Source organism: Salmo salar, chromosome 23, assembly GCF_965601325.2.
Source record: "Salmo salar chromosome 23, fSalSal1, whole genome shotgun sequence".
NCBI lineage: Eukaryota > Metazoa > Chordata > Actinopteri > Salmoniformes > Salmonidae > Salmo > Salmo salar.
In genome coordinates this window covers 49,181,899-49,253,615 of record NC_138313.1, presented here as the reverse complement: position 1 = coordinate 49,253,615, position 71,717 = coordinate 49,181,899, and the positions used below count along the sequence as shown (strand labels likewise).

At 46.0% G+C, this 71,717-nt stretch overlaps 2 protein-coding genes across 4 annotated transcripts; one reads left to right on the top strand and one right to left on the bottom strand.

The window, feature by feature from the left end:
- The first annotated feature begins 13,012 nt into the window (after positions 1-13,012).
- LOC123732512 (tripartite motif-containing protein 16) lies at positions 13,013-24,862 on the top strand. Of its 3 annotated transcripts, XM_082968276.1 has the most exons (7): positions 13,029-14,006; positions 15,687-15,782; positions 18,577-18,810; positions 19,026-19,202; positions 23,566-23,725; positions 23,851-23,910; positions 24,147-24,862. In XM_082968276.1, the coding sequence occupies exons 1-7, from the start codon at positions 13,410-13,412 to the stop codon at positions 24,653-24,655; spliced, it is 1,833 nt and encodes a 610-aa protein (XP_082824402.1). In that variant the 5' UTR covers positions 13,029-13,409; the 3' UTR covers positions 24,656-24,862. The 3 variants fall into 3 exon arrangements, with proteins under 3 accessions (XP_082824401.1, XP_082824402.1, XP_045567677.2); XM_045711721.2 differs by lacking the exon at positions 19,026-19,202 and having other exon boundaries at positions 13,033-14,006; positions 24,147-24,858; XM_082968275.1 differs by lacking the exons at positions 19,026-19,202; positions 23,566-23,725; positions 23,851-23,910; positions 24,147-24,862 and adding an exon at positions 21,439-22,870 and having other exon boundaries at positions 13,013-14,006.
- A 10,187-nt stretch (positions 24,863-35,049) lies between these two features.
- Positions 35,050-68,636, bottom strand: LOC106568789 (tripartite motif-containing protein 16). Its single transcript, XM_082968279.1, has 6 exons — positions 67,690-68,636; positions 66,206-66,301; positions 53,155-53,388; positions 38,775-38,934; positions 38,590-38,649; positions 35,050-38,353 (listed from the first exon to the last, which is right to left on the bottom strand). The coding sequence occupies exons 1-6, from the start codon at positions 68,284-68,286 to the stop codon at positions 37,830-37,832; spliced, it is 1,671 nt and encodes a 556-aa protein (XP_082824405.1). The 5' UTR covers positions 68,287-68,636; the 3' UTR covers positions 35,050-37,829.
- Between the last annotated feature and the right edge of the window lie 3,081 nt (positions 68,637-71,717).

Genomic DNA, 71,717 nt, shown 5'->3' with positions numbered 1-71,717 from the left:
CTCTCTACATTTTCCTCTTCTGTCTCTGCTGCTAAAGCCACTTTCTACCACTCTAAATTCCAAGCATCTGCCTCTAACCCTAGGAAGCTCTTTGCTACCTTCTCCTCCCTCCTGAATCCTCCTCCCCCTCCCCCCCCCCTCCTCCCTCTCTGCGGATGACTTCGTCAACCATTTTGAAAATAAGTTTGACGACATCTGATCCTCGTTTGCTAAGTCAAACGACACCGCTGGTCCTGCTCACACTGCCCTACCCTGTGCTCTGACCTCTTTCTCCCCTCTCTCTCCAGATGAAATCTCGCGTCTTGTGACGGCCGGCCGCCCAACAACCTGCCCACTTGACCCTATCCCCTCCTCTCTTCTCCAGACCATTTCCGGAGACCTTCTCCCCTACCTCACCTCGCTCATCAACTCATCCTTGACCGCTGGCTACGTCCCTTCCATCTTCAAGAGAGCGAGAGTTGCACTCCTTCTGAAAAAACCTACACTCGATCCCTCCGATGTCAACAACTACAGACCAGTATCCCTTCTTTCTTTTCTCTCCAAAACTCTTGAACGTGCCGTCCTTGGCCAGCTCTCTTGCTATCTCTCTCAGAATGACCTTCTTGATCCTAATCAGTCAGGTTTCAAGACTGGGCATTCAACTGAGACTGCTCTTCTCTGTGTCACAGAGGCTCTCCGCACTGCTAAAGCTAACTCTCTCTCCTCTGCTCTCATCCTTCTAGACCTATCTGCTGCCTTTGATACTGTGAACCATCAGATCCTCCTCTCCACCCTCTCCGAGCTGGGCATCTCCGGCGCGGCCCACGCTTGGATTGCGTCCTACCTGACAGGTCGCTCCTACCAGGTGGCGTGGCGAGAATCTGTCTCCGCACCACGTGCTCTCACCACTGGTGTCCCCCAGGGCTCTGTTCTAGGCCCTCTCCTATTCTCGCTATACACCAAGTCTCTTGGCTCTGTCATATCCTCACATGGTCTCTCCTATCATTGCTATGCAGACGACACACAATTAATCTTCTCCTTTCCCCCTTCTGACAACCAGGTGGCGAATCGCATCTCTGCATGTCTGGCAGACATATCAGTGTGGATGACGGATCACCACCTCAAGCAGAACCTCGGCAAGACGGAGCTGCTCTTCCTCCCGGGGAAGGACTGCCCGTTCCATGATCTCGCCATCACGGTTGACAACTCCCTTGTGTCCTCCTCCCAGAGTGCTAAGAGCCTCGGCGTGACCCTGGACAACACCCTGTCGTTCTCCACTAACATCAAGGCGGTGACCCGATCCTGTAGGTTCATGCTCTACAACATTCGCAGAGTACGACCCTGCCTCACACAGGAAGCGGCGCAGGTCCTAATCCAGGCACTTGTCATCTCCCGCCTGGATTACTGCAACTCACTGTTGGCTGGGCTCCCTGCCTGTGCCACTAAACCCCTCCAACTCATCCAGAACGCCGCAGCCCGTCTGGTGTTCAACCTTCCCAAGTTCTCTCACGTCACCCCGCTCCTCCGCTCTCTCCACTGGCTTCCAGTTGAAGCTCGCATCCGCTACAAGACCATGGTGCATGCCTACGGAGCTGTGAGGGGAACGGCACCTCCGTACCTTCAGGCTCTGATCAGGCCCTTCACCCAAAGAAGGGCACTGCGTTCATCCACCTCTGGCCTGCTCGCATCACTACCTCTGAGGAAGCACAGTTCCCGCTCAGCCCAGTCAAAACTGTTCGCTGCTCTGGCACCCCAATGGTGGAACAAGCTCCCTCACGACGCCAGGACAGCGGAGTCAATCACCACCTTCCGGAGACACCTGAAACCCCACCTCTTTAAGGAATACCTGGGATAGGATAAAGTAATCCTTCTACCCCCCCCCCCCCCTTAAACGATTTAGATGCACTATTGTAAAGTGGTTGTTCCACTGGATATTATAAGGTGAATGCACCAATTTGTAAGTCACTCTGGATAAGAGCGTCTGCTAAATGTCTTAAATGTAAATGTAAATTAACGGTGGCTCCTGTATCAAGATAGCTGGCACAGACACAGTTCCTTTCAATCGAACCCTATCTGTGTATGATGACGACAACAGGCAGGCTCTCATCAATGTCTTAGCCTTCATGATGTCAAACAGTCTCTGGGCATCGGACAGCGCAAAAGGAGCTTTAGACATTCTAGTTGCTTCTGCCCGAGGGGAGTTTCAATTCACATGCGGCCTGTGTTCAACAATAGGTCTTGCCAGGTTATCATGCGACCCAGTGGAATATCATCCTTTTCTTTTCCCCAGTGTGCAGACAGTTACGTCTGCATACCTTCTCATCACCTCAACACTGACAAGGACTATGATGCTCTCAGAAATGTCCTAGCTCTTTTGCGATCTGCCTGCCTTGACGACCTTGGGATTCTCCACAGAGTCACTCAGGAGATGGCAATGGCAAGCCCGCGAGCCTTCCAAGACCTCGACTGTACATCTTTCCCTCATAGACACATATATGGTGGGGCATTGTCATGACCCTGAGGACCTTCCATTTGGTGACTGCCCAAAAGACAGTCCCCACCATGCACTCCTTAGTGACTGTATCATGGCATGCATCTCTTCCACTACACGTATGCAAGGGAACTCACTTTGACCACCAGGTATGGATCTCGGTCTAGCCATCAGGTACCCTCCTGGGTATTTTGCAATCATGTCCTCTATAATGTTTGCAGGTTGACTGTATTCACATTTTAGGAAGTCGGTACATTTGTAACGACCTCCTATGACATATATGCCGAATGAGATAATAACATAATCATCTGTCTTCATCATACATGAACACACTCCTCCGGGCACCGCTCCACAGTATTCCGATATGGCAAAAGCTCCAGCATTCACATCGGGTCTATTCAGAAAAGATGTACTTTGTTGCTCAGACACAGAACCCCACCAGTTGTCACCCAGTGACTCTACATTCCAGCCATTTCCAATAGACACTTGCTGTTCTTCCCCGTGCTGAGACAGGCTAAGTGTGTTCATATCCTAGGAACAGACCTTGCTATTTAACTTCTCTAGGGCCACAGGATTCCACTGGCTGTTACGTAGGTGGGACGATTTCGTCCCGCCTACGTAACAGCCAGTGGAATCCTGTGGCGCGTTATTCAAATACCTTAGAAATGCTATTACTTCAATTTCTCAAACATATCCTCTAACAGCCACTTGCAGCCTGTGGCGCGATTTTCAAAACCTTAAAAATCCTATTACTTCAATTTCTCAAACATATGACTATTTTACAGCTATTTAAAGACAAGACTCTCGTTAATCTAACCACACTGTCCGATTTCAAAAAGGCTTTACAACGAAAGCAAAACATTAGATTATGTCAGCAGAGTACCAAGCCAGAAATAATCAGACACCCATTTTTCAAGCCAGCATATAATGTCACCAAAACCCAGAAGACAGCTAAATGCAACACTCACCTTTGATGATCTTCATCAGATGACAACCCTAGGACATTATGTTATACAATACATGCATGTTTTGTTCAATAAAGTTCATATTTATATCAAAAACCAGCTTTTTACATTAGCATGTGACGTTCAGAACTAGCATACCCCCCGCAAACTTCCGGGGAATTCGCTAACATTTTACTAAATTACTCACGATAAACGTTCACAAAAAGCATAACAATTATTTTAAGAATTATAGATACAGACCTCCTCTATGCACTCGATATGTCCGATTTTAAAATAGCTTTTTGGTGAAAGCACATTTTGCAATATTCTAAGTACATAGCCCAGGCATCACGGGCTCGCTATTTAGACACCCAGCCAGTTTAGCACTCACCAAAGTCAGATTTACTATAAGAAAAATGTTATTACCTTTGGTGTTCTTCGTCAGAATGCACTCCCAGGACTTCTACTTCAATAACAAATGTTGGTTTGGTCCCAAATAATCCATAGTTATGTTCAAATATCGGCGTTTTGTTCGTGCGTTCAAGACACTATCCGAAAGGGTAAATAAGGGTTACGAGCATGGCGCATTTCGTGACAAAAAAATTCTAAATATTCCATTACCGTACTTCGAAGCATGTCAACCGCTGTTTAACCTCTTGGGGCTAGGTGGGACGCTAGCGTGCCACCCGTGGTGCACTCCATCAACAGCAGGTGCATTTCAAGAGCGGCAAATTTGAATCCAAATAAATGTCAAAATTCAAATTTTTCAAAAATACAACTATTTTACACCATTTGAAAGATAAACATCTCCTTAATCTAACCACGTTTTACGATTTCAAAAAGGTTTTACGGCGAAAGCATAAATTTAGAGTATGTTAGGACAGTACATTTACAAGAGTTGTGTGTAATGTTTTGTCAAGTCAAAGACAGGGTCACCAAAACCATAAAACCAGCTAAAATGATGCACTAACCTTTTACAATCTCCATCAGATGACACTCCTAGGACATTATGTTAGACAATGCATGCATTTTTAGTTCTATCAAGTTCATATTTATATCCAAAAACAGCGTTTTACTATGGCATTGATGTTGAGGAAATCGTTTCCCTCCAATAACCGGCAGTCAAGTCAGCGTCACAAATTAAATAATTAAAATTAGAAAACATTGGTAAAATATTATATTGTCATTTAAAGAATTATAGATTTACATCTCTTGAACGCAATCAACTTGCCAGATTTAAAAATAACCTTACTGGGAAATCACACTTTGCAATAATCTGAGCACTGCGCCCAGAAAAATACGCGTTACGATACAGACTAGACGTCATGTTGGGGAGATCTAAAATCGAAAATACTATGTAAATAATCCATTACCTTTGATTCTCTTCATCAGATGTCACTTCCAGGTATCACAGGTCCATAACGAATGTAGTTTTGTTCAAAAAAGCTCATCATTTATGTCCAAAAATCTCCGTCTCGTTAGCACATGATGTAAGCCAGCCGGACTTCTCGTCATGAACGAGGGGAAAAAATATATTTCCGTTCGTTCAAACATGTCAAACGTTGTATAGCATAAATCATTAGGGCCTTTTTTAACCAGAACATGAATAATATTCAAGGTGGACGAATGCATACTCTTTTATAACGTATTGGAACGAGGGTACCCAACATGAACTCGCGCGCCAGGTGTCTAATGGGACATCATCGTTCCATGGCTCTTGTTCGGTCAGATCTCCCTCCAGAAGACTCAAAACACTTTGTAAAGGCTGGTGACATCTAGTGGAAGCAATAGGAAGTGCCAAAATATTCCTAAGCCCCTGTGTTTTTCAATGGGATAGGTTTAAAGTCAATACAACACATCAGGTATCCACTTCCTGTCAGAAAATGTCTCAGGGTTTTGCCTGCCAAATGAGTTCTGTTATACTCACAGACACCATTCAAACAGTTTTAGAAACTTTAGAGTGTTTTCTATCCATATATAATAAGTATATGCATATTCTAGTTACTGGGTAGGATTAGTAACCAGATTAAATCGGGTACATTTTTTTTATCCAGACGTGCAAATGCTGCCCCCTAGACCCAACAGGTTAAAATCAATTTTTATGCCATTATTCTCGTAAAAAAGCGATAATATTCCGACCGGGAATCTGCAATTAGCTAAACAGCCGAAGGAAAATACTGCACGGGGTCGAATCGGGCACGCGCCTAATTCCATTGTCCTCTGATGGGCCACTTGGAAAAGGCGATAATGTGTTTCAGCCTGAGGCTGCCTCGTCATCGTTCAGGTTTTTCCCGGGCTCTGAGAGCCTATTGGAGGCCTAGGAAATGTCACGTTACAGCTAAGATCCTGACTCTTCAATACACAGAAGCAAGAACAACAACACCTTGTCAGACAGGCCACTTCCTGCATGAAACCTTCTCAGGTTTTTGCCTGCCATAGGAGTTCTGTTATACTCACAGACACCATTCAAACAGTTTTAGAAACTTTAGGGTGTTTTCTATCCAAAGCCAATAATTATATGCATATTCTAGTTACTGGGCAGGAGTCGTAACCAGATTAAATCGGGTACGTTTTTTATCCGGATGTGAAAATACTGCCCCCTAGCCCAAAGAAGTTAAAGGATTGGTATAACTTTTACTATGGTTCGACATGTGTATAGGTTAACAGCAATTGTGTGATATGTACAGGTGGACTATGTTATACAGTAATGTTTCACAAATATATTGAATAAAGGCACAAGACACATCTCCCTGACTGATCATTCATTTGGTTTATTCATGTGAAGACAAACTCAATGCTAGCTGGAATGGCATTATACAATAATTATACAATAGCTTAGTATGTTATGAAAAGAGTTCACTATTCATATCTATAGCCTTGTGCTGAGCACATCGGACCCTCTTGTGTCCTTTGATCATAGTCCATCCTTGTCATTGTCTCCACTCACTTTAAGGGGAAGGTCGTGGCACAAAAAGTACATTCTTAGCACTTGTCATGTGGTCCATCAACTCTCGTATATTTGAGAAGTGTAGATTGGCCCCATATCGAAACCCAGACCTGTCGAACATCACTTTGTGTCCCTTGCCTTTCCCTGTTACAATGTCAAAGAGGTATCCAGAGCAGTGTTCATCCATGTAACATATTGCTGCAGCAGGATAGCTTTTTTCCATTTGCATACTTTTTAGGTTGTTTAACAAGGCAGTGTGCTCACATTACCCTGAGGACATTCCATTTGGTGACTGCCCAAAAGACAGTCCCCACCATGCACTCTTTAGTGACTGTATCATGGTATGCATCTCTTCCACTACACATATGCAAGGGAACTCACTTTGACCACCAGGTATGGATCTCGGTCTAGCCATCAGGTACCCTCCTGGGTATTTTGCAATCATGTCCTCTATAATGTTTGCAGGTTGACTGTATTCCCATTTTAGGAAGTCGGTACATTTGTAACGGCCTCCTATGACATATATGGCGAATGAGATAATAACATAATCATCTGTCTTCATCATACATGAACACACTCCTCCGGGCACCGCTCCACAGTATTCCGATATGGCAAAAGCTCCAGCATTCACATCGGGTCATTTGTTGCTCAGACACAGAACCCCACCAGTTGTCACCCAGTGACTCTACAAATGAAAGCCATGATCTATCCAATAGAGGCCAGTTTCCATATGTCACTTCCATTCCAGCCATTTCCAATAGACACTTGCTGTTCTTCCCAGTGCTGAGACAGGCTAAGTGTGTTCATATCCTAGGAACAGACCTTGCTATTTAACTGCTTTCCTGTGATAGTTGGTTGGGTAAACACCCGGGGGTTGGGTTTATCCAAGGCTTGCTTGGGATTCATCCAAGGCTTGCTTGGATGAATACCCCAGAGCTGGAAGAGAGAGAGAGAGAGCCACATTATGCTAAGTGGTAAATGGGTTGCTAAGCACCCCTAGGTTGAATACACACGAGCGGTTGAGTAACAGTCCACAGATGAATAACCAAGATATTGTGCCATGAAGGGACTCGTGTTAGATAATACAGACACGGCTGAATGAGCAGGCCCAGCCATAATCACTTTCTGAATGAGCAGGGCAGAGTTGATAACACGACCTCGGAAAAGGAACAGGGGGGAGAAGAAAAACGCTTGCTTTGTTTTTTCTATCTTTTTATCTCGTGTGAAGTATTTGGCTTTCCTTATGTGTGGGTTTGAAGTTCCACACCCAGAGAAAAGGGGGATGGTTGGGATATATTTAATTAAACTAGGTGTGGTTCATAGCTTATGAATACATTCATGTTATTAAACATAACAGGTTTGTATTGTATTGACATAGATTGAGCAACCTATAATAGAAGTGACTAACTGGAGGGTTGGTCATAGGGGCTAGTCTGTATGGACCGTTTGAGACTGGGTTGATCGCCACTTGTCTCCACTGGTCTCCTCCTTCTCCCTCTTGTTACATCCATCGTGCTCATGCACAGGTCCTGTGCTGTAGGAAAGGGTCTTAGTACAAAGGACACTTTTACAACCGTTGTCATATGGTCCAGCAAACTTGTCATTGAGTTAAAGTGTATATCTGTATCAAGCACAAACCCCGAATTATCAAACGTGACCTTGTATGGTTGTCCTTTTGCTGTTACAATTTCAAAGAGGTATCCACATTCCTCTTCATCCATATAACAGATCGCTGCAGCTGGCTTGGGGTATTCGTCTTCCATCTTTATTAGGTCCTGTATAACTTCAATGTGCTTTGATGACCTTGGGGAACTGCCCGTTGAAAGCCCCCCCACCTCCCTGCATCTCACCAGAGTAGGCCGTGATGGCAATAGCTTCTACAGTGACTTCGGGTCTATTTAGGGATGATATTAGCTGCTCTTTAGAGACGGAACCCCACCACTTCTGAGGCCAGTTGCCATATTTCCTTTACTTAGAGACACGGAGTGAGTCGAATTGTCTTCTCCCCACATAGGCCATCTTCTAATCAGTAACCTAGTTTGCTATATGTGTGTGTGTGTGTGTGTGTGTGTGTGTGTGTGTGTGTGTGTGTGTGTGTGTGTGTGTGTGTGTGTGTGTGTGTGTGTGTGTGTGTGTGTGTGTGTGTGTGTGTGTGTGTGTGTGTGTGTGTGTGTGTGTGTGTGTGTGAGGCATCAGTGTCTCCGGAAGGGAATAAATAGTGCAGCAAACACCAGACTCCCAGCAGGTAACAGTAAACAGACACATTGAAAGCAATGAATAAGCTTAAACCATTTGATAAAGCACACACACACACACACATCGCCGTCCTGTAGATACGACTCCTGAGTTGAAATGGTATCAGCGCTTTCGGCTGAGTCGACCGTTGAATATGATGTGTAGAAAGAATGGTTTCCAGGGTCCCCATCTGCCATAGTAGCGACTTAGATGTAATCAAAGGCACGTATAGATAGAGAACCCTGCCCTGTTGCACAAGAAGGACACCATTTACACAGTCCACTGAAGTGTGTATATGCACACATGCAAATGGCACTCGGTACATAAGCACACATCTGTCAATACCACATAAACCGATCCCAGAGAGGCCCGAGTCTACAGGCAGTTTGCTGAGATACACTTAGCGCCTCCAGTCCTCACACACTCAGGGGGTAATATCAGTCCATTAGCCTGACACACAAAAAGAACACCACGTTGGTTAGATAGGTTTCAACAGAGCCATTGCCAACCTCTGAAAAGCTCTCTGACAGCAACTCTCTTTGCTCTCTAATCAAACTCTTAGGACAACCTAAGCTTAGCCCCTATCCTCGTAACTCCATCGAACACCTCAGGATACCACAGACTGCACTTTCACTAAGGCTATGGCAGGCTGGTACGACTGCCTCCTCGAGAAGGACAGGACCCTGACAGATTACGAGAAGGAAAAGCTGGACCGTGTGAACGTGAGAGCCGGCAGCGCCGAAGGCGGCCATGTGACGATAGGCCCAAGGGACAGTCTCTTCACCGGACCCATGTATGTGCCGTTAACGCACTACCACCATCTCGACGCCCTATTAGCCATCATGGCGTGCTACGTCTCCCCGAGAGTGAAAAGTTTGTACGATTATCCCGTGAGACATGTTCACATTGAACCAGGGCAGCTGCTCCATCACGCATCACAATCCCCTGTCAAGTCAACGTGGAGAGGAGAAGAGTAAGCAAAGTATAGATACGATAAGGGTAAAAGAGAATATTACCATCCTATTCACACTACACCCACAAGTGGAAAGACACTGGTCCACCCTGGACTTGGTCCCCCCCATAGCCTTATGCGGCCAGGGACCACAGCCAGCCCTCAAGACATGGACTCCACCGCTAGCTACCAAGACCTGAGGTTCATTTCAAAGCATTACACATTCACTGTACAGCATGTATGCACTATGGTGATGACACAGAATATGAATAAAAAGCTCAACAGCCGTTCTCACAGTTCAGTGCCATGTTGTTACATTGACTATTCATCTCTACCCCTACACCTGTCTTTCACTCATTACTTTGCAAGGCATACCTCGCAGTGTTTCATATCCCACATAGGAATATGCACTCCCAGCACTTACAGAGACGAGTGGTAGCACTATGGATCACGTTCCCAACCCTATTGCAGATATAACTTAGTGTTTACATTGGGAGGGAGAAATGTAGCACATACCCCTGACAGACATGGTGAATTAGTCAGTCCTAGCAAGCAAAACTCCCGAATGCACTCTGTGACACTGAGACAGAATAGCATATTGTAGCCTAAGTCAGGTGCATGTATTATAGACACAGAGATAGTTAGGCAGGGAATAGGAGGACAGTGTGTACGAGAGACAACCCAATAAACATTGGGGCGAGGTGCAGCAACTATTACCTACATTGGATAAAGCAGGACATTAAACCAACAGTAAGGGGGAGCGACGGGAAGGTACATTTCCAAACACACCGGGTGACAGGAAGGTCAGGAATACTACTATCACACTCACCAGACACAGTGTTCCTAACCAACAGATATGTTATTTATATAGTTTTAGAATACTTTTAGAAATAGTTAGTTGATTACGGGGCCACCTGGCTGTTTGCGAACAGGGCCCTTGGTTGGAATGTGGCGCGTGTGAGTTCTGGGGCAGGACGTTCCAGTGGTATCCACCTGGTGGTAATGTGGTATAACAAATAAATGTATTAAACATTTTCAGTATTTCATTTTCTCTTTCTCATTTATTTTTCCTTTTTTGTTTCTTGTCCTTGGGTTTACAGTTCTTTATCAGAGTTTCCATTTCCTCACACACAGAGACATCCAATGTTCCCACTGCAGGCCATTTGGTGTTTAATTTTCTTGTGTGTTTTTCCCATTTCATAGAGATTTTATTATCTCCTCTTTACTTAGGGGGTGTCTAGTCCCTAATATCTCTACTGGTGTTGTATTCATTTTATCGATTGTCTACAGCTTAGCTATAATTGATTAAATCCTCCTTGCTATCTTCTTTTCCTTTTGATTTAATTCTTTGTGATGTCTATCCTTCTTATGTTTATTTATTTACTCACTATATCCTATCTTCTGGTTAATGATTGTTTTGGTCCTATTTTACTCTATCCTCAGCACTAGTTCCTATTTCACGGCTGGGTAGCCTGAGGCTGTTTTTCTCTACACAGCTTGTGCTTTATCCGTATGTTTTATCTTCTCACTTCACTCACCGTATATACTATATGTGTTTTGTTTAATACTTTTTATTATGTTCTGTGTATTTCACAGTGGTTACTTTAACACACTATTATGTCAATGTTTTATCTTTCCATAGCTTCTTTTGTCTGTTATCTATTGATTTTGTTCCCTCTTCCTTGTCAGTATAACCTCTCTGTCAACAATAACATATCTCTGACCTTACTGTTGACAAATGGAACCGGTCTCTAGTTGGGGGAAAGTGCTTGTCAGTATAACCTCTCTGTCTACAATAACATAACTCTGACCTTACTGTTGACAAATGGAACCGGTCTCTAGTTGGGGGAAAGTGCTTGTCAGTATAACCTCTCTGTCTACAATAACATAACTCTGATCTTACTGTTGACAAATGGAACCGGTCTCTAGTTGGGGGAAAGTGCTTGTCAGTATAACCTCTCTGTCTACAATAACATAACTCTGATCTTACTGTTGACAAATGGAACATTCCACCCTAACATGTAGCTGGGAATACGTTATAAACTTCAGAATGTCAGTGTGTATGCTGAACCTACTTCCTCAGTAAATGGAACTATGTATGTATGGAAGGGAAAGCCTGCTATTATCTGTCTATACTATGTATGTATGGAGGGGGAAGCCTGCTATTATCTGTCTATACTATGTATGTATGGAGGGGGAAGCCTGCTATTATCTGTCTATACTATGTATGTATGGAGGGGGAAGCCTGCTATTATCTGTCTACACTATGTATGTATGGAGGGGGAAGCCTGCTATTATCTGTCTACACTATGTATGTATGGAGGGGGAAGCCTGCTATTATCTGTCTACACTATGTATGTATGGAGGGGGAAGCCTGCTATTAGCTGTCTACACTATGTATGTGATGTACAACAAGCAGTGCAGCAGTAATGAATGAGGAGGAAAGTGTTTCCATAGGTTTGTGTTGTTATTATTATTAGCGGCTTGGGTCTTTTTTAATATCAAGGAATATTTCACTTCCTCTGTTCATAGGAGTAACAACATGAATTTGTCCATGAGGCAGAAGTAATGTGGTGCGACTCGAGTTTCGCCATCAGCTGGAAGACTGTGTCCCTTTTTGGTCAGTGTCAGTGGAGGAAAGAGAGAGTGGAGGGATGTTGAGAGACGGACCCTCAGTCTGCTGCTCTCTCCCTCTGCTGAGACTGACCCTCAGTCTGCTGCTCTCTCCCTCTGCTGAGACTGACCCTCAGTCTGCTGCTCTCTCCCTCTGCTGAGACTGACCCTCAGTCTGCTGCTCTCTCCCTCTGCTGAGACTGACCCTCAGTCTGCTGCTCTATCCCTCTGCTGAGACTGACCCTCAGTCTGCTACTCTCTCCCTCTGCTGAGACGGACCCTCAGTCTGCTGCTCTCTCCCTCTGCTGAGACTGACCCTCAGTCTGCTGCTCTCTCCCTCTGCTGAGACTGACCCTCAGTCTGCTGCTCTATCACTCTGCGAGACTGACCCTCAGGCTGCTGCTCTCTCCCTCTGCTGAGACGGACCCTCAGTCTGCTGCTCTAGAGACTGAGAGGTATAGAGACATACTGTCAAGGTGACAGGTATCCTAGTGGTTTAGAGACTGAGAGGTATAGAGACACACTGTCAAGGTGACAGGTATCCTAGTGGTTTAGAGACTGAGAGGTATAGAGACACACTGTCAAGGTGACAGGTATCCTTGTGGTTTAGAGACTGAGAGGTAAGACAGTTTCATTTCATCGGGTTTCAGAAATAATGTATAGGATATGTTCATAACCCCGTCCACCTATAAGATGTGTGGGGGGGGGGGGGGGGGGGATCTGTATGACTAAGAAGAGATACAAAGAACTCTGATTGTAAAACATCTTCTCTTTTTAGTCCTAGATATGTCTATGGTTACTGCTGAATGTAGTAACTCTAACCCTGATCCTAGGCCTAACAGTAATAACCACACTGTAATGTTAGAACACATAAGTGTATTATAAGGCATTATAAAGGTCATTAAAATATTTATAATATGTACTTCATAGAAACTGTTAACCTTTATATATGCTAACAACTCACATTTTGTTAGATGTATTCCATATTAAGGGTCCTAAACTAGGAACTAAAATATTTGTCTCCCTCTAGACGTTGTATGCAGATCTCTCTCTCTCCCTCCCTGCACCCCTCCTTCCCTTGTTCCCTCCCTCTAACCCCTCCTTCCCTCTAACCCCTCCCTCCCTCTAACCCCAGCCATCTGGCAGAACAAGGAAATCCCTCCCCCTCCCACAGACTCTCTTCTGTGGAAACTAAACTGATCTGAGTCTCTGTGTCGTCTGTCTGTGTGAGAGTGAACAACCATCCAAATGGCTCAGCAGGGAGTTCTGCTGGACCAGGACCAGTTCTGTTGTTCTGTCTGTCTGGATCTACTGAAGGAACCGGTCACCATCCCCTGTGGACACAGTTACTGTAGGAGCTGTATTGAGGACTGCTGGGATAAGGATGTTCTGAAAGGGGTCTATAGCTGTCCTCAGTGCAGAGAGACCTTCACTCCAAGGCCTAATCTGAGGAAAAATAACATGTTGGCTGAGATGGTGGAGAAACTGAGGAAGACAGGACTCCAGGCTGCTCCCCCTCCTGCTCTGTGCTGTGCTGGACCTGGAGATGTGGCGTGTGATGTCTGCACTGGGACCAGAAAGCGGAAAGCCCTCATGTCCTGTCTGCCATGTCTGGCCTCTTACTGTGAGACTCACCTCCTATCTCACTATGAATCTCCTGCTTTGAAGAAGCACAAGCTGGTCAAAGCCACCGCACAACTACAGGAGAAGATCTGCTCTCATCATGACAAACTGCTGGAGGTTTACTGTCGTACCGATCAGCAGTGTATCTGTTATCAGTGTGTGATGGATGAACATAAAGGCCATGATACAGTGTCAGCTGCAGCAGAGAGGACTGAGAAACAGGTAAGACCAGAACAACTTGTTGGTGACTGTCTGATAAACAAAGAGTTAAAGATACAGTATCAACTGAGGCTGTTTGAATATGAGACCATTCAAATGAAATGGATCCACAAATATGAACACAAACCTTGAGTATATAGATATGTTAACCCAGATTCTCCAAATGTATCACCATTTTCAAAATTCTGTTAGGTTCTGAACAGACAGAGTTAAAACTCAAACCAAGTTTATTCACCCACTGGGTCATACAGCTCAAAGACAATGTATGATTACACAAGAACATATATTTATAACCTCATACTAGGCGGTGTCAACTGTTACACATCTAGACAGCCAATACATCTCTGTTGCTAGGCAGGAACTGAATTGGTTCCTTTCACTGGTGTAGTCATGGCCCTGCCTGATGCTAGAACCTTGGTGGGTGTGGAATTGTATGTGTGTGAGATAGGACTGTAGTAGGAGGGTCGTTGGGGTGGGCCTCTCTGGCCCCCCTCCCAGAGATTTCTTCTCACTTCATCTGTTGACTTGAACTCGAGCCGAATTCCTGGCTCCTCCCTAGTTCTGCAGCTGGCCTGCCTTATCAGAGACTAACTAGACTGTGGAATTCCTAGCTCCTCTCTAGTTCTGCAGCTGGCCTGCCTTATCAGAGACTAACTAGACTGTTGAATTCCTGGCTCCTCTCTAGTTCTGCAGCTGTCCTGCCTTATCAGAGACTAACTAGACTGTTGAATTCCTAGCTCCTCTCTAGTTTTGCAGCTGGCCTGCCTTATCAGAGTCTAACTAGACTGTTGAATTCCTGGCTCCTCCCTAGTTCTGCAGCTGGCCTACCTTATCAGAGACTAGTTGCCCTTTGTCTCCCTCTTTAGGAACATTGATATTCAACAATAACATGTTTGAACAGAATATTTCAGCACTTCCCCTTGTCTCTCTCAGTAACTTTCCATACACCAAGTTCCTATCCACCCTTCATTGACCCCAACATATACATTCCTTATACATGTGTAAGGGCTGTCGTCGGAAGAAGACCAAGGTGCAGCAGAGGATGTGTTCATCATTAGAATTTTAATAGAACAACGTGAACACTATACAAAAAACAAGAAAAATGACAGCCAAAACAGTCCTGTCAGGTGCAAACACTAACAGAAACAATTACCCACCAAAACCCAAAGGAAAAACATGCTCCTTATGTGTGACTCCCAATCAGCAACAACGAGCTTCAGCTGTGCCTGATTGGGAGCCACACATGGCCCAAAACAAAGAAATACAAAAACATAGAAAAAGGAACATAGAACGCCCACCCAATGTAACGCCCTGGCCTAACCAAAATAAAGAACAAAAACCCCTCTCTATGGCCAGGGCGTTACAACATGTAAAGTCATCAATACGTTATAGTTTGGTAACATGAATAAGTATATTTCTAGCTAGAATTCAATCAAGTCAAACACCATTATCGTTAGTTATCAAACATCATTATCATTCGTTATCAAACACCAAATCAACTCCCTGATTTGTGTTCTGCTAAAACTATAATCATTCACATGACAACATAATGATATAATTTCAGACAGACACTTCCTCAATATTTTGATCCCTATCTTCTATGGGCCCTATGTCACATTACTATACTATTGATCTACTGGACTAATAAAGCTTGATATCTCATTGAAGAGTGATTCTCCACAGAGGCAGCTGGAGATGAGTCAGCAGAAGGTCCAGCAGAGATTCCAGGAGAGAGAGAAGGAGCTGAAGGAGCTCCAACAGGCTGTGAAGTCTCTCAAGGTGAGTATTGTTGACCAGAGGAGACACACCATTTCACTTCTCTCCTCCATTCAGAGAGAGGGAGAGAGGGGCCCCTATCCAATCCCACTGACCTCACTGTTGGGAACAGGCTGTCTGGACTCCTTTCAGAGAATTGACTGCTTAATGTAACCAACGGGATATGAACCCAGGTCTACCATGGGATAAACCAACATCTTGACCATTACACCAAGAGAACATTCCTTATTGGGCCGACACTGATTTAGAAGTCGCAGGCTGGGCTACCTCATCACATAACCATGAGTAACCATGACTGACTCATGTCCCCTATACATTAACATGGAGCTCTCTCTCTCTAAATTCAATTCAAAGATCTTTATTGGCATGGGAAACATATCTTTACTATGCCAAAGCAAGTGAAGTAGATAATAACCTGTTGGGGATAGGGGGCAGTATTTGCACGGCCGGATGAAAAACTTACCCGATTTAATCTGGTTACTACTCCTGCCCAGTAACTAGAATATACATATACTTAGAATTATAGATAATATTCCAACCGGGCGACGTTGTATTCGTTCAAAGAGAGAAAGAAAAACATGGAGTCCTCTCGTGCACGTGCGCTCCAGTGTCATTGTTCCCTGCCTGACCGCTCACAAAAACTCCTGCTGTTTATTCGCCCAGAGACTGCAGAGCTCTCATTCCACTTTCTGGCGCCTTCTGAGAGCCATTGGAAGCCTTAGAAAATATCACGTTAGAGCAGAGATGCTGTATTTTTGATAGAGATGCCCTAGAACGACAACAAATTGTCAGACAGGGTTTTGGCCTGCCATATAAGTTCTGTTATACTCACAGACACCATTCAAACAGTTTTAGAAACTTTAGAGTGTTTTCTATCCAAATCTACTAATTATATGCATATTCTCGTTTCTGGGTAAGAGTAGTAACCAGTTTAAATCACATACTTTTTTTATCCGGACGTGAAAATACTGCCCCCTAGCCCCAACAGGTTTTAATGTTCCACTGGGTAGAGGTGAGGACAAATGTAAGATCAGAGACATTTTGATAGATGTGTGGCAGAAGAGATGGGACTCTGAGCACAAGGGGCGGCATTTATATGTCCTCTAAAGGTCGGTGGACCAAGGTTCAAAGGTCAAATTAGGAAGGAACAGGTGGTGTTTACTTGATTGTGTTTAGGACATTGTATATTGAACTGGTCCTTACATCTGGTTGGCAGCATGTGAATGGTTTGTGTCTGGAGGGTATTGTCAATGAAGAGGTGGAGCATGTGTTGTTATATTGTTGTAAGGAGGTTGAAGAGAGGGAAAGATTGAAGTGTAGGGTCATTGAGGTTGGACAGGGTTGGGGGGGTTGTGGCTCTCGGCTGGGTGTCTCTTTTCGTAGTGTTTGTTTCTTAACTAAATTAAACAGGGAGGGGTGGTACACAGGGTTTGTTTAAGGCAGATAAGCGCGACCAGCCAGCAGCGGGTGCTAGGACTAGGCTGGACACTACATTTTTAATCACATTTACTGATAAAACTAGTTCATTGCATCCGCCAAGGAGCCCAGTTATATAATATTACCATATGTCCCAGCTGTTTGCCGTAGTTTTGAAGTAAACGTGAAAAAGTGGGGCTTATTTTAGGTCATGTTTCACCCTGCCAGCTCCTATTAGTTGTATTGAAAAAACAGGTCTTATTTTAGGTCATGTTTCACCCTGCCAACTCCTATTAGTTGCATTGAAAAAACAGGTCTTATTTTAGGTCATGTTTCACTGAGTTGTAAACCAAATGGATAGGTGGAGCTCATTGATTTGTAGCTCTAATGCAGTTGCTACCTCAGATTATGAGCCTATCAAGTGTGGTGAATGAGGTATGTAGTACCCACAGAAGACCACAGGGAGGAGCAAGAGAGATATAAACCCATACAGTTTTTCTCTTTAAATACCCTGAACCTAACAATCAATCAAATGTATTTATGAAGCCCTTTTTACATCAGCAGATGTCACAAAGTGCTGTACAGAAACTCTAACCCTACGTATAACCTATTTTAGCCTGAACCCTAATTCTAGGGTAGGGTAGCCTACAACTATTTTAGTAATAATATTATGTTAGTAAATACCATTTTACTACTAAATAACATTTGTTATTTTTTAAATAAAACCTATGTAAGCATTTGCTTTTTATTAGTTATTTTATTATATTTATTATTGCAAGGCAGAACACTTGATAAACAAGACTCATTTGTTTTATATGTTAAATGTGGTTTGAACTGGGTGACATAGTAACCTCCATGTGAAAGTCCAGCAATTGGCGTGGGATAGGTGGGGCAGGTTTGAGACTGATCTCTCTAATTAAATACACTTTATTTCTCAGCTGCCTCACCAATGTCTTTAAGTGAATTAATAACTTTTAATTGGTAAATATTTCCAATAGATGGCAGCATAAGACCACGAAGCATCAGTTATAGGCTACAAGCAGCAATATGATTAACATAAAATAGCATGCAACCAAAGACTATATGTCCCATGATTTTCTAAAATGGTCACTACCTACTGTCTCTCTGTCTCTCTCTGTCTCTCTCTCTGTCTCTCTCTCTGTCTCTCTGTCTCTCTGTCTCTCTCTGTCTCTCTCTCTGTCTCTCTCTCTGTCTCTCTCTCTGTCTCTCTGTCTCTCTCTCTGTCTCTCTGTCTCTCTCTGTCTCTGTCTCTGTTTCTCTCTCTGTCTCTCTCTCTGTCTCTCTCTCTGTCTCTCTCTCTGTCTCTCTGTCTCTCTCTTTGTCTCTCTCTCTCTCTCTCTCTCTCTCTCTCTCTTAACAGCGCTCTGCACTGGCAGCAGTGAAGGACAGTGATAAGATCTTTACTGAGCTGATCCGCTCCATTGAGAGAAGGCGCTCTGAGGTGAAGGAGCTGATTTTAGCCCAAGAGAAGGCTCAAGTGAGTCAAGCTGAAGGACTCCTGGAGCAACTGAAGCAGGAGATAGCTGAGCTGAGGAAGAGAAGCACTGAGCTGGAGCAGCTCTCACACACAGAGGATCACATCCATTTCCTCCAGGTAACTACACTGCCTTGTTACATGTGTTATGAAATTAACTTAACCTGTCTGGGCTAGGGGGCAGTATTTTCACGGCCGGATAAAAAACGTACCCGATTTAATATGGTTACTGCTCCTGCCCAGAAAAGCAGAAAGCCCTCATGTCCTGTCTGGCATGTCTGGCCTCTTACTGTGAGACTCACCTACCATCTCACTATGAATCTCTTGCTTTGAAGAAGCACAAGCTGGTCAAAGCCACCGCACAACTACAGGAGAAGATCTGCTCTCATCATAACAAACTGCTGGAGGTTTACTGTCGTACCGATCAGCAGTGTATCTGTATGCTGTGTACAATGGATGAACATAAAGGCCATGATACAGTGTCAGCTGCAGCAGAGAGGAATGAGAAACAGGTAAGACCAGAACAAGGTGTTGGTGACTGTCTGATAAACTAAGAATTATCCTGTCTGGGATAGGGGGCAGTATTTTCACGGCCGGATAAAAAACGTACCCGATATAATCTGGTTACTACTCCTGCCCAGAAACTAGAATATGCATATAATTAGTAGATTTGGACAGAAAACACTCTAAAGTTTCTAAAACTGTTTGAATGGTGTCTGTGAGTAAAACAGAACTCATATGGCAGGCCAAAACCTGAGAAGATTCCATACAGGAAGTGCCCTGTCTGACAATTTGTTGTCGTTCTGTTGCATCTCTATCGAAAATACAGCATCTGTGCTGTAACGTGACATTTTCTAAGGCTTCCATTGGCTCTCTAAAGCCGCCAGAAAGTGGAATGGGGTGTCTGCTGTCTCTGGGCAAAGAACAGCAGCAGAGTTTGTGAGTGGTCAGCCTGGGGACAGTGAGACTGGAGATGCGCGTTCACGAGACTACTACTGCCAATGTAAAAAGCTTGTTTTTGATAAAAATATGAACTTGATTGAACAAAACATACATGTATGGTATAACATAATGTCCTAGGGTTCATTATGGTTGGTGCTGCAAAGGTAGGTGCTGCATTTAGCTGTGTTTTTTTTTGTTGTGACATATATGGTTGCTTTGAAAATGGCTGTGTGATTATTTCTGGCTGCGTACTCTCCTGACATAATCTAATGTTTTGCTTTCGCTGTAAAGCCTTTTTGAAATCGGACAATGTGGTTAGATTAACGAGTGTCTTGTCTTTCAAATGGTGTAAAATAGTCATATGTTTGAGAAATTGAAATTATTGATTTTTTGAGGTATTTGTATTTCGTGACACACGCTACGACTGGCTGTTGAATAGAGTTCGACGATGACGTCCGACTAGCCCAGACAGGTTAATGTGAAACTATTCATCTCAATCATAAAGTTGTCCTGTCTGTCTCTCTGTCCGTCCCTCTCTACGTCTCTGTCCATCCCTCTCCCTCTCTCTGTCCGTCCCTCTCCCTCTCCCTGTCCGTCCATCTCTCTCTCTCTCTATCTGTCTGTCCGTCCCTCTCTCTCTCTCTCTCTCTCTCTCTCTCTCTCTTTCTGTCGTCCGTCCCTCTCTCTCTCTGTCCGTCCTTCTCTCTCTCTCTGTCCATCCCTCTCTCTCTCTTTGTCCGTCCCTCTCTCTCTCTCTGTCCGTCCCTCTCTCTCTCTCTCTCTGTCCGTCCGTCCCTCCCTCTCTCTCTGTCCGTCCCTCTCCCTCTCTCTGTCCGTCCCTCTCCCTCTCTCTGTCCGTCCCTCTCCCTCTCTCTGTCCGTCCTTCTCTCTCTCTCTCTCTGTCCGTCTCTCTCTCTGTCTGTCTCTCTCCCTGTCCGTCCCTCTCTCTCTCTGTCCGTCCCTCTCTCTCTGTCCGTCCCTCTCTCTCTCTGTCTGTCCCTGTCTCTCTCTGTCTGTCCCTGTCTCTCTCTGTCCGTCCCTGTCTCTTTCTGTCCGTCCCTCTCTCTCTGTCCGTCCCTCTCTCTCGCTCTCTCTCTGTCCGTCCCTCTCTCTCTCTTTGTCCGTCCCTCTCTCTCTCTCTGTCCGTCCCTCTCTCTCTCTCTGTCCGTCCGTCCCTCCCTCTCTCTCTGTCCGTCCCTCCCTCTCTCTCTGTCCGTCCCTCTCCCTCTCTCTGTCCGTCCCTCTCCCTCTCTCTGTCCGTCCCTCTCCCTCTCTCTGTCCGTCCCTCTCCCTCTCTCTGTCCGTCCCTCTCCCTCTCTCTGTCCGTCCCTCTCTCTCTCTGTCCATCTCTCTCTCTGTCCATCTCTCTCTCTGTCCGTCTCTCTCTCTGTTCATCCCTCTCTCTGTCCGTCCCTCTCTCTCTCTGTCCGTCCCTCTCTCTCTCTGTCTGTCCCTGTCTCTCTCTGTCCGTCCCTGTCTCTCTCTGTCCATCCCTGTCTCTCTCTGTCCGTCCCTCTCTCTCTGTCCGTCCCTCTCTCTCGCTCTCTCTCTGTCCGACCCTCTCTCTCTCTGTCCGTCTCTCTCTCTCTCTCTCTCTCTCTCTCTCTCTCTCTCTCTCTGTCCATCCCTCTCTCTCTCTCTGTCTCTCTGTCCGTCCCTCTCTCTCTCTCTCTGTCCGTCCCTCTCCCTCTCTCTGTCCGTCCCTCTCCCTCTCTCTGTCCGTCCCTCTCCCTCTCTCTGTCCGTCCCTCTCCCTCTCTCTGTCCGTCCCTCTCCCTCTCTCTGTCCGTCCCTCTCCCTCTCTAAGTCCGTCCCTCTCCCTCTCTCTGTCCGTCCTTCTCTCTCTCTCTCTCTCTGTCCGTCCCGCTCTCTCTCTGTCCGTCCCTCTCTCTCTCTATCCGTCCAACTCTCTCTCTGTCCGTCCCTTTCTCTCTGTCCGCCCCCCTCTCTCTCTCTCTCTCTCTCTCTCTCTCTCTCTCTCTCTCTCTCTCTCTCTCTGTCCGTCCCTCTCTCTCTCTGTCCGTCCCCCTCTCTCTCTGTCCGTCCTTCTCTCTCTCTCTGTCCGTCCCTCTCTCTCTCCCTCTCTCTCTGTCCGTCCCTCTCCCTCTCTCTGTCCGTCCCTCTCCCTCTCTCTGTCCGTCCCTCTCCCTCTCTCTGTCCGTCCTTCTCTCTCTCTCTCTCTGTCCGTCTCTCTCTCTGTCTGTCTCTCTCCCTGTCCGTCCCTCTCTCTCTCTGTCCGTCCCTCTCTCTCTCTGTCCGTCCCTCTCTCTCTCTGTCCGTCCCTCTCTCTCTCTGTCTGTCCCTGTCTCTCTCTGTCTGTCCCTGTCTCTCTCTGTCCGTCCCTGTCTCTTTCTGTCCGTCCCTCTCTCTCTGTCCGTCCCTCTCTCTCGCTCTCTCTCTGTCCGTCCCTCTCTCTCTCTTTGTCCGTCCCTCTCTCTCTCTCTGTCCGTCCCTCTCTCTCTCTCTGTCCGTCCGTCCCTCCCTCTCTCTCTGTCCGTCCCTCCCTCTCTCTCTGTCCGTCCCTCTCCCTCTCTCTGTCCGTCCCTCTCCCTCTCTCTGTCCGTCCCTCTCCCTCTCTCTGTCCGTCCCTCTCCCTCTCTCTGTCCGTCCCTCTCCCTCTCTCGTCCGTCCCTCTCTCTCTCTGTCCATCTCTCTCTCTGTCCATCTCTCTCTCTGTCCGTCTCTCTCTCTGTTCATCCCTCTCTCTGTCCGTCCCTCTCTCTCTCTGTCCGTCCCTCTCTCTCTCTGTCTGTCCCTGTCTCTCTCTGTCCGTCCCTGTCTCTCTCTGTCCATCCCTGTCTCTCTCTGTCCGTCCCTCTCTCTCTGTCCGTCCCTCTCTCTCGCTCTCTCTCTGTCCGACCCTCTCTCTCTCTGTCCGTCTCTCTCTCTCTCTCTCTCTCTCTCTCTCTCTGTCCATCCCTCTCTCTCTCTCTGTCTCTCTGTCCGTCCCTCTCTCTCTCTCTCTGTCCGTCCCTCTCCCTCTCTCTGTCCGTCCCTCTCCCTCTCTCTGTCCGTCCCTCTCCCTCTCTCTGTCCGTCCCTCTCCCTCTCTCTGTCCGTCCCTCTCCCTCTCTCTGTCCGTCCCTCTCCCTCTCTAAGTCCGTCCCTCTCCCTCTCTCTGTCCGTCCTTCTCTCTCTCTCTCTCTCTGTCCGTCCCGCTCTCTCTCTGTCCGTCCCTCTCTCTCTCTATCCGTCCAACTCTCTCTCTGTCCGTCCCTTTCTCTCTCTCTCTCTCTCTCTCTCTCTCTCCTCTCTCTCTCTCTCTCTCTCTCTCTCTCTCTCTCTCTCTCTCTGTCCGTCCCTCTCTCTCTCTGTCCGTCCCCCTCTCTCTCTGTCCGTCCTTCTCTCTCTCTCTGTCCGTCCCTCTCTCTCTCTCTCTCTCTCTGTCCCTCTCTCTCTCTCTCTCTCTCTCTCTCTCTCTCTCTCTGTCCCTCTCTCTCTCTCTCTCTATCTCTCTCTCTCTCTCTCTCTCTCTCTCTCTCTCTCTGTCCGTCCCTCTCTCTCTCTCTCTCTCTATCTCTCTCTCTCTCTCTCTCTCTCTGTCCGTCCTTCTCTCTCTATGTCCGTCCCTCACTCTCTCTCTCTCTCTGTCTGTTTTTATCTCTGTCCCTCTCTCCCCCTCTCTCTCTGTCCCCCTCTCTCTCTTTCTGTCACTGCCTCGCTCTCGCTCGCTCTATCCCTCACTCTCTCTCTCTCTGTACCTCTCGCTCTCTGTCCCTCGCTCTCTGTCCCTCACTCTCTGTCCCTTGTTCTCTGTCCCTCGTTCTCTGTCCCTCGCTCTCTGTGTCCCTCTTTGTCTCTCTTTGTCCCTCTCTCTATTTGTCCCTCTTTGTGCCTTTCTCTCTTTGTCCCTCTCTCTATTTGTCCCTCTCTCTATTTGTCCCTCTCTCTGTATCTCTGTCCCTCTCTCTCTCTCTCTCTCTCTCTCTCTCCAGAGTTATCAGTCACTCTCCAGTATCAGTGTATCTTCAGACTTACCCAGCATCGTTGTCCGTCCTCTTCAGTACTTTGGAGATGTGAGTAAGACTGTGTCTGAACTGAAAGAGAAACTAGAAGACTTCCTTAAAGGAGAATGGACCAAGATCTCCAGTACAGGTGTGTTGAAAACAATAAGAACATCAACTTTAGACCATTGAAAGTTCCCTACTAGTCATATACATGTGGAATATGGTATGATGATAACATTCCCACTCTCTGTCAATGTGTTTGTGTGTCTGTAGTGAATATAGTGGATGTCGTACTGCCTCCAGAGCCCAAGACCAGAGAACAGTTTTTACAATGTGAGTCTCTTTATTGTGAAGTAACTAACAGTCTATTTTTACTGACACTCCTAACAATCCCTCTAGAAATATATAGCAATAGTAGATCTAATCAAAGACCGGGTATCTCTCTGACTCCTCATATTTCTCTGATTTGATCTCTGCTGTGCTCTAATCAAAGACAGGGTAGATACAGTATCTGACTTAACTTATTGTTCTGACTCCCCTCATTGGTCTCTGCTCTTCTCTTCTCCCAGATTCCTGTCAGCTCACACTGGACCCAAACACAGCACACACACGCCTCTCTCTGTCTAAAAGGAACAGAAAGGTGACCTGTACACGCAAAGCCCAACCATATCCTGACCATCCAGACAGATTTACCAACTACTGTCAGGTTCTGTGTAGAGAGGGTCTGTCTGGATGCTGTTACTGGGAGGTGGAGTTGAGAGGTGATGTTGATACAGCAGTCTCATATAAAGACATCAGCAGAACAGGGTCAGATGGTGGATTTGGACACAATAACAAGTCCTGGAGTTTACTATGCTGTAGTGGTGGTTATTGGTTCAGACACAATAATGTTGAGACTAAAGTATCAGGCCCTCAGTCCTCCAGAGTAGGAGTGTACCTGGATCACAAGGCAGGTACTCTGTCCTTCTACAGTGTCTCTGACACAATGACCCTCCTCCACAGAGTCCAGACCACATTCACTCAGCCCCTCTATCCTGGGTTTAGTCTTACTGGTACTGCTAAGCTGGTAAAACTGTAGTAGGGTCCACATAGACACTAGTCATGCTGGTGTAGTCTATAGCTGAGCTGGTTAAACTGTAGTAGGGTCCACATAGATACTAGTCATGCTGGTGTAGTCTATAGCTGAGCTGGTTAAACTGTAGTAGGGTCCACATAGATACTAGTCATGCTGGTGTAGTCTATAGCTGAGCTGGTTAAACTGTAGTAGGGTCCACATAGATACTAGTCATGCTGGTGTACAGCTGGCGGTACGGGGGTCCACGCTGCAGCTGGTGTGAAGCGAGCTGTACGTAGTGGGTCCACATAGATACTAGTCATGCTGGTGTAGTCTATAGCTGAGCTGGTTAAACTGTAGTAGGGTCCACATAGATACTAGTCATGCTGGTGTAGTCTATAGCTGAGCTGGTTAAACTGTAGTAGGGTACACATAGATACTAGTCATGCTGGTGTAGTCTATAGCTGAGCTGGTTAAACTGTAGTAGGGTCCACATAGATACTAGTCATGCTGGTGTAGTCTATAGCTGAGCTGGTTAAACTGTAGTAGGGTCCACATAAATACTAGTCATGCTGGTGTAGTCTATAGCTGAGCTGGTTAAACTGTAGTAGGGTCCACATAGATACTAGTCATGCTGGTGTAGTCTATAGCTGAGCTGGTTAAACTGTAGTAGGGTCCACATAGATACTAGTCATGCTGGTGTAGTCTATAGCTGAGCTGGTTAAACTGTAGTAGGGTCCACATAGATACTAGTCATGCTGGTGTAGTCTATAGCTGAGCTGGTTAAACTGTAGTAGGGTCCACATAGATACTAGTCATGCTGGTGGTGATGGTCCCCAGATGTGATGATTCATTCTTCTCTGTTTTATATACAATGATTTAACTGATTCGATCTTCAGATGTTCTGAATTAAAATAAACATTCAATGTATTAATACTTATTTAAGTGCAATGTTTTAATCTTGTACATTTCCATGTATCATGATGTATGGTGTTGATGTGTATTGGTTGTCATTCAGAACCATTGATATGTTTTCTCAGTTGGTTCTCTGTCTCTATGTAATTCTCCTCAGTATCATTGATCAGCTTGTAGGCTCGGCCCTAATTGATGTGTTCTCTGTCACCTGGAGCTGCATGGAAAATGGTCCAGGAACAAAAGGACAATTCAGGACTAGTCAGCCCACTACAAGCTGGAATCACTTACTTTCTACTAAAGTATATGGTCTGGTTTCCCAGACACAGATGAATCCTAGTCCTGGACTAAAAAGCATGTTCAATGTAGATGTCCAGGAAAGCGGCCCTAAATGTGTCATCTTTCATCCTCCCATACTGCTCAGTCCAGCAACATTAAACCTGTCCAGCAGGTGGTGCTATTGACCAAACAATAAAACCAGCAGATATCTTGACTTGCCACTCAGTATATCAGTAATGTTCAGAATAGTACTTTAATATCATTGGAGATTGATGGTCTTTTTAATCCACTATCCAGAGTCAGGAACAGATGAAGTTAGGTCTGCTACTGTTCAGTGATTAAATATGATTTATGGTGATGGGAAATAAAAAATACAACACTAAACTTCATCTAGTAATAGTTTTCCTTTGTTATTTATTCAAGGTGTGTCTTTAACTTGTAAATGGATTGTGTGGAGGTGAGCTAGTGGTGTGGGTGAATATTCCAGTTGTGTTTAGGCATCTTCATGTCTGACATCCCCCAGTTCTGTTCAGACCCATTGAACTGGGTCACATTCTAAATGGTGACTTGTATTGATAGTCCATACTGGACCTAACTGTGGTTAACCAGACTGGAGGGGTTCTGATCAAATATTCCCTCATCTCCACAACTTTACCTGATGTTCTCTCTCTGTGTGTGTGTGTGTGTGTGTGTGTGTGTGTGTGTGTGTGTGTGTGTGTGTGTGTGTGTGTGTGTGTGTGTGTGTGTGTGTGTGTGTGTGTGTGTGTGTGTAGAAAGCAGACAAACTCAATATGGTTTCATTCCTGTAGTTATCAGCACACATGGGCTGTGTCCCAATTATCTCCTTTCTAAGTGTGAACTTGTCCACTTCCCTTCATGGATTTAAAGGAAATGACTGGTATATGTAAACTCCCTCTACTCCATGTCAACACCAATCCAATGCTTTTACATTTGTGAGGAGTAGTGAAGGAAAGCTACACTTCAGGAGGAAGGAGAGATTATTGGGACGCCCCCATGGAGAGATGATAGAGGGATGTGAAAGAGGAGAGAGGTAATGGTTGTACTCCCGCATGGAGAGATGATAGAGGGATGTGAAAGAGGAGAGAGGTAATGGTTGTACTCCCGCATGGAGAGATGATAGAGGGATGTGAAAGAGGAGAGAGGTAATGGTTGTACTCCCCCATGGAGAGATGATAGAGGGATGTGAAAGAGGAGAGGTAATGGTTGTACTCCCCCATGGAGAGATGATAGAGGGATGTGAAAGAGGAGAGAGGTAATGGTTGTACTCCCCCATGGAGAGATGATAGAGGGATGTGAAAGAGGAGAGAGGTAATGGTTGGACTGGACTTATTTATTCTCTCATTAATGACTTATTCTGTTTCAATAACATAATTACAATACACAAACTAATTACATTCAAGGAATGATGGATGAGATAGGACCCTGCCTTCACCTGGGGATATTTGTTGGACCCATCACAACAGGTGATGAGGACCTCATCCTTCAGCTGCACAAAGAAAGCCAGGGACTGCAGTGTGCTCCAGTCTCCAGCAGGGGGCAGTAAAACCCTATGGACCTGAAAGAGAAAGTGAGGAGTAAAAATCAAAGGTGAATTTACATTGATGTTTCCACAGAGACCTGAGTCATATTCACTAGGCACCAAACTGAACTCAAACAGGGAGGGACTAACTGAACTTAAGAAAATAAATGTTTTCGTTTTCTGTTGCTAAATATTTTTCTCTAACGAATCCTTTAGTCCTCCAGGTGGGAGGGGTTTGTTTGTACTTTTAAGATGTTTCTATTGGTTCCATTCCAACCAACTCAATCAACCACTGCTTATTAAGTATTCAACATTATTTTAAATAGTAATTGAACGCAGGTCTGTTTCCACATGCAATAAGCCTGTAACGTCTTGTACCATCTCAGGTAAAGGTGTTTCAAATGGAAGGGCAAGTCTCACCACTGAGAGGAAAACATCACTGGTCCACCTCTGCATCAGGTCAGCTATGTTGATCAGTACTGTCCCAGGGATGCTGGGAGCAGAGATGAACTCCCCTGACCTGGTACCACCTATGGAGTTGTCATTTTAATATCAGTTTAACCCCATTACTGCTATAACACACATCAACCATGTTAATAGAATGAAATGGATCCAGGTTCCATTTATTCTACAATAGATTTCATCACAGGTCACTTGCTAAGTTTGTTAATATCTCCAAAGTGGTCTGAAATCAAGATGACTGCAGGTCTGAATCCCAAACTAATGGGGGGAAGTGGCTCCATCTAATAAGATGGTATTTAGAGGTATGAACCTTTGCTATTGGGGTGGACAATCTTTAACATAAAGTACTAGTCAAAAGTTTGGAAAACCTTTGAATGAGTAGGTGTTTTCGGAGAAACCACACGCTTGCTCTGTGAATGAGGAAATATATTACTATTTCTCCATCGAGTTTTGGGAGAAACCACACGCTTGCTCCGTAAATGCACGTGAGATCTATGCACATTTCTCTCAAACAATTTGAGAGAAATGGCACTCTTGCTCTTACATGTCAGGACTGTTTTCTTGGTACATATCCATGTCTCTGGACTTTACACATCTCCTGTAATATGTAGTGTTAAAGACTCTGGTGACTATGGATTGTCCTTCAAGTGCTGTCTGCAAATCCACATGTTGTAACCCCCGATTTAGACTGGGCATTATCTTGCTGCTTCTACTGTCTGCAATCTGACCCAGGTCCTGACATTCTTCCCCCTGCCCAATTAAGTAGGCAAAGTGGCCTGAAGTTTCTGCATATGGATGTAAGAAGTCTTCTGCCGAAGCTTGATTTTGTGGATATATGGATAAAAACTGCAGACCCTGATGTATTTATGTTTTCTGAAACCTGGCTCAAAAAATCTATTACAGACAAAAATATTGTCATAAATGGTTAGAATGTTTTTATTGCAGATGGTAAATCCAAGGGTGGTGGTGTTGCTGTATACGTAAAACACAAATTCTCAGCGGTCATTCTGACTTCTACTAAACCTCAGCAATTTGAATATCTGTGTTTGAACCTAAACCTTGGCTCCTGTTTAAATATTGTTGTATCTTGTTGTTATAGACCATCTGCTACTGTTGGCTCTCTGGCTTGTATTTTCAGATTGTTATTACAGCATGTCACCTCTGAGTTTGTCCTGATGGGTGATCTGAATCAGGATTGGTTAACATCTAACTCTGATCAACTCTAAATTCTATGCAATAACTATAATCTCACTCAGATTGTCAACAGTGTAACGGGGTTGAATATAAAGGATCCTCTGAAATCCTCTTTGATTGATTTGATCTTAACCAATACTCCTCATCGTTTTAATGCTTCTGGTGTTTTTGCAAATGACATAAGTGGTCACTGTACTATTGCCTGTGTGAGAGATGGTCAAATTCCTTAGCATTCTCCACGTGTCATTACGAAACGAAACCAGAAGCTGTTTGATATTCCAGGTTTTTTACATGATGTATCTAGCATTGAATGGAATAGAATGGAATGAATTACTGATGTTGAATTAGCCTTTTCTTACTTCCACAGTGCATTCCAGGATGTATGCAATAGGCCCCTTTAAATAAATTCAGGATTAAGGGCAGAGAGAACCCTTGGTTTACTGAGGAACGTACTAAAATCATAAGGGAACTAAATGCTATGTGGGCTAAAGCAAGAGGGTTCTGGTTCGGCGGATGATTGGATGGCTTTTAAACGTCTTCGAAATATGGGTGTGGCTATGATCCGAAAAGTGAAAGCAGACCACTACCTGAAATCTACTTCAGATCTTTTAAATAATTCCTCCACATTTTGACAAGTAGTGAAAGGTTTGGAGTGAAAAGAAGAATCACAGCTTCCCAAACTATTGTTTTTCGACACACAGGTAGTAATTGAGAGAACCTCCATTCTGAAAGCCTTGAATCAGAATTTTAGACGCAGGCAGTTTATGTGAAAAGGTCAAAAGGTCTAAATTATCCCCCTATGAATTTACCTGACACCCCTGTGCACTCCTTCACCAGGTTCTCCTTCTCATCCCTGACACCCCTGTGTACTCCTTCACCAGGTTCTCCTTCTCATCCCTGACACCCCTGTGCACTCCTTCACCAGGTTCTCCTTCTCATCCCTGACACCCCTGTGCACCTCTTCACCAGGTTCTCCTTCTCATCCTTCTCTGTTTCAGAAGTGAGTAAAGCCCTGAAAGAAATTGATAGAAAAAAATCCCCTGGCCCTGATGAACTAGACCCCTGCTTCCTACACCTAGCTGCTGACATCATTGCTCCCCCCCTATATTTGTAACCTCACGCTTGTCGTTAAGGAAATCCCCAAGTTAAACCTGTTTGGGAAAGGCGTTTCGCTAGAGGCACACCTGGCCAACATCCTGTGAAATTGCAGAGCGCCAAATTCAAAAACAGAAATACTCATAATAAAAATTCATAAAACATACAAGTGTTATACAGTGAGCAAAAAAAGTATTTGATCCCCTGCTGATTTTGTACGTTTGCCCACTGACAAAGAAATGATCAGTCTATAATTTTAATGGTAGGTTTATTTCAACAGTGAGAGACAGAATAACCAGAAAAAAATCCAGAAAAACGCATGTCAAAAATGTTATAAATTGATTTGCATTTTAATGAGCGAACAAAGTATTGGACCCCCTATTTAATCAGAAAGATTTCTGGCTCCCAGGTGTCTTTTATACAGGTAACGAGATGAGATTAGGAGCACACTCTTAAAGGGAGTGCTCCTAATCTCAACTTGTTACCTGTAAAAAAGACACCTGTCCACAGAAGCAATCAATCAATCAGATTCCAAACTCTCCACCATGGCCAAGATCAAAGAGCTCTCCAAGGATGTCAGGGACAAGATTGTAGACCTACACAAGGCTGGAATGGGCTACAAGACCATCGCCAAGCAGCTTGGTGAGAAGGTGACAACAGTTGTTGAGATTACTCGCAAATGGAAGAAACACAAAAGAACTGTCAATCTCCCTCGGCCTGGGGCTCCATGCAAGATCTCACCTCGTGGAGTTGCAATGATCATGAGAACGGTGAGGAATCAGCCCAGAACTACACAGGAGGATCTTGTCAATGATCTCAAGGCAGCTGGGACCATAGTCACCAAGAAAACAATTGGTAACACACTACGCCGTGAAGGACTGAAATCCTGCAGTGCCTGCAAGGTCCCCCTGCTCAAGAAAGCACATATACATGCCCGTCTGAAGTTTGCCAATGAACATCTGAATGATTCAGAGCACAACTGGGTGAAAGTGTTGTGGTCAGATGAGACCAAAATGGAGTTCTTTGGTATCAACTCAACTCGCCCTGTTTGGAGGAGGAGGAATGCTGCCTATGACCCCAAGAACACCATCCCCACCGTCAAACATGGAGGTGGAAACATTATGCTTTGGGGGTGTTTTTCTGCTAAGGGGACAGGACAACTTCATTGCACCAAAGGGACGATGCATGCCATGTACCGTCAAATATTGGGTGAGAACCTCCTTCCCTCAGCCAGGGCATTGAAAATGGGTCGTGGATGGGTATTCCAGCATGACAATGACCCAAAACACACGGCCAAGGCAACAAAGGAGTAGCTCAAGAAGAAGCACATTAACTTATTTCATGTAGGGGGCAGTATTTTCACTTCCGTATGAAATATGTGCCCATATTAAACTGCCTCCTACTCAAACCTAGAAGCTAGGATATGCATATTATTAGTAGGTTTGGATAGAAAACACTCTGAAGTTTCTAAAACTGTTTGAATGATGTCTGTGAGTATAACAGAACTCATATGGCAGGCACAAACCTGAGAAAAATCCAACCAGGCAGTGGAAATCTGATGTGTGGAATCTTTCCAAGTCATTGCCTATCTAACACACAGTGACTTAGGTTTCATTTAGCACTTCCTAAGGCTTCCACTAGATGTCAACAGTCTTTAGAACCTTGTTTCAGGCTTTTGCAGTGAACAGAGAGCGAACAAGAAGGTGGGGAAGTTGGTGACCCAGAAAATGACATGAGTTCATTGGCGCGCATTCACATGAGGAGGTAGCTGTGTTCCAAAATGTTTTTCAAAAAAGTTGTACGTTAAAAAGGCCCTAAAGATTGATGCTTTACAACGTTTGACATGTTTGAACGAACGTAAATAAAACTTTTTTTTAACTTTTTTCGTGAAATTTTCCACGTGCTTCCCACATTTGGAGTAGCTTACTGAACGCGCAAACAACAAGGAGGTATTTGGACATAAATGATGGACTTTATCGAACAAAAAAACATTTATTGTGGACCTGGGATTCCTGGAAGTGCCTTCTGATGAATATCATCAAAGGTAAGTGAATATTTCTAATGCTATTTATGATTTTAGATGACTCCAAAATGGCGGGTAACTGTATTGCCTAGTGTATTTTTCTGAGCGCCGTACTCAGATTATTGCAAAGTGTGCTTTCCCCGTGAAGCTTTTTGATATCTGTCACAGCGGTTGCATAAAGGAGATGTTTACTCTATAATTCTTTGAATAACAGTTTAATATTTTATCAACGTTTATGATGAGTATTTTTGTAAATTGTTGTGCTGGTTCACCAACAGTATTGGAGGGAAAATATTATCTGAACATCATGCGCCTATGTAAAAGGCTGTTTTTGGATATAAATATCAACTTGATCGAACAAAAAATGCATGTATTGTGTAACATGATGTCCTAGGAGTGTCATCTGATGAAGATCGTCAAAGTTTAGTGCATAGTTTTAGCTAGTTTTCTGTTTTTTGTGACACATCTCCTTGCTTGGAAAATGGCTGTGGTTATTTTTGTATATGTACTGTCCTAACATAGTCTAATGTTTTGCTTTCACTGTAAAGCCTTTTTTTTAAATCAAGGCTGTAAAGCCTTGATTTTTTACTGGCTATTGTCAAAGTCAATCCGTCGTAAGAAGTTTTTAAGGTCCTGGAGTGGCCTAGCCAGTCTCCAGACCTTAATCCCATAGAGAATCTGTGGAGGGAGCTGAAGGTTCGAGTTGCCAAATGTCAGCCTCGAAACCTTAACCTCTCTAGGGTAAAGGGCAGTATTTTCACGGCCGGATAAAAAACGTACCCGATTTAAACTGGTTACTACTCTTTTCCAGAAACGAGAATATGCATTTGATAGAAAACAATCTAAAGTTTATAAAACTGTTTGAATGGTGTCTGTGAGTATAACAGAACTCATATGGCAGGCCAAAACCTGAGAAGATTCCATACAGGAAGTGCCCTCTCTGAACATTGCTTGTGCTTCTGTGGCATCTCTGTCGAAAATACAGGATCTCTGCTGTAACGTGACAATTTCTAAGGCTCCCATGGGCTCTCTGAAGGCGACAGAAAGTGGAATGAGATCTCTGCTGTTTCTGGGCTAGGTACAGGGGCGCTGTTTGTGAGTGGTCAGGCTGGTGGCTCAGAGACAGGAGATGCGCGGCCCCGAGAAGTGGCCATGTTTCTCTTTCAGCCTTTGAACGAAAACAACGTTGCCCGTTTGGAATATTATCGCTATTTTACGAGAAAAATAGCATAAAAATGTATTTTAAACAGCGTTTGACATGCTTCTAAGTACGGTAATGGAATATTTAGAATTTGTTTGTCACGACATGTGTCCGCGCATCACCCTTCGGATAGGGACCTGAACGCACGAACAAAACGGAGGATATTTGAACATAACTTTGGATTATTTTGAACCAAAACAACATTTGTGGTTGAAGTAGAAGTCCTGGGAGTGCATTCTGATGAAGAACAGCAAAGGCAATCCAATTTTTCTACTAGTAATTCTGAGTTTACTGAGTCTCGACGTTGGCGAGTGTCTGTTTAGCTAGCCTTGATGGCCGAGCTATCTACTCAGAATATTGCAAAATGTGCTTTTGCCGAAAAGCTATTTTAAAATCTGACACACGATTGCATAAAGGAGATCTATATCTATAATTCTTTAAATAATTGTTGTGTATTTTGTAAACGATTATCAAGAGTTTTCGGTGTGTTTGCTAGTTCTGAACGTCACATGCTAATGTAAAAAGCTGTTTTTTGATATAAATATGAACTTGATTGAACAAAACATGCATGTATTGTATAACATAATGTCCTAGGCGTGTCATCTGATGAAGATCATCAAAGGTTAGTGCTGCATTTAGCTGTGGTTTTGGTTTTTGTGACATATATTTTAGCTTGAAAAATGACTGTGTGATTATTTCTGGCTGGGTACTCTCCTGACATAATCTAATGTTTTGCTTTCGCTGTAAAGCCTTTTTGAAATCGGACAATGTGGTTAGATTGACGAGAGTCTTGTCTTTAAAATGGTGTAAAATAGTCATATGTTTGAGAAATTGAAGTTATAGCATTTTTAAGGTTTTTGTATTTCGCGCCACTCGATTCCACTCGATTCCACTCCTCTTTCACATCCCTCTATCATCTCTCCATGGTGGAGTACAACCATTACCTCTCTCCTCTTTCACATCCCTCTATCATCTCTCCATGGGGGAGTACAACCATTACCTCTCTCCTCTTTCACATCCCTCTATCATCTCCATTGGAGAGTACAACCATTACCTCTCTCCTCTTTCACATCCCTCTATCATCCCCCCAATGGCAGAGTACAACCATTACCTCTCTCCTCTTTCACATCCCTCTATCATCTCTCCATGGGGGCGTCCCAATAATCTCTCCTTCCTCCTGAAGTGTAGCTTTCCTTCTCTACTCCTCACAAATGTAAAATCATTGGATTGGTGTTGGCATGGGGTAGAGGGAGTTTATATACCAGTCATTTCCTTTGAATACATGAAGGGAAGTGGACAAGTTCACACTTAGAGAGAAAGGAGATAATTGTTACACACCCCATGTGTTCTGATAACTACAGGAATTAAACTATATTGAGTTTGTCTGCTTTCAATGCACACAGACAGACAGACAGACAGACAGACAGACAGAGAACATCAGGTAAAGTTGTGGAGATGAGGGAATATGTGATCAGAACCCCTCCAGTCTGGTTAACCACAGTTAGGTCCAGTATGGACTATCAATACAAGTCACCATTTAGAATGTGACCCAGTTCAATGGGTCTGAACAGAACTGGGGGATGTCAGACATGAAGATGCCTAAACACAACTGGAATATTCACCCACACCACTAGCTCACCTCCACACAATCCATTTACAAGTTAAAGACACACCTTGGAATAAATACAAAGGAAAACTATTACTAGATGAAGTTTAGTGTTGTATTTTTTATTTCCCATCACCATAAATCATATTTAATCACTGAACAGTAGCAGACCTAACTTCATCTGTTCCTGACTCTGGATAGTGGATTAAAAAGACCATCAATCTCCAATGATATTAAAGTACTATTCTGAACATTACTGATATACTGAGTGGCAAGTCAAGATATCTGCTGGTTTTATTGTTTGGTCAATAGCACCTCCTGCTGGACAGGTTTAATGTTGCTGGACTGAGCAGTATGGGAGGATGAAAGATGACACATTTAGGGACGGTTTCCTGGACATCTACATTGAACATTGTTTTTTCACACTTAATCTGTTCCATGTCCAGGAAACCAGTCCATATAGTTTAGTTACTATCTGTTCCATGTCCAGGAAACCAGTCCATATAGTTTAGTTACTATCTGTTCCATGTCCAGGAAACCAGTCCATATAGTTTAGTTACTATCTGTTCCATGTCCAGGAAACCAGTCCATATAGTTTAGTTACTATCTGTTCCATGTCCAGGAAACCAGTCCACATAGTTTAGTTACTATCTGTTCCATGTCCAGGAAACCAGTCCATATAGTTTAGTTACTATGTGTTTAATGCCACTACGGAAAACTTGACCAATTGAGAAAATATATCAATGGTTCTGAATGACAACCAATATACATCCACACCATACATCATGATTCATGGAAACGTACAAGATTAAAACATTGTACTATAATAAATATGAATATATTGAATGTTTATTTTAATTCAGAACATCTGAAGATCAAATCAGTTAAATCATTGTACATAAAACAGAGAAGAATTAATCATCACATCTGGGGACCATCACCACCAGCATGACTAGTATCTATGTGGACCCTACTACAGTTTAACCAGCTCAGCTATAGACTACACCAGCATGACTAGTATCTATGTGGACCCTACTACAGTTTAACCAGATCAGCTATAGACTACACCTGCATGACTAGTATCTATGTGGACCCTACTACAGTTTAACCAGCTCAGCTATAGACTACACCAGAATGACTAGTATCTATGTGGACCCTACTACAGTTTAACCAGCTCAGCTATAGACTACACCAGCATGACTAGTATCTATGTGGACCCTACTACAGTTTAACCAGCTCAGCTATAGACTACACCAGCATGACTAGTATCTATGTGGACCCTACTACAGTTTAACCAGCTCAGCTATAGACTGCACCAGCATGACTAGTATCTATGTGGACCCTACTACAGTTTAACCAGCTCAGCTACAGCTATTGCTTCCACTAGATGTCACCAGCCTTTACAAAGTGTTTTGAGTCTTCTGGAGGGAGATCTGACCGAACAAGAGCCATGGAACGATGATGGCCCATTAGACACCTGGCGCGCGAGTTCATGTTGGGTACCCTCGTTCCAATACGTTATAAAAGAGTATGCATTCGTCCACCTTGAATATTATTCATGTTCTGGTTAAAAAAGGCCCTAATGATTTATGCTATACAACGTTTGACATGTTTGAACGAACGTAAATATATTTTTTCCCCTCGTTCATGACGAGAAGTCCGGCTGGCTTAGATCATGTGCTAACAAGACGGAGATTTTTGGACATAAATGATGAGCTTTTTTGAACAAAACTACATTCGTTATGGACCTGTGATACCTGGAAGTGACATCTGATGAAGAGAATCAAAGGTAATGGATTATTTACATAGTATTTTCCATTTTAGATCTCCCCAACATGACATCTAGTCTGTATCGCAACGCGTATTTTTCTGGGCGCAGATGCTCAGATGATTGCAAAGTGTGATTTCCCAGTAAGGTTATTTTTAAATCTGGCAAGTTGATTGCGTTCAAGAGATGTAAATCTATAATTCTTTAAATGACAATATAATATTTTACCAATGTTTTCTAATTTTAATTATTTAATTTGTGGTGTTGACTTGACTGCCGGTTATTGGAGGGAAACGATTTCCTCAACATCAATGCCATAGTAAAACGCTGTTTTTGGATATAAATATGAACTTGATAGAACTAAAAATGCATGCATTGTCTAACATAATGTCCTAGGAGTGTCATCTGATGGAGATTGTAAAAGGTTAGTGCATCATTTTAGCTGGTTTTATGGTTTTGGTGACCCTGTCTTTAAATTGACAAAACATTACACACAACTCTTGTAAATGTACTGTCCTAACATACTCTAAATTTATGCTTTCGCCGTAAAACCTTTTTGAAATCGTAAAACGTGGTTAGATTAAGGAGATGTTTATCTTTCAAAGGGTGTAAAATAGTTGTATGTTTGAAAAATTTGAATTTTGACATTTATTTGGATTCAAATTTGCCGCTCTTGAAATGCACCTGCTGTTGATGGAGTGCACCACGGGTGGGACGCTAGCGTCCCACCTAGCCCATAGAGGTTAAATAGCTGTAAAATAGTCATATGTTTGAAAAATTGAAGTAATAGGATTTTTAAGGTTTTGAAAATCGCGCCACAGACTTCAAGTGGCTGTTACGTAGGTGGGACGAATTCGTCCCGCCTAGCCCATAGAGGTTAACCAGCTCAGCTATAGACTACACCAGCATGACTAGTATCTATGTGGACCCTACTACAGTTTAACCAGCTCAGCTATAGACTACACCAGCATGACTAGTATCTATGTGGACCCTACTACAGTTTAACCAGCTCAGCTATAGACTACACCAGCATGACTAGTATCTATGTGGACCCTACTACAGTTTAACCAGCTCAGCTATAGACTACACCAGCATGACTAGTATCTATGTGGACCCTACTACAGTCTAACCAGCTCAGCAGTACCTCCTACATAGAGCCAAAACCCAGGATTGAGGGGCTGAGTGAATGTGGTCTGGACTCTGTGGAGGAGGGTCATTGTGTCAGAGACCCTGTAGAAGGACAGAGTACCTGCCTTGTGATCCAGGTACACTCCTACTCTGGAGGACTGAGGGCCTGATACTTTAGTCTCAACATTATTGTGTCTGAAACAATAACCACCTCTATAGCACAGTAAACTCCAGGACTTGTTATTGTATCCAAATACACCATCGGTTCCTCTCTCCGTTCTGCTGATGTCTTTATATGAGACTGCTGTTTCAACCCTGTCCCCACTCCACTCCACCTCCCAGTAACAGCGTCCAGACAGACCCTCTCTACACAGAACCTGACAGTAGTTGGTGAATCTGTCTGGATGGTCAGGATATGGTTGGACTTGGTCTGTATAGGTCACCTTTCTGTTCCCTTCAGACAGAGAGAGGAGTGTCTGTGCTGTGTTTGGGTCCAGTGTGAGCTGACAGGAATCTGGGAGAAGAGCAGAGCAGAGACCAATGAGGGGAGTCAGAACAATAAGTTATGTCAGATACTGTATCTACCCTGTCTTTGATTAGAGCACAGTAGAGATCAAATCAGAGAAATATGAGGAGTCAGATAGATACCCAGTCTTTGATTAGATCTACTATTGCTATATATTTCTAGAGGGATTGTTAGGAGTGTCAGTAAAAAGAGACTGTTAGTTACTTCACAATAAAGAGACTCACATTGTAACAACTGTTCTCTGGTCTTGGGCTCTGGAGGCAGTACAACATCCACTATATTCACTACAGACACACAAACACATTGACAGAGAGAGAGAATGTTATCATCATACCATATTCTACATGTATATGACTTGTAGGGAACTTTCAATGGTCTAAAGTTGATGTTCTTATTGTTTTCAACACACCTGTAGTGGAGATCTTGGTCCATTCTCCTTTAAGGAAGTCTTCTAGTTTCTCTCTCAGTTCAGACACAGTCTTACTCACATCTCCAAAGTACTGAAGAGGACGGACAACGATGCTGGGTAAGTCTGAAGATACACTGATACTGGAGAGAGACTGATACCTCTAGAGAAAGAGGGACAGAGAGGGAGAGAGAGAGAGAGAGAGAGAGTGAGAGACAGAGAGAGAGAGAGAAAGGGACAGAGAGGGACAGAGAGAGAGCGAGAGAGAGAAAGGGACAGAGAGAGAGAGAGAGAAAAAGAGAGGGACACAGAGAGAGAGGGACAAATAGGGACAAAGAGAGAGAGGGACAGAGAGGGAGAGGGACAGAGAGAGAGAGGGACAGAGAGAGAGAGGGACAGAGACAGAGGGACAGAGAGAGAGAGAGAGGGACAGCGAGAGAGAGAGGGACAGAGAGAGAGAGAGAGAGACAGAGGGACAGAGAGAGAGAGAGGGACAGAGAGAGAGAGAGGGACAGAGAGAGAGAGAAGGACAGAGAGAGAGAGAGACAGAGAGGGACAGAGAGGGACAGAGAGAGAGAGAGAGGGACAGAGAGAGAGACAGAGAGGGACACAGAGAGAAAGGGACACAGAGAGAGAGGGACAAAGAGGGAAAAAGAGAGAAGGGGACAAAGAGGGACAAAGAGAAAGAGGGACAAAGAGGGACAAAGAGAGAGAGGGACAGAGAGGGACAGAGAGAGGGACAGCGAGAGGGACAGAGAGAGGGACAGAGAGAGAGGGGTACACAGAGAGAGGAGGACACAGAGGGACAGAGCGAGAGAGCGAGAGGGACAGAGAGAGAGAGAGAGAGAAAGGGACAAAGAGAGAGAGAGAGAGAGAGACAGAGAGAAAGGGACAGAGAGAGAGAGAGAGAGAGACAGAGAGAAAGGGACACAGAGAGACAAAGAAATAGAGGGAGAAAGAGGGACAAAGAGAGTGAGGGACAAAGAGAGAGAGGGACAAAGAGGGACAAAGAGGGAGAGGGACAGAGAGGGAGAGAGGGACAGAGAGGGAGAGAGGGACAGAGAGAGAGAGAGGGGGACAGAAAGGGACAGCGAGAGAGGGAGGGACACAGAGAGAGAGGGGGACACACAGAGAGAGGGGGGGACACACAGAGAGAGGGGGGGACACAGAGAGAATGGCGGGACACACAGAGAGAGGGGGGACACACAGAGAGAGGGGGGGACACACAGAGAGAGGGGGGGGACACACAGAGAGAGGGGGGGACACACAGAGACAGGGGGGACAACACACAGAGAGAGAGGGGGACACACAGAGAGAGAGGGGGACACACAGAGAGAGAGGGGGACACACAGAGAGAGAGGGGGACACACAGAGAGAGGGGGGGACACACAGAGAGAGGGGGGGACACACACAGAGAGAGAGGGGGACACACAGAGAGAGAGGGGGACACACAGAGAGAGAGGGGGACACACAGAGAGAGAGGGGCACACACAGGGAGAGAGGGACAGAGGGAGAGATAGGGGGACAGAGGGAGAGAGAGGGGGACAGAGGGACACACAGAGAGAGAGGGGGACACACAGAGAGAGAGGGGGACACACAGAGAGATACGGGGGACACACAGAGAGAGAGGGACATAGGGAGAGAGAGGGGGACAGAGGGAGAGAGAGGGGGACAGAGGGAGAGAGAGGGGGACAGAGGGAGAGAGAGGGGGACAGAGGGAGAGAGAGGGGGACAGAGGGACACAGAGAGAGAGGGGGACACACAGAGAGAGAGGGGGACACACAGAGAAAGAGGGACAGAGGGAGAGAGAGGGGGGCACAGAGAGAGAGGGGGACACAGAGAGAGAGAGGGGGACACAGAGAGAGAGGGGGACACAGAGAGAAAGGGGGACACAGAGAGAGAGGGGGACACAGAGAGAGAGGGGGACACAGAGAGAGAGGGGGACACAGAGAGAGAGGGGGACACAGAGAGAAAGGGGGACACAGAGAGAGAGGGAGACACAGAGAGAGAGGGGGACACAGAGAGAGAGGGACATAGGGAGAGAGAGGGGGACAGAGGGAGAGAGAGGGGGACAGAGGGAGAGAGAGGGGGACAGAGGGAGAGAGAGGGGGACAGAGGGAGAGAGAGGGGGACAGAGGGAGAGAGAGGGGGACACAGAGAGAGAGGGGGACACAGAGAGAGAGAGGGGGACACACAGAGAAAGAGGGACAGAGGGAGAGAGAGGGGGGCACAGAGAGAGAGGGGGACACAGAGAGAAAGGGGGACACAGAGAGAGAGGGGGACACAGAGAGAGAGGGGGACACAGAGAGAGAGGGGGACACAGAGAGAGAGGGGGACACAGAGAGAGAGGGGGACACAGAGAGAGAGGGGGACACAGAGAGAGAGGGGGACACAGAGTGAGGGGGGGACACAGAGAGAGGGGGGGACACAGAGAGAGGGGGGGACACAGAGAAAGGGGGGGACACAAAGAGAGGGGGGGACACAAAGAGAGAGGGTGACAAAGAGGGACAAGGAGAGAGAGGGACAAAGAGGGACAAAGAGAGAGGGACAAAGAGGGACAAAGAGAGAGAGGGACAAAGAGAGAGGGACAAAGAGAGAGAGGGACAAAGAGAGACAAAGAGAAAGAGGGACAGGGGGGGACACAGAGAGAGAGGGGGACACAGAGAGAGAGAGGGGGACACAGAGGAGGGGGACAAAGAGAGAGGGGGACAAAGAGGGACAAAGAGAGAGGGGGACAAAGAGGGACAAAGAGAGAGAGGAACAAAGGGACAAAGAGAGAGAGGGACAAAGAGAGAGAGGGACAAAGAGAGAGAGGGACAGAGGGGGGGACACAGAGAGAGAGAGGGGGACACAAAGAGAGAGGCAAAAAGACAGACAAAGAGAGAGAGAGGGACAAAGAGGGACACAGAGAGAGGGACAAAGGGAGAGAGGGACAAAGAAGGACAGAGAGAGAGGGACAAAGGAGGACAAAGAGAGAGAGAGGAACAGAGAGAGGGACAGAAACAGAGAGAGGGACAGAAACAGAGAGAGGGACACAAAGAGAGAGAGGGACAAAGAGAGAGAGGGACAAAGAGAGAGAGGGACAAAGAGAGACAAAGAGAGAGGGACAAAGAGAGAGGGACAAAGAGAGAGAGGGACAAAGAAGGACAGAGAGAGAGGGACAAAGAAGGACAAAGAGAGAGAGAGAGGGACAGCGAGAGGGACAGAGAGAGAGGGACAGAAACAGAGAGAGGGACAGAAACAGAGAGAGGGACAGAGGCAGAAGGAGGGACAGAGAGAGGGACAGAGGGACAGAAACAGAGAGAGGGACAGAAACAGAGAGAGGGACAAAGAGAGAGAGGGACAAAGAGGGACAAAGAGAGAGGGGGGGACACAGAGAGAGGGGGGGACACAGAGAGAGGGGGGACACAGAGAGAGGGGGGACACAGAGAGAGGGGGGACACAGAGAGAGGGGGGGACACAGAGAGAGGGGTGGACACAGAGAGAGGGGGACACAGAGAGAGAGAGGGGGACACAGAGAGAGAGAGGGGGACACAGAGAGAGGGGGGAGACAGAGAGACAAAGAGAGAGAGGGACAAAGAGGGACAAAGAGAGAGAAGGCCAAAGAGGGACAAAGAGAGAGAGGGACAAAGAGGGACAAAGAGAGAGAGGGACAAAGAGGGACAAAGAGTGAGAGGGACAAAGAGGGACAAAGAGAGAGAGGGACAGAGGGGGGGACACAGAGAGAGAGGGGGACACAGAGAGAGAGAGGGGGACACAGAGAGAGAGAGGGGGACACAGAGAGAGAGAGGGGGACACAGAGAGAGAGAGGGGGACACAGAGAGAGAGGGGGACACAGAGAGAGAGTCAAAAAGACAGACAGAGAGCGAGAGGGACAAAGAGGGACAAAGAGAGAGGGACAAATAGAGGGACAGAGACAGAGAGAGGGACAGAAACAGAGAGAGGGACAGAAACAGAGAGAGGGACAGAAACAGAGAGAGGGACAAAGAGAGAGAGGGACAAAGAGAGAGAGGGACAAAGAGAGAGGGACAAAGAAACAGAGAGAGGGACAGAAACAAAGAGAGGGACAGAAACAGAGAGAGGGACAAAGAGAGAGAGGGACAAAGAGAGAGAGGGACAAAGAGAGAGAGGGACAAAGAGAGAGAGGGACAAAGAAGGACAAAGACAGAGAAAGGGACAAAGAGGGACAAAGAGAGAGGGACAAAGCGAGAGAGGGACAAAGAAGGACAGAGAGAGAGGGACAAAGAAGGACAAAGAGAGAGAGAGAGAGACAGAGGCAGAGAGAGGGACAGAGAGAGGGACATAGACAGAGAGAGGGACAGAGACAGAGAGAGGGACAGAAACAGAGAGAGGGACAGAAACAGAGAGAGGGACAAAGAGAGAGAGGGACAAAGAGAGAGAGGGACAAAGAGAGACAAAGAGAGAGAGGGACAAAGAGAGAGAGGGACAAAGAAGGACAAAGACAGAGAGAGGGACAGAGACAGAGAGGGACAGAGACAGACAGAAACAGAGAGAGGGACAGAAACAGAGAGAGGGACAGAGAGAGAGAGAGAGGGACAAAGAGAGAGAGGGACAGAGAGAGAGAGAGAGGGACAGAGAGAGAGAGAGAGGGACAGAGAGGGACAGAGAGAGAGAGAGAGAGAGGGACACAGAGAGAGAGAGGGACACAGAGAGAGAGGGACACAGAGAGAGGGAGAGAGGGACACAGAGAGAGGGAGAGAGGGACACAAAGAGAGAGAGGGACACAAAGAGAGAGGGACACAAAGAGAGAGAGGGACACAAAGAGAGAGAGGGACACAAAGAGAGACAGGGACACAGAGAGAGACAGGGACACAGAGAGAGACAGGGACACAGAGAGAGACAGGGACACAGAGAGAGACAGGGACACAGAGAGAGACAGGGACACAGAGAGAGAGAGGGACACAGAGAGAGGGGGACACACAGAGAGAGAGGGGGACACACAGAGAGAGAGGGGGACACAGAGAGAGAGGGGGACACACAGAGAGAGGGGGGACACACAGAGAGAGGGGGGGACACACACAGAGAGAGAGGGGACACACAGAGAGAGAGGGGGACACACAGAGAGAGAGGGGGACACACAGAGAGAGAGGGGGTCACACAGAGAGAGAGGGGCACACACAGGGAGAGAGGGACAGAGGGAGAGAGAGGGGGACAGAGGGAGAGAGAGGGGGACAGAGGGACACAGAGAGAGAGAGGGGGACACACAGAGAGAGAGGGGGACACACAGAGAGAGAGGGGGACACACAGAGAGAGAGGGACATAGGGAGAGAGAGGGGGACAGAGGGAGAGAGAGGGGGACAGAGGGAGAGAGATGGGGACAGAGGGAGAGAGAGGGGGACAGAGGGACACACAGAGAGAGAGGGGGACACACAGAGAGAGGGGGGGACACACAGAGAAAGAGGGACAGAGGGAGAGAGAGGGGGGCACAGAGAGAGAGGGGGACACAGAGAGAGAGGGGGACACAGAGAGAGAGGGGGACACAGAGAGAAAGGGGGACACAGAGAGAAAGGGGGACACAGAGAGAGAGGGGGACACAGAGAGAGAGGGGGACACAGAGAGAGAGGGGGACACAGAGAGAGAGGGGGACACAGAGAGAGAGGGGGACACAGAGAGAGAGGGGGACACCGAGAGAGGGGGGACACAGAGAGAGGGGGGGACAAAGAGGGACAAAGAGAGAGAGGGACAAAGAGGGACAAAGAGAGAGGGACAAAGAGGGACAAAGAGAGAGGGACAAAGAGGGACAAAGAGAGAGAGGGACAAAGAGAGAGGGACAAAGAGGGACAAAGAGAGAGAGGGACAAAGAGAGAGAGGGACAAAGAGAGACAAAGAGAGAGAGGGACAGAGGGGGGGACACAGAGAGAGAGGGGGACACAGAGAGAGAGAGGGGGACACAGAGAGAGAGAGGGGGACACAGAGAGAGAGAGGGGGACACAGAGAGAGGGGGACAAAGAGGGACAAAGAGAGAGAAGGACAAAGAGGGACAAAGAGAGACAAAGAGAGAGAGGGACAGAGGGGGGGACACAGAGAGAGAGAGGGGGACACAGAGAGAGAGAGGGGGACACAAAGAGAGAGGCAAAAAGACAGACAAAGAGAGAGAGAGGGACAAAGAGAGAGAGGGACAAAGAGGGACAAAGAGAGAGAGGGATAAAGAGAGAGAGGGACAAAGAAGGACAAAGACAGAGAGAGGGACAGAGACAGAGAGGGACAGAGACAGACAGAAACAGAGAGAGGGACAGAAACAGAGAGAGGGACAGAGAGAGAGAGAGGGACAAAGAGAGAGAGGGACAGAGAGAGAGAGAGAGGTACAGAGAGAGAGAGGGACAGAGAGAGAGAGAGAGGGACAGAGAGAGAGAGAGAGAGGGACACAGAGAGAGAGAGGGACACAGAGAGAGAGGGACACAGAGAGAGGGAGGGACACAGAGAGAGGGAGAGAGGGACACAGAGAGAGGGAGAGAGGGACACAAAGAGAGAGAGGGACACAAAGAGAGAGAGGGACACAAAGAGAGACAGGGACACAGAGAGAGACAGGGACACAGAGAGAGACAGGGACACAGAGAGAGACAGGGACACAGAGAGAGGGGGACACACAGAGAGAGAGGGGGACACACAGAGAGAGAGGGGGACACACAGAGAGAGGGGGACACACAGAGAGAGGGGGACACACAGAGAGAGAGGGGGACACACAGAGAGAGAGGGGGACACACAGAGAGAGGGGGGGACACACAGAGAGAGGGGGGGACACACACAGAGAGAGAGGGGGACACACAGAGAGAGAGGGGGACACACAGAGAGAGAGGGGCACACAGAGGGAGAGAGAGGGGGACAGAGGGAGAGAGAGGGGGATAGAGGGAGAGAGAGGGGGACAGAGGGACACAGTGCGAGAGAGGGGGACACACAGAGAGAGAGGGGGACACACAGAGAGAGAGGGGGACACACAGAGAGAGAGGGACATAGGGAGAGAGAGGGGGACAGAGGGAGAGAGAGGGGGACAGAGGGAGAGAGATGAGGACAGAGTGAGAGAGAGGGGGACAGAGGGAGAGAGAGGGGGACAGAGGGACACACAGAGAGAGAGGGGGACACACAGAGAGAGAGGGGGACACACAGAGAAAGAGGGACAGAGGGAGAGAGAGGGGGGCACAGAGAGAGAGGGGGACACAGAGAGAGAGGGGGACACAGAGAGAGAGGGGGACACAGAGAGAAAGAGGGACACAGAGAGAGAGGGGGACACAGAGAGAGAGGGGGACACAGAGAGAGAGGGGGACACAGAGAGAGAGGGGGACACAGAGAGAGAGGGGGACACAGAGAGAGGGGGACACAGAGAGAGGGGGGGACACAGAGAGAGGGGGGCACACAGAGAGAGGGTGACAAAGAGGGACAAAGAGAGAGAGGGACAAAGAGGGACAAAGAGAGAGGGACAAAGAGGGACAAAGAGAGAGAGGGACAAAGAGAGAGGGACAAAGAGGGACAAAGAGAGAGAGGGACAAAGAGAGAGAGGGACAAAGAGAGACAAAGAGAGAGAGGGACAGAGGGGGGGACACAGAGAGAGAGAGGGGGGCACAGAGAGAGAGGGGGACACAGAGAGAGAGGGGGACACAGAGAGAGAGGGGGACACAGAGAGAGGGGGACACAGAGAGAGGGGGGGACACAGAGAGAGGGGGGCACACAGAGAGAGGGGGACAAAGAGGGACAAAGAGAGAGAGGGACAAAGAGGGACAAAGAGAGAGGGACAAAGAGGGACAAAGAGAGAGAGGGACAAAGAGAGAGGGACAAAGAGGGACAAAGAGAGAGAGGGACAAAGAGAGAGAGGGACAAAGAGAGACAAAGAGAGAGAGGGACAGAGGGGGGGACACAGAGAGAGAGAGGGGGGCACAGAGAGAGAGGGGGACACAGAGAGAGAGGGGGACACAGAGAGAGAGGGGGACACAGAGAGAAAGGGGGACACAGAGAGAGAGGGGGACACAGAGAGAGAGGTGGACACAGAGAGAGAGGGGGACACAGAGAGAGAGGGGGACACAGAGAGAGGGAGAGAGGGACACAGAGAGAGGGAGAGAGGGACACAGAGAGAGGGAGAGAGGGACACAAAGAGAGAGAGGGACACAAAGAGAGAGAGGGACACAAAGAGAGACAGGGACACAGAGAGAGACAGGGACACAGAGAGAGACAGGGACACAGAGAGAGACAGGGACACAGAGAGAGGGGGACACACAGAGAGACAGGGACACAGAGAGAGACAGGGACACAGAGAGAGAGAGGGGGACACACATAGAGAGAGGGGGACACACAGAGAGAGAGGGGGACACACAGAGAGAGAGGGGGACACACAGAGAGAGAGGGGGACACACAGAGGGGGGGACACACAGAGAGAGGGGGGGACACACACAGAGAGAGAGGGGGACACACAGAGAGAGAAGGGGACACACAGAGAGAGAGGGGGACACACAGAGAGAGAGGGGCACACAGAGGGAGAGAGAGGGGGACAGAGGGAGAGAGAGGGGGACAGAGGGAGAGAGAGGGGGACAGAGGGAGAGAGAGGGGGACACACAGAGAGAGAGGGGGACACACAGAGAGAGAGGGGGACAGACAGAGAGAGAGAGGGACATAGGGAGAGAGAGGGGGACAGAGGGAGAGAGAGGGGGACAGAGGGAGAGAGATGAGGACAGAGGGAGAGAGAGTAGGACAGAGGGAGAGAGAGGGGGACAGAGGGACACACAGAGAGAGAGGGGGACACACAGAGAGAGAGGGGGACACACAGAGAAAGAGGGACAGAGGGAGAGAGAGGGGGGCACAGAGAGAGAGGGGGACACAGAGAGAGAGGGGGACACAGAGAGAAAGGGGGACACAGAGAGAGAGGGGGACACAGAGAGAGAGGGGGACACAGAGAGAGGGGGACACAGAGAGAGAGGGGGACACAGAGAGAGGGGGGGACACAGAGAGAGGGGGGGACACAGAGAGAGGGGGGGACACAGAGAGAGGGGGGACACAGAGAGAGGGGGGGACACAGAGAGAGGGGGGGACACAGAGAAAGGGGGGGACACAAAGAGAGGGGGGGACACAAAGAGAGAGAGGGACAAAGAGGGACAAAGAGAGAGGGACAAAGAGGGACAAAGAGAGAGGGACAAAGAGGGACAAAGAGAGAGAGGGACAAAGAGAGAGAGGGACAAAGAGAGACAAAGAGAGAGAGGGACAGAGGGGGGGACACAGAGAGAGAGAGGGGGACACAGAGAGAGAGAGGGGGACACAGAGAGAGAGAGGGGGACACAGAGAGAGAGAGGGGGACAAAGAGAGAGGGGGACAAAGAGGGACAAAGAGAGAGAGGAACAAAGAGGGACAAAGAGAGAGAAGGACAAAGAGGGACAAAGAGAGAGAGGGACAAAGAGAGAGAGGGACAGAGGGGGGGACACAGAGAGAGAGAGGGGGACACAGAGAGAGAGGGGGGACACAGAGAGAGAGAGGGGGACACAGAGAGAGAGGCAAAAAGACAGACAAAGGGAGAGAGAGGGACAAAGAGGGACACAGAGAGAGGGACAAAGAGAGAGAGGGACAAAGAAGGACAGAGAGAGAGGGACAAAGAAGGACAAAGAGAGAGAGAGAGGGACAGAAACAGAGAGAGGGACAGAAACAGAGAGAGGGACAGAAACAGAGAGAGGGACACAAAGAGAGAGAGGGACAAAGAGAGAGAGGGACAAAGAGAGAGAGGGACAAAGAGGGACAAAGAGAGAGGGACAAAGAGAGAGAGGGACAAAGAAGGACAGAGAGAGAGGGACAAAGAAGGACAAAGAGAGAGAGAGAGGGACAGAGAGAGGGACAGAGAGAGAGTAAGGGACAGAAACAGAGAGAGGGACAGAAACAGAGAGAGGGACAGAGGCAGAGGGAGGGACAGAGAGAGGGACAGAGAGAGAGAGAGAGACAGAAACAGAGAGAGGGACAGAAACAGAGAGAGGGACAAAGAGAGAGAGGGACAAAGAGAGAGAGCGACAAAGAGGGACAAAGAGAGAGGGGGGGACACAGAGAGAGGGGGACACACAGAGAGACAAAGAGAGAGAGGGACAGAGGGGGGGACACAGAGAGAGAGAGGGGGACACAGAGAGAGAGAGGGGGACACAGAGAGAGAGAGGGGGACACAAAGAGAGAGGCAAAAAGACAGACAGAGAGAGAGGGACAAAGAGGGACACAGAGAGAGGGACAAAGAGAGAGAGGGACAAAGAAGGACAGAGAGAGAGGGACAAAGAAGGACAAAGAGAGAGAGAGAGGGACAGAGAGAGAGAGAGGAACAGAAACAGAGAGAGGGACAGAAACAAAGAGAGGGACAGAAACAAAGAGAGGGACAGAAACAGAGAGAGGGACACAAAGAGAGAGAGGGACAAAGAGAGAGAGGGACAAAGAGAGAGAGGGACAAAGAGGGACAAAGAGAGAGGGCCAAAGAGAGAGGGACAAAGAGAGAGAGAGGGACAGAGAGAGGGACAGAGAGAGAGAGAGGGACAGAAACAGAGATAGGGACAGAAACAGAGAGAGGGACAGAGGCAGAGGGAGGGACAGAGAGAGGGACAGAGAGAGAGAGAGGGACAGAAATAGAGAGAGGGACAGAAACAGAGAGAGGGACAAAGAGAGAGAGGGACAAAGAGAGAGAGCGACAAAGAGGGACAAAGAGAGAGGGGGGGACACAGAGAGAGGGGGGGACACAGAGGGGGGGACACAGAGAGAGGGGGGGACACAGAGAGAGGGGGGACACAGAGAGAGGGGGGACACAGAGAGAGGGGGGGACACAGAGAGAGGGGGGGACACAGAGAGAGGGGGACACAGAGAGAGGGGGACACAGAGAGAGAGAGGGGGACACAGAGAGAGAGAGGGGGACACAGAGAGAGAGAGGGGGACACAGAGAGAGAGAGGGGGACACAGAGAGAGGGGGGGAGACAGAGAGACAAAGAGAGAGAGGGACAAAGAGGGACAAAGAGAGAGAAGGACAAAGAGGGACAAAGAGAGATAGGGGCAAAGAGAGACAAAGAGAGAGAGGGACAAAGAGGGACAAAGAGTGAGAGGGACAAAGAGGGACAAAGAGAGAGAGGGACAAAGAGGGACAAAGAGAGAGAGGGACAGAGGGGGGGACACAGAGAGAGAGTGGGACACAGAGAGAGAGAGGGGGACACAGAGAGAGAGAGGGGGACACAGAGAGAGAGAGGGGGACAGAGAGAGAGAGAGGGGGACACAGAGAGAGAGAGGGGGACACAGAGAGAGAGAGGGGGACACAGAGAGAGAGAGGGGGACACAGAGAGGCAAAAAGTCAGACAAAGAGAGAGAGAGGGACAAAGAGTGACAAAGAGAGAGGGACAAAGAGAGAGAGGGACAAAGAAGGACAGAGAGAGAGGGACAAAGAAGGACAAAGAGAGAGAGAGAGGAACAGAGGCAGAGAGAGGGACAGAGAGAGGGACAGAGACAGAGAGAGGGACAGAAACAGAGAGAGGGACAGAAACAGAGAGAGGGACAGAAACAGAGAGAAGGACAGAAACAGAGAGAGGGACAAAGAGAGAGAGGGACAAAGAGAGAGAGGGACAAAGAAACAGAGAGAGGGACAGAAACAAAGAGAGGGACAGAAACAAAGAGAGGGACAGAAACAGAGAGAGGGACAAAGAGAGAGAGGGACAAAGAAGGACAAAGACAGAGAAAGGGACAAAGAGGGACAAAGAGAGAGGGACAAAGCGAGAGAGGGACAAAGAAGGACAGAGAGAGAGGGACAAAGAAGGACAAAGAGAGAGAGAGAGAGAGAGAGACAGAGGCAGAGAGAGGGACAGAGAGAGGGACAGAGACAGAGAGAGGGACAGAAACAGAGGGACAGAAACAGAGAGAGGGACAGAGAGAGAGAGGGACAGAGAGAGAGAGAGAGGGACAGAGAGTGACAGGGAGAGAGAGAGAGGGACACAGAGCGAGAGAGGGACACAGAGAGAGAGGGACACAAAGAGAGTGGGGGGGCACAGAGAGAGGGAGGGACACAGAGAGAAGGAGAGAGGGACACAGAGAGAGAGAGAGAGGGACACAGAGCGAGAGGGGGACACAGAGAGTGGGGGACACAGAGAGAGGGGGACACAGAGAGAGAGAGGGGGACACAGAGAGAGAGAGGGGGACACAGAGAGAGGGGGGGAGACAGAGAGACAAAGAGAGAGAGGGACAAAGAGGGACAAAGAGAGAGAAGGACAAAGAGGGACAAAGAGAGATAGGGGCAAAGAGAGACAAAGAGAGAGAGGGACAAAGAGGGACAAAGAGTGAGAGGGACAAAGAGGGACAAAGAGAGAGAGGGACAAAGAGGGACAAAGAGAGAGAGGGACAGAGGGGGGGACACAGAGAGAGAGGGGGACACAGAGAGAGAGAGGGGGACACAGAGAGAGAGAGGGGGACACAGAGAGGCAAAAAGTCAGACAAAGAGAGAGAGGGACAAAGAGTGACAAAGAGAGAGGGACAAAGAGAGAGAGGGACAAAGAAGGACAGAGAGAGAGGGACAAAGAAGGACAAAGAGAGAGAGAGAGGAACAGAGGCAGAGAGAGGGACAGAGAGAGGGACAGAGACAGAGAGAGGGACAGAAACAGAGAGAGGGACAGAAACAGAGAGAGGGACAGAAACAGAGAGAAGGACAGAAACAAAGAGAGGGACAGAAACAAAGAGAGGGACAGAAACAGAGAGAGGGACAAAGAGAGAGAGGGACAAAGAAGGACAAAGACAGAGAAAGGGACAAAGAGGGACAAAGAGAGAGGGACAAAGCGAGAGAGGGACAAAGAAGGACAGAGAGAGAGGGACAAAGAAGGACAAAGAGAGAGAGAGAGAGAGAGACAGAGGCAGAGAGAGGGACAGAGAGAGGGACAGAGACAGAGAGAGGGACAGAAACAGAGGGACAGAAACAGAGAGAGGGACAGAGAGAGAGAGAGAGAGGGACAGAGAGAGAGAGAGAGGGACAGAGAGTGACAGGGAGAGAGAGAGAGGGACACAGAGCGAGAGAGGGACACAGAGAGAGAGGGACACAAAGAGAGTGGGGGGGCACAGAGAGAGGGAGGGACACAGAGAGAGGGAGAGAGGGACACAGAGAGAGGGAGAGAGGGACACAAAGAGAGAGGGACACAAAGAGAGAGAGGGACACAAAGAGAGAGAGGGACAAAGAGAGAGAGGGACAAAGAGAGAGAGGGACAAAGAAACAGAGAGAGGGACAGAAACAAAGAGAGGGACAGAAACAAAGAGAGGGACAGAAACAGAGAGAGGGACAAAGAGAGAGAGGGACAAAGAGGGACAAAGAGAGAGAGGGACAAAGAGAGAGAGGGACAAAGAAGGACAAAGACAGAGAAAGGGACAAAGAGAGAGGGACAAAGCGAGAGAGGGACAAAGAAGGACAGAGAGAGAGGGACAAAGAAGGACAAAGAGAGAGAGACAGAGAGGCAGAGAGAGGGACAGAGAGAGGGACAGAGACAGAGAGAGGGACAGAGACAGAGAGAGGGACAGAAACACAGGGACAGAAACAGAGAGAGGGACAGAAACAGAGAGAGGGACAGAAACAGAGAGAGGGACAAAGAGAGAGAGGGACAAAGAGAGAGAGGGACAAAGAGAGAGAGGGACAAAGAAGGACAAAGACAGAGAGAGGGACAGAGACAGACAGAAACAGAGATAGGGACAGAAACAGAGAGAGGGACAGAGAGAGAGAGAGAGGGACAAAGAGAGAGAGAAGGACAGAGAGAGAGAGAGAGAGAGGGACACAGAGAGAGAGAGGGACACAGAGAGAGAGGGACACAAAGAGAGGGAGGGACACAGAGAGAGGGAGAGAGGGACACAAAGAGAGAGATGGACAAAAAGAGAGAGGGACACAAAGAGAGAGAGGGACACAAAGAGAGAGAGGGACACAAAGAGAGACAGGGACACAGAGAGACAGGGACACAGAGAGAGACAGGGACACAGAGAGAGACAGGGACACAGAGAGAGACAGGGACACAGAGAGAGAGAGGGACACAGAGAGAGAGGGACACAGAGAGAGAGGGACACAAAGAGAGAGCGAGAGAGACACAGAGAGGGACACAGACAGAGAGAGGGACACAGACAGAGAGAGGGACACAGACAGAGAGAGGGACACAGACAGAGAGCGGGACACAGACAGAGAGAGGGACACAGACAGAGAGCGGGACACAGACAGAGAGAGGGACACAGACAGAGAGAGGGACACAGACAGAGAGAGGGACAAAGAGAGAGAGGGACAAAGAGAGAGAGGGACAAAGAGAGAGGGACAAAGAGAGAGAGGGACAGGGACAGAGAGACAGACAGGACAACATAATGATTGAGATGAATAGTTTCACATTAAGTTAAATTCATATCACATGTAACAAGACAGTTTAGTTACCTGGAGGAAATGGATGTGATCCTCTGTGTGTGAGAGCTGCTCCAGCTCAGTGCTTCTCTTCCTCAGCTCAGCTATCTCCTGCTTCAGTTGCTCCAGGACTCCTTCAGCTTGACTCACTTGAGCCTTCTCTTGGGCTCTGATCAGCTCCTTCACCTCAGAGCTCCTTCTCTCAATGGAGCGGATCAGCTCAGTAAAGATCTGATCACTGTCCTCCACTGCTGCCTGTGCAGAGCGCTGTTAAGAGAGAGAGAGAGAGACAGAGAGGGAGACAGAGAGAGAGACAGAGAGAGATAGACAGAGAGAGAGAGACAGAGAGAGAGACAGTGAGAGAGAGACAGAGAGAGAGAGACAGAGGGAGAGACAGAGAGAGAGACAGATACAGAGAGAGACAGAGAGAGAGAGACAGAGACAGAGAGAGAGAGACAGTGAGAGAGAGACAGAGAGAGAGACAGAGAGAGAGACAGAGAGAGAGACAGAGAGACAGACAGCAGACGTGCAGCATTAAAATTGGTAAGAAAATAACAGAATTCTTTAACCAGGGGCGGGGCCTTCTTCAGGGTTGTAATCTGAGCCCTGCACTCTTCAATATTTACATCAACGAATTGGCCACTATTCTAGAAAAATCCTCAGCCCCTGGTGTTAGTCTCCACAATTCAGAAGTTAAATGCCTACTCTTCGCAGATGACCTATGCCTGCTGTCACCCACAGCACCTGGCCTACAGCAGAGCCTGGACCTGCTAGAGCAGTACTGTCAGACCTGGGCCCTGGCAGTAAACCCCAAAAAGACTAAAATAATGATTTTCCAGAGAAGATCCAGATCTCAGGGAATTAGACCAAAGTTCTCAATTGGTACAAAATATATAGAGTACTGTACACACTACAATTACTTAGGTTTAAAAATAAGCTCAACTGGACACCTTAATGAGGCAGTGAATGAACTGAGAGAGAAAGCACGCAGGGCATTCTACGCCATTAAAAAGCAAATTCTAATTGAAATACCTATTTAAATTTGGCTAAAACTAATTGGATATGTCATTGAACCAATTGCACTTTATGGCAGCGAGGTGTGGGGTCCACTTGCAAAACAAGATTTCATCAAATGGGACAAACACCCCATTGAAACCCACAATGCAGAGTTCTGTAAGATTCTCCTACGTGTCCAGAGGAAAACTACAAACAATGCATGCAGGGCAGAATTAGGCCAATATCCACTAATAATAAAAACTCAAAAAAGAGCAATTCAGTTTTGGAAACATCTAAAATACAGTGACCCCCTCTCATATCATTACCAAGCCCTGCAATGCCAAGAGCTGAGCAAAGAAAAGAGTCCCCTCATCCAGCTGGTCCTGGGGCTGAGATCACAAACCTGTTCTACTAACACACTGAAGCCTCAGGACCCTCATCCAGCTGGTCCTCGGGCTGAGTTCACAAACCTGTTCTACTAACACACTGAAGCCTCAGGACCCTCATCCAGCTGGTCCTGGGACTGAGTTCACAAACCTGTTCTACTAACACACTGAAGCCTCAGGACCCTCATCCAGCTGGTCCTGGGGGCTGAGTTCACAAACCTGTTCTACTAACACACTGAAGCCTCAGGACCCTCATCCAGCTGGTCCTCGGGCTGAGTTCACAAACCTGTTCTACTAACACACTGAAGCCTCAGGACCCTCATCCAGCTGGTCCTGGGACTGAGTTCACAAACCTGTTCTACTAACACACTGAAGCCTCAGGACCAGAACATCCAATCAATCAGAATAAACCAAATTACAACACAGTCAAAACAAAACTACATTGCTTATTGGGAAACACAAGCACAAACACAAAGCAAAATGCAGTGCTATCTGGCCCTAAATCGACAGTACACTATGGCTAAATATTTGACCATGGTTACTGATCAAAACCTTAGAAAAACCTTGACAAAGTACAGGCTCAGTGAGCACAGCCATGCCATTGAAAAGGGTAGACACAGGAAAACCTGGCTCCCTGTAGAGGAAAGGCTGTGCAACCACTGCACCACAGCAGAACCTGAGACGGAGCTACATTTCCTGACAAAATGTCAAAAATATAAAACAATTAGAGAGTGTCATTTCCCCAAATTTGAAACCCTTATTCAAGGTTTCAAAGACCTCTCTGATGAGGATAGGCTACCCGTCCTGTTGGGGGAGGACGCAGAGAGCTGTGGGTTGGCAGCGCACTACATTGCTGCCTGTCATAAGTTGAGGGACAGTGTCTGACAGACCAATAAACCTGCACATGTCCTCAACTGTATGATTATTGTTATTGTTGAATGTATGGTTATATTGACCGTTGGTTATTGTTGTTGCTGTTGTCCCTTTGACAATTTTTGATTCTCATTTTTATTTATTTTTATATTCTTAATATCCAAAGTAAGCTTTGGCAATATGTACATTGTTATGTCATGCCAATAAAGCGAATTGAATTGAATTGAATTGAATTGACAGAGACAGAGAGAGAGACAGAGAGAGAGACAGAGAGAGACAGAGAGAGAGAGAGAGAGAGAGAGAGAGAGACAGAGAGAGAGAGAGAGAGACAGACAGAGAGAGAGACAGACAGAGAGACAGACAGACAGTGAGAGAGAGACAGTGAGAGAGAGACAGAGAGAGAGACAGAGAGAGAGACAGAGAGAGAGAGAGAGAGAGACAGAGAGAGAGAGAGAGAGAGAGAGAGAGAGAGAGAGAGAGTAGGTACAGTAGCCTCTGCACCTCATTGAGTCAGAACGCTGCCACCCTGCTCTCCAGGTCCACCAGGCCTTGTCCCCCCTCCTGGACAGGCAGGTACAGAACACAACTTGGCCCTGCTCTACTCTCCTCCCTCCTGGTCCCCCCTCCAGTAGCCTGCCCCGTAGCAGAGCTAGACCCAGCCTCTGTCCCCTGAGTCCTAGTAGGCTGGACAATAGAACGAGTCATAACGGCCAAAGAACGTTGTCTGAGCTGGAACACTAGCGAGGCCATAGCAAATGAATTGAAACGAACCTTCACAGAGCCTCTTCTGACTGGAATGATCCTTAGAATTCCATTTCCCCAAAATGGCACCAAAAAATGTCTACCGTTTTATTTGACCACTAAAACCTGTTCTTAGGACCAAACTGAAAAATAACAACTGGTGTAGAAAGTAAACACCCGCACCTCAATGGTGCCAAGTGTGTTTATGTCTGCATTACCAGGAAGTAGGAAAAAACGGGCAACTTCTGACTATTTCTGGTCTAGTGATCGATGACAGCAGAGGACGCTGCCCATCCTTATGTCATTAGAAAGAGGAGATTCTCCTGATTAAAATGGTGTCCGACATGAATACATCTAAATTTACACATTGTGAGATATTTAGTGAAATAAACAGACATACCATAACTAAGCTGCTCAAACTTCCATCATTAGAAATAATAGGTTATCCTGATTAAAATGGTGTAGAACTTCAAACCATTAAAATAAATACATCTATTACAGATAATTAGAGAAATAGACATGTCCCTATTTCCCCAAAACAATGGCAGTCTGAAAGTTATAACAGCAGTATTTTATTTAACCAGCTTACCATTTATCTACCACCATTTGACTTTGTGTTTAACATTTAGTGGTTTGTAATCTAGTGGTTAAGAACGTTGGGCAGTAACTGAAAGGTGGCTGGTTCGAATCCCCGAGCAGACTAGGTGAAAAATCTGTAAATCACCTTTTTTAGGCAAATTTGGGCTCTTAACCCTAGTGGCTCTGGATAAGAGTGTCTGCTAAATGACTCACATGTAAACGTAAACTAGTCCTCTGTGAAAGGGCAGCAGGTAGTCTAGTGGTTAGAGTGTAGAGGTGGTAGGTAGTCTAGTGGTTAGAGTGTAGAGGTGGCAGGTAGTCTAGTGGTTAGAGTGTAGAGGTGGCAGGTAGTCTAGTGGTTAGAGTGTAGAGGTGGCAGGTAGTCTAGTGGTTAGAGTGTAGAGGTGGCAGGTAGTCTAGTGGTTAGAGTGTAGAGGTGGCAGGTAGTCTAGTGGTTAGAGTGTAGAGGTGACAGGTAGTCTAGTGGTTAGAGTGTAGAGGTGACAGGTAGTCTAGTGGTTAGAGTGTAGAGGTGACAGGTAGTCTAGTGGTTAGAGCGTTTGGCCGGACGACAGGCAGTCTAGGTGTTAGAGCTTTTGGCTGGGCAGCAGGTAGTCTAGTGGTTAGAGCGTTTGGCCGGACAGCAGGTAGTCTAGTGGTTAGTACATTTGGCTGGGCAGCAGGTAGTCTAGTGGTTAGAGTGTTTGGCCGGGCAGCAGGTAATCTAGTGGTTAGAGCGTTTGGCAGGGCAGCAGGTAGTCTAGTGGTTAGAGCGTTTGGCCGGGCAGCAGGTAGCCTAGTGGTTAGAGCGTTTGGCCGGGCAGCAGGTAGTCTAGTGGTTAGTACATTTGGCAGGGCAGCAGGTAGTCTAGTGGTTAGAGCGTTGGGCTGGGCAGCAGGTAGTCTAGTGGTTAGAGCGTTGGGCTGGGCAGCAGGTAGTCTAGTGGTCAGAGTAATTTGCTGTTTGTTGTTTTTTTCACCGGGGTTCAATACCTGCTATAGTTAATATTGTTTTGCTCTCCGAAAAGCAACACAGGACTAACAAGAGATATATAGCTAACTGTAAAGTAATGAGTGACCATTTTAGAAAATCATGGGACATATAGTCTTTGGTTGCATGCTATTTTATGTCAATCATATTGCTGCTTGTAGCCTATAACTGATGCTTCGTGGTCTTATGCTGCCATCTATTGGAAATATTTACCAATTAAAAGTTATTAATTAACATAAAGACATTGGTGAGGCAGCTGAGAAATAAAGTGTATTTAATTCTAGAGATCAGTCTCAAACCTGCCCCACCTATCCCACACCAATTGCTGGACTTTCACATAGAGGTTACTATGTCACCCAGGTCAAACCACATTTAACATATAAAACAAATGAGTCTTGTTTATCAAGTGTTCTGCCTTGCAATAATAAATATAATAAAATAACTAGACAGTCATAACCAGAGAGAGACAGTAGGCAGTATAGGTTATACGTAGGGTTAGAGTTTCTGTACAGCACTTTGTGACATCTGCTGATGTTAAAAGGGCTTCATAAATACATTTGATTGATTGTTAGGTTCAGGGTATTTAAAGAGAAAAACTGTATGGGTTTATATCTCTCTTGCTCCTCCCTGTGGTCTTCTGTGGGTTCTACATACCTCATTCACCACACTTGATAGACTCATAATCTGAGGTAGCAACTGAGTCAGAGCTACAAATCAATGAGCTCCACCTATCCATTTGGTTTACAACTCAGTGAACCTGCGCAGCATTCTCTCTATTTGATGCCTACGAACCAACAGATTTCAACGATTATCATATTACCCAGCAGCCATTTAGAAACAACACATCTGTTTAAAATCGGCCACATCTTGAAAAAGAGGACAGGGACATACGTTTGCTAAATTACTCACGATAAACGTTCACAAAAAGCACAACAATTATTTTAAGAATTATAGATACATTACTCCTCTATGCACTCGATATGTCCGATTTTAAAATAGCTTTTCGGATGAAGCACATTTTGCAATATTCTAAGTACATAGCCCGGCATCACAGGGCTAGCTATTTAGACACCCGGCAAGTTTAGCACTCACCAATATCAGATTTACTATTATAAAAGTTTGATTACCTTTTGTTGTCTTCGTCAGAATGCACTCCCAGGACTTCTACTTCAATAACAAATGTTGGTTTGGTCCAAAATAATCCATCGTTATACCCGAATAGCGTCGTTTTGTTCGTGCGTTCCAGAAACTATCCGAAATGGTAAATAATGGTCGTGCGCATGGCGCATTTTGTGACAAAAAAATTCTAAATATTCCTTTACCGTACTTCGAAGCATGTCAACCGCTGTTTAACCTGTTAGGGCTAGGGGGCAGTATTGACACGGCTGGATAAAAAACATACCCGATTTAATCTGGTTACCACTCCTACCCAGTAACTAGAATATGCATATACTTATTACATATGGATAGAAAACACCCTAAAGTTTCTAAAACTGTTTGAATGGTGTCTGTGAGTATAACAGAACTCAAATGGCAGGTCAAAACCTGAGAGATTCCTTTATAGGAAGTGGCCTGTCTGACCATTTCTTGAACTTCTTTTCCATCTCTATCTTTTACTAAGGATCTCTGCTCTAACGTGACACTTCCCACGTCTTCCATAGGCTCTCAGAGCCCGGGAAAAAACAGAATGTCGTCATTCCAGCCCCAGGCTGAAACACATTATCGCCTTTCTCAAGTGGCCGATCAAGGGACTCTGGGCTTATGCGCGTGACCCGACCGCCCCCGCCTTTGTGATTTTTTCCTCTGTTTGCCGAAAAGGAGATTCCCTGTCAGAATATTATCGCTTTTCTACGAGACAAATGGCGTAAAAATTGATTTTAAACAGCGGCTGACATGCTTCGAAGTACGGTAATGGAATATTTAGAATTTTTTTGTCACGAATTGCGCCAAGCGCGCGACCCTTCTTTACCATTTCGGATAGTGTCTGGGACGCACGAACAAAACGCCGCTATTCGGATATAACGATGGATTATTTTGGACCAAACCAACATTTGTTATTGAAGTAGCAGTCCTGGGAGTGCATTCTGACGAAGACAACAAATGGTAATCAAACTTTTATAATAGTAAATATGATTATGGTGAGTGCTAAACTTGCCGGGTGTCTAAATAGCTAGCCCGTGATGCCTGGGCTATGTACTTAGAATATTGCAAAATGTGCTTTCACCAAAAAGCTATTTTAAAATCGGACATATCGAGTGCATAGAGGAGGTCTGTATCTATAATTCTTAAAATAATTGTTATGCTTTTTGTGAACGTTTATCGTGAGTAATTTAGTAAAATGTTAGCGAATTCCCCGGAAGTTTGCGGGGGGTATGCTAGTTCTGAACGTCACATGCTAATGTAAAAAGCTAGTTTTTGATATAAATATGAACTTGATTGAACAAAACATGCATGTATTGTATAACATAATGTCCTAGGGTTGTCATCTGATGAAGATCATCAAAGGTGAGTGCTGCATTTAGCTGTCTTCTGGGTTTTGGTGACATTATATGCTGGCTTGAAAAATGGGTGTCTGATTATTTCTGGCTTTGTACTCTGCTGACATAATCTAATGTTTTGCTTTCGTTGTAAAGCCTTTTTGAAATCGGACAGTGTGGTTAGATTAACGAGAGTCTTGTCTTTAAATAGCTTGAAAATAGTCATATGTTTGAGAAATTGAAGTAATAGGATTTTGAAGGTTTTGAAAATCGCGCCACAGGCTTAAAGTGGCTGTTACGTAGGTGGGACGAATTCGTCCCGCCTAACCCAGAGAGGTTAAAATCAATTTTTATGCCATTTTTCTCGTAGAAAAGCGATAATATTCCGACCGGGAATCTCCTTTTCGGCACACAGAGGAAAAAATCACAAAGACGGGGGCGACCAGGTCATGCGCCTAAGCCCAGAGTACCCTTGATCGGCCACTTGAGAAAGGCGATCAAATGCTTCAGCCTGGGGCTGGGATGACGACATTCTGTTTTTTCCCGGGCTCTGAGCGCCTATGGACGACGTAGGAAGTGTCACGTTAGAGCAGAGATCCCTTGTAAAAGATAGAGATGGCAAAGAAGTTCCAGAAATGGTCAGACAGGCCACTTACTGTAAAGGAATCTCTCAGGTTTTGACCTGCCATTTGAGTTCTGTTATACTCACAGACACCATTCAAACAGTTTTAGAAACTTTAGGGTGTTTTCTATCCATATATAATAAGTATATGCATATTCTAGTTACTGGGTAGGATTAGTAACCAGATTAAATCGGGTATGTTTTTTATCCAGCCGTGACAATACTGCCCCCTAGCCCCAACAGGTTAATAATAAGTTACCTGACGTAAACCTACAAGGTTAAAACCTGTTGGGGCTCGGGGGCAGTATTTTCACAGCCGGATGAAAAACGTACCCAATTTCAACAGGTTACTACTCTGGCCCAGAAAATAGAATATGCATATTATTAGTGATTTTTGGATAGAAAACACTCTGAAGTTTCTAAAACTGTTTGAATGGTGTCTGTGAGTATAACATAACTCATATGGCAGGCAAAAACCTGAGAAGATTCCAAGCAGGAAATGAAAATCTGGTGCCTGTATTTTTTTCCAAGTCCTTGCCTTTCTGACACACAGTGAGTTAGGGTTCATTTTGCACTTCCTAAGGCTTCCACTAGATTTCAACAGTCTTTTTTTTTTGCCTTTTGCGGCAAACACAGACCGAACAAGAAGGCTGGGAAGAAGGTCACTGAGAAAACCACTTCAGTTCATTGCGCGCATTCACGTGAGAAGGGACCTATGTTCCAAAACTTTTTTCAAGACATAGCATGGGTCCGGTTGGAATATTACTGAAGTTTCATGTTCTAAAGGCCCTAAAGATTGATGCTATACAACGTTTGACATGTTTGAACGAACTTAAATACTTTTTTTTTTTACTTTTAGTCGTGACATTTTGGGCGCACTTCCTACATTTGGAGTAGCTTACTGAACGCGCGAACAACAAGGAGCTATTTGGACATAAATTATTAACTTTATCGAACAAAACAACATTTATTGTGGACCTGGGATTCCTGGAAGTGCCTTCTGATGAAGATTATCAAAGGTAAGTGAATATTTATAATGCTATTTATTCATTTAGATGACTCCAAAATGGCGGCTATCTGTATTGCGTAGTGTATTTTTCTGAGCACAGTACTCAGATTATTGCAAATTGTGCTTTCCCAGTAAAGTTATTTTGAAATCTGACATTGCGGTTGCATTCAGGAGATGTTAATCTATAATTCTTTGAATAACAGTTTAATATTTTATCAACGTTTATGACGAGTATTTTTGTAGATTGCTGTGCTGATTCACCGAGAGTTTTGGGGGAAATACATTTTCTGAATGTCACGCGCCACTGTAAAATGCTGTTTTTGGATATAAATATGAACTTGATAGAACAAAAAATGCATGTATTGTCTAACATAATGTCATAGGAGTGTCATCTGATGAAGATTGTCAAAGGTTAGTGCATAATTTTAGCTGGTTCTCTGCTTTTGGTGACGCTTGTCCTAGCATTGAAAATGGCTGTGTGTAATGTTTTGTCTATGTACTGTCCTAACATAATCTAACTTTATGCTTTCGCCGTAAAGCCTTTTTGAAATCGGACGTGGTTGGATTAAGGAGATGTTTATCTAAAAAATGGTGTAAAATAGTTGAATGTTTGAGAAAATTGAATTATGACATTTTGTTGTTTTCGAATTTGGCGCCCTGATGTTTCACTGGCTGTTGATAGTGTGTCCGAATGGTAAAGAAGGGTGACGCGCATGACGCATTTCGTGACAAAAAATTCTAAATATTCCATTACCGTACTTCGAAGCATGTCAACCGCTGTTTAAAATCAATTTTTATGCCATTTTTCTCGTAAAAAAGCGATAATATTCTGACCGGGAATCTGTGTTTAGGTTCAAAGACGAACGAAAATAAAAACATGGGGTCGACTCGTGGACGCGCCTCAGCCCATTGTCCTCTGATAGAGCACTTACCAAAGGCGCTACTGTTTTTCAGCCTGTGGCTGGAATTACATCATTCAGCTTTTTACGCCTTCTGAGAGCCTATGGGAGCCGTAGGAAGTGTCACGTTACAGCAAAGATCCTCAGTCTTCAATAAACAGAGTCAAGAAGCTCAAGGAATGGTCAGAGAGGGCGCTTCCTGTTTGGAATCTTCTCAGGTTTTTGCCTGCCATATGAGTTCTGTTATACTCACAGACACCATTCAAACAGTTTTAGAAACTTTAGGGTGTTTTCTATCCAAAGCCAATAATTATATGCATATTCTAGTTTCTGGGCAGTAGTAATAACCAGATTAAATCGGGTACGTTTTTTATCCGGCCGTGTAAATACTGCCCCCTACCCCCAACAGGTTAATGCGGGCTGGTCTCATTGATAACAATAGTGAAGCTGACATTGTGACGCAGAACAATGGACTGGGAATAGAACTTTCAGAAGGTGAGTTGGTGCAACAGTGTTCAATACAACTAATAGGAGCTGGCAGGGTGAAACATGACCTAAAATAAGACCTGTTTTTTCAATACAACTAATAGGAGCTGGCAGGGTGAAACATGAACTAAAATAAGACCTGTTTTTACAATACAACTAATAGGAGCTGGAAGGGTGAAACATGACCTAAAATAAGCCCCGCTTTTTCGCCGTTTAATTCAAAACTACAAAACAGCTGGGACACATGGTAATATTATATAACTGGGCTCCTTGGCGGATGCAGTGAACTAGATTTATCTGGCTGGACGCGCTTGTCTGCCCTAAACAAACCCTATGTACCACCCCTGCCACGTTTAACCTTGAATTCAGTTAAGAAACAAACACTTGCCTAAGAAAAGAGACCCAGCCGAGAGCCACGAAATGAAAACCACTTGTAAATTTACCAAAACCAACCAACTCTTTACGGATCTGTTCGTACGTAAGAAACGGTGGCAGATTAGACACCACTACTCTTGTCGAAATCAGCACCAACACACCCCTCACATAAATCATACTGGTAACTAATTGGGCAACAAGACTCACCTTTTACATTACCACAACCACCGCCTTGTTCATTCTGGATACAGAGTGTATATGTTCCTCTCCCACCTGTTCACTGACCATGATCAATAATTCCTCCACACCATTCTCCAGAACGCACCTGAAGAGACAGCTTTTCTTCTCCACTCGGTTGAGGACATCACACCTCCCTAACAAACTACCCTACTCCCCCCTCAACTCTAACCGATAAACAGTGGAAACTAATAAATAAACCCTTAACAACTGGAAAATACGCAAAAAGAATAGTAGCCCTCCTCAGGAACCACAAAACCCTCACACAACACCTTCTTCTTCTATGATATAATGGCGGTCCGCAAACCAACGTTAAAGGTGCATGGCGCCACCTACTGTGCTGGAGTGTGTTCAATCACGGTTTACACCATTTCTATATCCTCCTACCTAACTCAGTACTTCTGAGAAAATAAAAAAGAGTCCTACTAACTTCTAATAGACCCTCCCCCATCCCCCAAATCCCTTCCACCCCCCCAACCCCATCCAACCTCAATGACCCTACACTTCAATCTTTCCCTCTCTTCAACATCCTTACAACAATATAACAATACATGCTCCACCGTTTCATTGACAATACCCTCCAGACACAAACCATTCACATGCTGCCAACCAGATGTAAGGACCAGTTCAATGTACAATGTCCTAAGCACAATCGAGTAAACACCACCTCTTCCTTCCTAATCTGACCTTTGAATCTTGGTCCACCGACCTTTAGAGGACATATAAATGCCGTCCCTTGTGCTCAGAGTCCCATCTCTTCTGCCACACATCTATCAAAATGTCTCTGATCTTACATTTGTCCTAACCCTACACTCATTAAAAACCCACTACCCCATTCCACTACTTTGACCCTATCTGCTCCTGCACCATGCCAACTAACCCTACACTCATTAAAAACCCACTACCCCATTCCACTACTTTGACCCTATCTGCTCCTGCACCATGCTAACTAACCCTACACTCATTAAAAACCCACTACCCCATTCCACTACTTTGACCCTATCTGCTCCTGCACCATGCCAACGACCTGGGAGGACGGGACACCACCACTCAACACACCCTGGAACTCTTCTGAAGTCAAATCTCACATGACCAAATACTTCTCTGCAGCTGCCACCACAACATCTATTGTCTGTGATTTACGTTCCATTTCTGAGGTACAGTTGATAACCATTGCTTTGAACTCTAAGAAGCCAACCTTACTGAAGCATATATCACTCGTTGGCCAATTCCTCTGTGCTGGCACAGATCTACTACTCACAGGGATACTACTCACAGGGATCCTCTCAGGATCCCACACCCTTGACCCATCCTCCTCTACTTTCTTCACTGCCTCAGCATACGCTACCTTCTGCACTACTCTGACTCTAGCCACCTTAACCTGCCTCTCTCTCACTGGACACCTCTGATCCCCAGCAACATGGACACCCCTACAGTTGACACACACAACTTTATCCACCGAAATTACACAGTCCTCTATCCCATGACCTCCTGCACACTTCCCACATCGTGGAATCTCCCTCCTACAAACTGCTGCAACATGACCATAAACGTTGCACCTGAAACAGCTCAGTGGATTCAACACAAAGACTCTAACAGGATAACTGATATATCTCAACATAACTTTGTCGGGTAAAAACTCAAACGCTGACAGTGACTCCTCTGTTTCACCACGCTCACCACCTGGTCTGCTTCACACCAAGCGGCGGGCATCACAAACACCAAGAGCCTTCAACTTCAATTGCTCCACCTCCACACTAACGCTACCCCAGAAATCACTCCTTTCAATGGTGCCCTGTTCTTCAGAGCAAAACAAGAAACAGATCTTGACCCAAGTTGCGTGACACGGAGCGACCACTCTCTCTGGTCAGAAGAAACACAAACAAATATCGAAAGTCCCACCCACTGTGAAACCACAAAAAAACTCTGTTTTCCAATTGAATTATAACATTTGAAATGTCTCTATTCCTTTGAAACTTTTGTGAGTGTAATGTTCACTGTTCATTTCTGTTCATATGTAAACATATGTTTCCCATGCCAATAAAGCCCTTTGAATTGAATTGAGAGAGAGAGAGAGAGAGAGCTCCATGTTAATGTATAGGGGACATGAGTCAGCCATGGTTACTCATGGTAATGTGATGCGGTAGCCCCGCCTGCGACTTCTAAACCACTGTCGGCCCAATAGGGAATGTCCTCTTGGTGTAATGGTCAATATGTTGGTTTCTCCTGCAGTAGACCAGGGTTCATATCCCGTCAGTTACATTAAGCTGTCTATTCTCTTAAAGGGCTCAAGACAGCCTGTTCTCAACGGTGGGGTCAGTGGGATTGGAGAGGGCCCCCTCTACCTCTCTCTCTCTCTCTGATTGGAGGAGAGAAGTGAAATGGTGTGTCTCCTCTGGTCAACAATACTCACCTTGAGAGACTCCACAACCTTTTGGAGCTCCTTCAGCTCCTTCTCTCTCTCCTGGAATCTCTGCTGGACCTTCTGCTGACTCATCCCCAGCTGCCTCTGTGGAGAATCACTCTTCAATGAGCTATCAAACTTTATTAGTCCAGTAGATCAATAGTATAGTAATGTGACATAGGACCCATAGAAGATAAGGATCAAAATATTGAGGAAGTGTCTGTCTGAAAATATATCATTATGTAGTCATGTGAATGATTATAGTTTTAACAGGGAGTTGATTGGGGGTTTGATAATGAATGATAATGGTGTTTGAAAACGAATGATAATGATGTTTGATAAGTAATGATAATGATGTTTGACTTGTTGGATTCTAGCTAGAAATATACTTATTCATGTTACCATACTATATCGTATTGATGACTTTACATGTATAAGGAATGTATATGTTGGGGTCAATGAAGGGTGGATAGGAACTTGGTGTTGGAAAGTTACTGAGAGAGACAAGGGGAAGTGCTGAAATATTCTGTTCAAACATGTTATTGTTGAATATCACTGTTCCTAAAGAGGGAGGCAAAGGGCAACTATTTTCAGTCTCTGATAAGGCAGGCCAGCTGCAGAACTAGGGAGGAGCCAGGAATTCAACAGTCTAGTTTGTCTCTGATAAGGCAGGCCAGCTGCAGAACTAGAGAGGAGCCAGGAATTCAACAGTCTAGTTAGTCTCTGATAAGGCAGGCCAGCTGCAGAACTAGGGAGGAGCCAGGAATTCAACAGTCTAGTTTGTCTCTGATAAGGCAGGCCAGCTGCAGAACTAGGGTGGAGCTAGGAATTCAACAGTCTAGTTAGTCTCTGATAAGGCAGGCCAGCTGCAGAACTAGGGAGGAGACAGGAATTCAACAGTCTAGTTAGTCTCTGATAAGGCAGGCCAGCTGCAGAACTAGGGAGGAGCCAGGAATTCGGCTCGAGTTCAAGTCAACAGATGAAGTGAGAAGAAACCTCTCGGAGGGGGGCCAGAGAGGCCCACCCCAACGACCCTCCTACTACAGTCTTATCTCACACACATACACTTCCAAACCCACAAAGCTTTTAGCATCAGGCAGGGCCATGACTTCACCAGTGAGAGGAACCAATTCAGTTCCTGTCTAGCAACAGAGATGTATTGGCTGTCTACATGTGTAACAGTTGACCCCGCCTAGTATGAGGTTATAAATATATGTTCTTGTGTCATCAAACATTGTCTTTGCAGCTGTATGACCCAGTGGGTGAATAAACTTGGTTTGAGTTTTCACTCTGTGTGTTCAGAACCTAACAGACTTTAGAAAATGGTGATACATTTGAAGAATCTGGGTTAACATATCTATTTACTCAAGGTTGTGTTCATATTTATGGATCCATTTCATTTGAATGGTCTCATATTCAAACAGCCTCAGTTCGTACTGTATGTTTAACTCTTTGTTTATCAGACAGTCACCAACAAGTTGTTCTGGTCTTACCTGTTTCTCAGTCCTCTCTGCTGCAGCTGATACTGTATTATGGCCTTTATGTTCATCCATCACACACTGATAACAGATACCCTGCTGATCGGTACGACAGTAAACCTCCAGCAGTTTGTCATGATGAGAGCAGATCTTCTCCTGTAGTTGTGCGGTGGCTTTGACCAGCTTGTGCTTCTTCAAAGCAGGAGATTCATAGTGAGATAGGAGGTGAGTCTCACAGTAAGAGGCCAGACACGGCAGACAGGACATGAGGGCTTTCCGCTTTCTGGTCCCAGTGCAGACATCACACGCCACATCTCCAGGTCCAGCACAGCACAGAGCAGGAGGGGGAGCAGCCTGGAGTCCTGTCTTCTTCAGTTTCTCCACCATCTCAGCCAACATGTTATTTTTCCTCAGATTAGGCCTTGGAGTGAAGGTCTCTGTGCACTGAGGACAGCTATAGACCCCTTTCAGAACATCCTGATCCCAGCAGCCCTCAATACAGATTCTACAGTAACTGTGTCCACAGGGGATGGTGACCGGTTCCTTCAGTACATCCAGACAGACAGAACAACGGAACTGGTCCTGGTCCAGCAGAACTCCCTGCTGAGCCATTTGGACGGTTGTTCACTCTCACACAGACAGACGACACAGAGACTCAGATCAGTTTAGTTTTCACAGAAGAGAGTTTGTGGGAGGGGGAGGGATTTCCTTGTTCTGCCAGATGGCTGGGGTTAGAGGGAAGGAGGGGTTAGAGGGAAGGAGGGGTTAGAGGGAGGGAACAAGGGAAGGAGGGGTGCAGGGAGGGAGAGAGAGAGATCTGCATACAACATCTAGAGGGAGACAAATATTTTAGTTCCTAGTTTAGGACCCTTAATATGGAATACATCTAACAAAATGTGAGTTGTTAGAATATATAAAGGTTAACAGTTTCTATGAAGTACATATTATAATTATTTTAATGACCTTTATAATGCCTTATAATACACTTATGTGTTCTAACATTACAATGTGGTTATTACTGTTTGGTCTAGGATCAGGGTTAGAGGTACTACATTCAGCAGTAACCCTAGACATATCTAGGACTAAAAAGAGAAGATGTTTTACAATCAGAGTTCTTTGTATCTCTTCTTAGTCATACAGATCCCCCCACATCTTATAGGTGGACGGGGTTATGAACATATCCTATACATTATTTCTGAAACCAGATGAAATTAAACTGTCTTAGAGTGACAAGTCTCTATACCTCTCAGTCTCTAAACCACTAGGATACCTGTCACCTTGACAGTATGTCTCTATACCTCTCAGTCTCTAGAGCAGCAGACTTAGGGGTCCGTCTCAGCAGAGGGAGAGAGTAGCAGACTGAGGGTCAGTCTCAGCAGAGGCAGAGAGCTGCAGACTGATGGTCCGTCTCAGCAGAGAGAGAGAGCAGCAGACTGAGGGTCAGTCTCAGCAGAGGGAGAGAGCAGCAGACTGAGGGTCCGTCTCAGCAGAGGGAGAGAGCAGCAGACTGAGGGTCAGTCTCAGCAGAGGGAGAGAGCAGCAGACTGAGGGTCAGTCTCAGCAGAGGGAGAGAGCAGCAGACTGAGGGTCAGTCTCAGCAGAGGGAGAGAGCAGCAGACTGAGGGTCCGTCTCTCAACATCCCTCCACTCTCTCTTTCCTCCACTGACACTGACCAAAAAGGGACACAGTCTTCCAGCTGATGGCGAAACTCGAGTCGCACCACATTACTTCTGCCTCATGGACAAATTCATGTTGTTACTCCTATGAACAGAGGAAGTGAAATATTCCTTGATATTAAAAAAGACCCAAGCCGCTAATAATAATAACAACACAAACCTATGGAAACACTTTCCTCCTCATTCATTACTGCTGCACTGCTTGTTGTACATCACATACATAGTGTAGACAGCTAATAGCAGGCTTCCCCCTCCATACATACATAGTATAGACAGATAATAGCAGGCTTCCCCCTCCATACATACATAGTGTAGACAGATAATAGCAGGCTTCCCCCTCCATACATACATAGTGTAGACAGATAATAGCAGGCTTCCCCCTCCATACATACATAGTGTAGACAGATAATAGCAGGCTTCCCCCTCCATACATACATAGTATAGACAGATAATAGCAGGCTTCCCCCTCCATACATACATAGTGTAGACAGATAATAGCAGGCTTCCCCCTCCATACATACATAGTATAGACAGATAATAGCAGGCTTTCCCCTCCATACATACATAGTTCCATTTACTGAGGAAGTAGGTTCAGCATACACACTGACATTCTGAAGTTTATAACGTATTCCCAGCTACATGTTAGGGTGGAATGTTCCATTTGTCAACAGTAAGATCAGAGTTATGTTATTGTAGACAGAGAGGTTATACTGACAAGCACTTTCCCCCAACTAGAGACCGGTTCCATTTGTCAACAGTAAGGTCAGAGATATGTTATTGTTGACAGAGAGGTTATACTGACAAGGAAGAGGGAACAAAATCAATAGATAACAGACAAAAGAAGCTATGGAAAGATAAAACATTGACATAATAGTGTGTTAAAGTAACCACTGTGAAATACACAGAACATAATAAAAAGTATTAAACAAAACACATATAGTATATACGGTGAGTGAAGTGAGAAGATAAAACATACGGATAAAGCACAAGCTGTGTAGAGAAAAACAGCCTCAGGCTACCCAGCCGTGAAATAGGAACTAGTGCTGAGGATAGAGTAAAATAGGACCAAAACAATCATTAACCAGAAGATAGGATATAGTGAGTAAATAAATAAACATAAGAAGGATAGACATCACAAAGAATTAAATCAAAAGGAAAAGAAGATAGCAAGGAGGATTTAATCAATTATAGCTAAGCTGTAGACAATCGATAAAATGAATACAACACCAGTAGAGATATTAGGGACTAGACACCCCCTAAGTAAAGAGGAGATAATAAAATCTCTATGAAATGGGAAAAACACACAAGAAAATTAAACACCAAATGGCCTGCAGTGGGAACATTGGATGTCTCTGTGTGTGAGGAAATGGAAACTCTGATAAAGAACTGTAAACCCAAGGACAAGAAACAAAAAAGGAAAAATAAATGAGAAAGAGAAAATGAAATACTGAAAATGTTTAATACATTTATTTGTTATACCACATTACCACCAGGTGGATACCACTGGAACGTCCTGCCCCAGAACTCACACGCGCCACATTCCAACCAAGTGCCCTGTTCGCAAACAGCGAGGTGGCCCCGTAATCAACTAACTATTTCTAAAAGTATTCTAAAACTATATAAATAACATATCTGTTGGTTAGGAACACTGTGTCTGGTGAGTGTGATAGTAGTATTCCTGACCTTCCTGTCACCCGGTGTGTTTGGAAATGTACCTTCCCGTCGCTCCCCCTTACTGTTGGTTTAATGTCCTGCTTTATCCAATGTAGGTAATAGTTGCTGCACCTCGCCCCAATGTTTATTGGGTTGTCTCTCGTACACACTGTCCTCCTATTCCCTGCCTAACTATCTCTGTGTCTATAATACATGCACCTGACTTAGGCTACAATATGCTATTCTGTCTCAGTGTCACAGAGTGCATTCGGGAGTTTTGCTTGCTAGGACTGACTAATTCACCATGTCTGTCAGGGGTATGTGCTACATTTCTCCCTCCCAATGTAAACACTAAGTTATACCTGCAATAGGGTTGGGAAAGTGATGCATAGTGCTACCACTCGTCTCTGTAATTGCTGGGAGTGCATATTCCTATGTGTGATATGAAACACTGCGAGGTATGCCTTGCAAAGTAATGAGTGAAAGACAGGTGTAGGGGTAGAGATGAATAGTCAATGTAACAACATGGCACTGAACTGTGAGAACGGCTGTTGAGCTTTTTATTCATATTCTGTGTCATCACCATAGTGCATACATGCTGTACAGTGAATGTGTAATGCTTTGAAATGAACCTCAGGTCTTGGTAGCTAGCGGTGGAGTCCATGTCTTGAGGGCTGGCTGTGGTCCCTGGCCGCATAAGGCTATGGGGGGGA

What these genes read in the sequence shown, in the direction of transcription:
- LOC123732512 (XM_082968275.1), top strand. Translation starts at nt 13,410, where the DNA reads ATGGCTCAGCAGGGAGTTCTGCTGGACCAGGACCAGTTCTGTTGTTCT. An exon ending in CAGAGAGGACTGAGAAACAG is followed by an intron (nt 14,007 to 15,686) that starts GTAAGACCAGAA and finishes GATTCTCCACAG; the next exon opens with AGGCAGCTGGAGATGAGTCA. An exon ending in AGGCTGTGAAGTCTCTCAAG is followed by an intron (nt 15,783 to 18,576) that starts GTGAGTATTGTT and finishes CTCTCTTAACAG; the next exon opens with CGCTCTGCACTGGCAGCAGT.
- LOC106568789 (XM_082968279.1), bottom strand. Translation starts at nt 68,286, where the DNA reads ATGGCTCAGCAGGGAGTTCTGCTGGACCAGGACCAGTTCCGTTGTTCT. An exon ending in CAGAGAGGACTGAGAAACAG is followed by an intron (nt 66,302 to 67,689) that starts GTAAGACCAGAA and finishes GATTCTCCACAG; the next exon opens with AGGCAGCTGGGGATGAGTCA. An exon ending in ATCACATCCATTTCCTCCAG is followed by an intron (nt 38,935 to 53,154) that starts GTAACTAAACTG and finishes CTCTTTCTCTAG; the next exon opens with AGGTATCAGTCTCTCTCCAG.